Source organism: Cupressus sempervirens, chromosome 10 (assembly GCF_028749045.1).
Source record: "Cupressus sempervirens isolate cs-2001-9-10 chromosome 10, ASM2874904v1, whole genome shotgun sequence".
NCBI classification, from domain to species: Eukaryota; Viridiplantae; Streptophyta; class Pinopsida; order Cupressales; family Cupressaceae; genus Cupressus; species Cupressus sempervirens.
The window spans coordinates 272,365,858-272,437,946 of NC_143127.1; positions in this window are offsets into that span (position 1 = coordinate 272,365,858).

Consider the following 72,089-nt stretch of genomic DNA (forward strand, 5'->3'; position numbering starts at 1 on the left):
TTTTCTTATATGTTTAAGCTTAAATTACTTAATGTTCTTAGGATTATTTTGTTTTAAAACTTATTGATACACAATCATTTGGATTGGAATGCTTAGGACTCTGGCTACAATTCTAAAGAGGAATCATTGGCACTTGATTGGTATGCTTGGTATGTATCAATTGTGTAGAATCATCTCTATATCTTCTTTTGATTTTTTTTCATTCTAGTATACAACTAATTTAGTTGAGTTTCATTTTTTTTATTTGTTCCTTTAAAGAAGGTCTATTTATCATTTGACTATTTAAAATATTGATATTTATTGTTCAAAGTTCTACTTTCATGTTCAATGTTCAATACAACGTTGAAGAGTCAAATATTTAAACCTTATTATTTTAGTAAATTAGTATTTTACATATTTATGTCTTATATTATTATACATATTTTCACAATTAGTATTTTAACTACCATATGTATAGTATACACTATATACCCCTGTCCCCCTTCCCACCCTCCATCGTCATTCCCCAACTATTCTTGAATGGAAGCCCCTTTGTCCCCCCATCTTAGAAACTTGTCCACTTGTCCCCTATCCCTACATCCCCCAGGCTAGTGTAACTATGTATTTACCTTTAGGAAGTGTAAAAGGCTACACTTCTTTGACCTTCTCTACATCATGATTAACATGCATACCAATGTGGCCTTCATTTGTTTCTTGAATTCTAATTACTCCCAACATAGTAGTGACATGTAGCTTTTCTTTCACAACATTTTGACTTTAAATATTACTTGAATAATAGGGATACTGACCTCTATGGTAAATGACCATGTTAAAGAAAGACATTTTCCTCTCCCAAACAAAGAAGACATCTCTAAAAGAACAATGGTAGTATCCCACAATAGTAATATATTCTTTTGGTGTGAATGAATTTCCACTACATGGTTCCTTGTACCACTACTTTAGACTTCTAAAAAATCTTTGTACTACTACTTTAGACTTATGAAAATTCATGACAATTCCCTTGGTATTTATAATATTGCCTCTAAAACTTGATAAAACACTAATTTGACCTACATTATTAAATTTTGCATCATCATTGTGATGTATTTCCCTTGGATATCATCTTTGTTTCAAAATAGTGTGATTGTTAAGAAGCTTTCATTGATAGTCCCAATACTAGTGAATTTACATGAGTGTCTTTTCATACCTTTTAACAATTCACTATCTTGCATCTTCACCGATTTGACATATCTCTCAATATTCTATAGATTACTTCTTGAACTTATTGGATTGTTCACATCTGATAGATATACATTTAGTCTTCATACATAATTAATAATGTGGTTTCAAATAGTTTAGAGAAAATGGCACTATCAAGTATTCTAAATTATCTCTAGAATATATAGATAGATAGATTGGGTTATAGAATCACAATTATGTTTATCATTGAATATCTATCTTGGAATAAGATGGGAAATAGAAGAAAGTGATTGGGTGATTTATTTATCGCATCTATATGTATATGCACCATCTGATAGATGATGGAGAAGGAATATATGCACACTTGGGAATCATTATGAGAACAACCATAAATGTATTTTGCATAGGGTACTAATAGAATTTCCAAATCTATAGTCAATATAGACCATTTAAATCAAGGAAAATTATAGTTGAAGCCATACTAGAATTGATTTTTTTATTAGGAGTTGTAGTTATTGAAATGAGATCTTTGTCTCAGAAATGATGTTATTTATAGAAAATGCATATTCTCTCCTCTCTAGTGGACTCTGGATGAAGTTTTGTGTTTATAGTATTATTTTGAGCAAGCATTCTGGAGAAGTTTAGGATGTGTTCTATCTTTTCTTTTTCAAGAAAAAGTCACGAGTAGTGCATCCAAAATTTGAAAGGCACAAATATTGTCAAAACTCTTATTGGCATGGAAGGTTCAACCTACATAGGTGGTTATTATTTCTTGTTTGGCATTTTATGTTGTTACTGAGGTTAGAATTAAACTTTGAGTGAACCTATACAATGTTGCACTTATTATTAGTTCTCCAATTATAATTATGTTCCTGGAAAGAGGTGTTAATATTGTCACAAGAGAATTTTTTTGCATATAATTCCAAACAATTAGCAACTAAGAATGGATAAATTGAAACTGTTATAAAATAGATTATCCCGAGCTATTCATTAGAGGGGCATTACACCTCAACTATGGATCTAAATTGTCACTGATTACTCACTTTTCCAAACATCTCCTCTATAGAAATTATCTTCTCAATGAAATAACACATCCAATGTTCATGGATTGTCCCTTGTGGACTTCCCATAACTAGGTTCAACATGATCATCAGGTCTCTAGTAACCTGTTGAAGATCTAACCATGTCAATTTTGGAAATTTGGAGTGATGTTTCCTTGGTCTTGCAAACCATTCATTATTGATAAGAGCTATATAGCTATTTGATTTGTCATCAAAGTCTTTGATAGTCTCATTCTTTGTCTTGCAGGTGTTGACTTTGTGCACACAGATATTGAATGCTTCCCATATCTCATCTGCTATGACTATTCATTATATTAACAAGGCATATTTGTTGTTGTAGATTGATTAGTGAGTTTTTCTTACCACCATCAAATATTTTTCCTTGTTTGTATCGAGAATTATCTAACATTATGAATCAGATTGGAATGAAGTATCAGACAATATATGCATGTCTGAATGATCACATTCTATATCATAAACAACATGAATTTGCAATAGAATGTCTTGATTGTCATATTAGTAGATATCGGTCAAATCAAATAACAAAAAAAGTGCCTCACAAGGTTCTTCGGTACATTTCCATTATTCCATGTCTTCAACAATTATTTAGGTGCACTAGCTTGGCACAATTTATGGACTACCATGCATGCAATAGAAATTAGGATGACATTATACGAATTCCTATCAATGGTTCTGCATTTAAAGAGAGAAGAAACATGGTCACACTTTAAAGAAGAGCCTCGTAATCTGAAGCTTTCATTGGTAGCGGACGGTGTCAATCCATATGGAGATATGAGATTTGTTTACTCAGTGTGGCCTATTTTTGTTATTAAAAATAACATTCTTCTTTGGATGTCCATAAAGAGGGAGCACACAATGTTGTCAATGATTGTGCCAGGTATTTTTTCATTTTATGGTTATCTAAATTAATTTATAAATAGTGCATGAAAATGGTCATAATAATTATGTAATGTTTATATTCATTCAATTACCAAGTAAATACCAAGTTAAAGATATGAACATGTATATTGAGCCCCTAATTGACGAGTTGTTGAAGTTATGGAATGACATCACCATTTATGACATCTCTAGATGATAGGACATTGACAATTTCAATCCCATGCAATGCTTGTATGGACAATACATGATGCCCCTGGGCTAACTCATTTTTGCAATATTTTATATTGTTAAGATCACATATTTTTTGTCTATTATAGTGTTTACACATTGCTATCGAATGCTTAAGTTGTGCATGATAATTGTACATGATCCAATTATACATGATCTTTTAGGTCTTTAGACAAAGGGAAAATTTGCATGTCGAATTTTTGGTCTAAAGATAAAATTTTGTCATTCGAGAAGTTTAGGAAAGTAGGTGTTTGATGAGTTTAGACACTTTCTCCATAATAATTATAGATATTGAATTACTGAAAAACATCTTTTCAATGGGAAAGAAGATACATCATCAAGGCCACAAAGAATGACATCTCATCTATGGAAGTTGTAATATGCTCGACTAAAAAGTTATCCTACTCAATTTAGTAGGTTACCATACTACAAGGATCTCCCAATTGTGCATTTGTTTGATGATATGCATATTGGAAAGAATGTAATAGAGACACTATGAAAAATATTGGATGGAAGGTGTGATAGAGAACAAATTGCTAAAATTTGTACTGACATTCATGGATCTAGTCATACACTAAAAGCTTTCATTGAATCAAATAGCAATCGAGACTGCATAAATACAAGTGCCCTTCCCTGGTTATTAACAGAGCAACAAAGTGATGCATTAAAAGAAGTCATAAAAAAAGAAAAATTTCTAATAGGATTTGCTGCAAATATAAGCAATCTTCTATCAAAGAAAGGTTATTTTGGGCCAGGGTTGAAAACACATGATTGGCATACCTTCGTCAAGGTAAGTCATGTTCTCTATTGACAGTATATTTGTAAGATTGAATAAAATACCTATTATATTATTTAATAATATATTGAAATGATAATTTTTTAATGATTGTAGTTCGTCCTACCTCTATCCCTTCCACAACAATTTGACAATAGTATTAAACAAATTATATATGTTCTCGAAAAATACAAGAGGTTAGAAGTGTTTTTTCCTAGATTTGTAGCTTTTTATCTAAAATCTATTGTATAATTTTATTTGAAATATTGTTTATGTGTTTTTGAGTGTTGAATCTCTTTTAGGTGGTTATTATCTAAAGAAATTGATAAAAATATGTATAAAATATTGGAAGAGAAAAATTCCACAGCTTATGTGTGAAATGCAAAAGTGTTTACCTCAAACTTTTTTCAATGCTCAAGAACACTACCTCATACATCAAGCTGAGGAGATTGAATTGTGTGGACCTATACAAGCTAGATCATTGTGGATGGTTAAGAGGCACTTGAAATTTATGAAGGGCTTGGTTTGACAAAGAGCACATCTTGAGGGTTCTATGATAGAGGGATATATGATATACTAGACCATGGTGTACATTAGTGAATATCTTCCAAAGTTTGCAGCAGATATCCATGTAGATCGCATTTGGGATCCCAACTTTAATGACAAATTCAAAGGGGAGTACTTGATAGGGAAAGGTAGATTGAGGAGGGTGAGAGGTAGTTATAAGTTTTTTTTTTTGTAGTTTAATAATTCTTATCCATCATCAATATATATAAGTTATTTCTAATTGGTGTAATTGTCTTCTTTATAGTTGGTCACGAGTGGGATGCACTACATTTGTATATTACAAACAATTTTGATTAGATGATGGTATAGATTGAACAGTCTCAAGAAAATGGTCACTCATTAACATAGGATGGTGTTGCATCATTTGTTAAAGAAGCTCATTGTAATGGATATCTGAATGTTACACCAATGGTACTTGATCTAATATATGGCTTAAGAGATACAAAGGTACACATAAGATTACTAATCATGAGACATAAGTTTAATATCAACTCACATATTGATGCAAACAATCTTGACATGTTTGAATAATTTTAGATCAAACACCACAAAGCTATGTACAACCATGGCTATAAATTCCACACAAAAAAGTTAGACAAAATGAAGAAAATGTGGGATTCCAGGATAAGTGTTGTCTTTGCGGTCACCAATATTTTGTCTAGAACTAACATACATCCTCAACAATCTAAAAATTGATACTATGGCATCTTGGATGATATACTTGAGTGTGACTTTAATTCATTCAAAATAGTTCTATTTGTCATCAAATGGTTCAAGTTACAACTAAATCAAAATGATCCTAATAGGACTATTATTGAACATGATAGTGGATTTAAAATGATTAATGCAATGTCATTTGAGCCAGTTGGAGATGAGCCCTATGTTTTTCCAAGCCAATGCAAGAAAGTGTTTTACTTTGGTGTTCCACACAAACTAAGTTAGTCATTTGTTGTTAGACATGACCTAAGAGGAAGGCTAGTAAAGTATAATGTGATAGAAGAAGAAGATATTGAGGAAGCACAAGAGGAAGTAAATGATTATTAGGAATGACAGTTACCCAGTGATGAAGAAGAAGAAGATGGTGATGATTTTGGTCATTTTGATGATAATGGTGATAATGATGATGCTGATGATGATCATGATGATCATGGAAATGATGGTCATGATGATGATGGTGATGAAGATGATGATGATGGCGATGAAGATGGTGGTGATGATCACAATCAAAGTGACAAGTACAATGATGGTGATGATGATGATGATGATGATGATGACATGGATGAAGATCATGGTGATCAATGAAATGTCCAGGTAGGATCAATGTTAACTATTATGGGGTCTTCTATGACCAATTTTTTCTTTCCAAACCATATGTGAACATATAAACATTAAGTAGAACATGTCAAATATTTTTTTAGATATACACATTGGTTACACTAAATTTTTAACTTAAGACAAATGATTTATATATACAATCTACTTTATTATTAATATTTTTTTTGGTAAGTCTATTACTTTAATTTTGCTACTGATTTCTAAGACTTCCTAATTTTTTTCACAGGGCGATATGGATGTGCCATCTCAGACACCTTCAGTAGAGGTAAACATTAATTATTGTAAATTTTAATGTTAATATAGAAAAAAATGTCATATTATTATGTTCTTTTTTTTATTTATTTGGAGTTATTTTGATGAAATTTTACTGATATTTGATGTCACAAATGATAGGAAAAAGCTAGAATGATCGTTGATCAAATACGATCTGAAATATAGGTGTCATATCTACATGACATCATCCTTAGTGCTGACCTTGTGTTCATCATCTAGAAAATTAAGCAAAGGTACACTGCTGAACTTGTTAACATCATCATCAAGGGTGACAAAAGCAAGGAGAAAGAGGCACCAAGAATAGAATTGGACCGTAGAATCCAATCTTTGAATGTAAGGAGTAATTCAACTAAAGCAATAATAGAAGTTCAATAGATATTAATATTTTATAATATCTTATGGATCATGATTTCTAATTTTATTTGTTCTTTTATAAACATATGTGTCAATTGTGACATCTTATGGTGAACATGGTGAGGGTTGTTGTGCACAACCTTCGTGCAAGTAACACTTTCTTTGTTTTCATCAACATTATAACACACCTTTTTTTTGTGGATGTTTCTAGATAGTATCACATTTGATCTGTATCCATTGCAAATTTATTTTCTAACAATATTGTATTCTTTAGCTCATGATGAAGTGTGGACTCCTCCTTCAATTGGTAGTCTAGTATTGCCTATTGCATTGTTGACAACAAGGACCATGCAAATATCCTTGTCTATTCCCACTAGAACTGACCTAAAACCTTGTTTTGCTATATTTTGTAATGTATTTCTACAAGTTGATGGACAATGAAGTAGCATATCAGTTCTTAAATGATGTCTACAGAAGCCTGTATACACATAAACACATGCATACACACTACATGCATACATACATACATACATACATACATACATATATATACCCACACATAGAGAGACATGGAGATAGGTAGGGAGGTAGCCTTTCAGTTTTGTCATGTATACCTTTTCCTCATGACTTCTCATTTGCACTTCCGACATTTTTGGGCTCATGACCCTTGACTATTTCTCCCTGTAATATGTTGGTACAAGGGCACACTTATATTTACTCATCCCAAACATATGGGCTAGAATGCATATTATTATTTAGGTGATGTAATCATCTATTCCTATCTCTAACTGTCAGTTTCACATGCAACATTTAATCTCTACATGACTTCTCATTTTATAATTTTTCTGCTAACTTTTTGTTGAAATTACCAATAAGAATAAAGCCTTGTGGTGTGTCATCCACATCACATTTAGTGTAGTTACAGACATTTATGAAAATTGTTTCTTATCACCTTTTTCTAGCTACTTGAAGAGTGTTGAATAAGTAAAATTAACAACTTGGGGTCTATAAAAGTACCAAACTATTGGTTGCAAGTTGCATTTGGTCTCCACTCATTTAAACCTAAAGTTGTTGCACAACATTTGTTAACATCAGTAATGGTATATAAAATTGATAAAATAATGACAATTGTTGATGGAATTCTATATAAGTTAATGTAGGTCATATGCCTTGAATTCTTTGGCCTATAAAATACTCTTGCTTCAAATATACTCCAAACTTATGGGTCATCTGGATGCTTTTTTGATGTATTTACTTGTTAGAATTTCCTTGAATAGCACAATCACTCATCTGCATTTTATTGAAAGCAAGAAGCTCATGCACCTAAGGAATTCTACTTCATACAACATCCTTATGCACATGAGCTTTAAGCTTCAAAGTATGTTTGCTATTGTGTTGCAAATGATTATGTGGTTAAAGATTACAAGTAAAATACACACTCAATTCTATAAGATTACAGTTACCAATTTGAACTACTTTACTAATGTTCTAGATTTTGTAGCCCATTGGTTATGCTTCTCTTTCATGCTAGGCTAGAAGTTATCTCCATTCATGATAATGAATATTCATTTTAGCAACTTTTAGTTCCTTTGTATTATGAAGCTCTTAAAACTCTGGAGACATTTTTTCTCATTTTAGCTATTATTACTATGAATTCAATTTGAGTTATAATGAGATTACTAAAGCTCTTGAACTTTGAATGCCATCAATGGTGAGTAAGCTTCCTCATTAATCTCTTTTTTTAGTATGGATGAGTATGAAATATGGGTATTCTGTCCTTTTGATAGCATCAACATAATTTTTTTAAGTTAGAACCACAATTCCTATAGTGATAGGGAAATTATTATTTGCTGGGATTTTGGATGTGATTCAATATAATATTATAGTATGGCATTTATCTGATGGCGTAGAAATTAATTAAAGGGGCAATAGATGCAGACTTTGAATTCCATGGAAGTGGCATACAAAACAATGAGGTGTGAAATTATTGGTAGGTTGTTGAATATAAGTAGCTTCAGATGTTGCATTATCTTGATTTTGTTGCTTGTAGATTGGTATTTATGGTTACTAAAGGGCCTCTTCTATACAAGGTGGCTTTGAATAGAGGCCTATGGTCAATGGATCATAAGAAAATAGGAAAGACTTATGATCATCGAAGCACAAGAAAGCAAAGATTGCTCTTGTTTTGTAGAAGACATTTGGATTATATAGATGTCTAAATTTAGTACTACTAGTGATTTGCAGTTAACAGAACAGGAGTACATAGGCATCAACATTGTCAATTTTGGAGGATTGAATTTATGGAGCTTTAATTGGCTCATCATCTACTATAGATTCTAATATTCTACTACTATAAGTTATTTATAGCTAGTTTGATAGTTCAAGTTGTAAAGCATATTGATATAGGTTATTTGAGCCTTAAGGTTACATTTTACTACATTTTTCTTGAAGTTTATGGTATGCACTAACCTTTTGATTTTATTATTGTGGCAGCCATAGTTCTCTAAGATGCAAGTGTGGTATTGCATAATTGAACTAGTTGGTCTTGTTTATCTATATTTATGTACCTTGATCGTCATTGAAGGCTAGGTTGATTTGTTTGAGTTGCAATTGAATTTTCCTATTTTTGATAGTAGACACAATTTTTATGTTAAGTACATTTGTGAAGTGAATTGTAGTGTTAGCTAATTGTTAGTATTGATTTTCTATGAATGGTCTGTGAATGTTAGAGGTGGGGTCACTTTCCCTAGGTGTTCAATCAAGTGCATTTATATGCACATGTGATTGGTTATGTTCAAATTATTTCCTCAACTTAAACCTAGGGCATAATTGTTGTAGAAATCTATTATTACCATAGTGCTATGTATGTTGGATGCCAGTAAATCATTATTGATCTTAACTTTGAAGCTTTATAATCTTTTTTGGTGAAGTGTAGCTCTTTGTTTTTGCATGTACTATTTTATTTCTCTTTTTGGTCAAGTGTAGCTTTATATTCTTATGCGTGTAAAATTACTATATTACAATATGGTATATTGTACTATGGTTTGACATGCATGTATTATTATGCTACATAGCTTATTGTGTATTTGTGTACATGTGCATAAGAGTTACCATATGTTACATGGTCCTAGAGTTTGATATACATGTAAAAACTATATATTTACCACATTTGTGTTTTATATGGTAATGTTATATGTTATCTATATATAGAAATGATATAAATACTATTTTATCATATCTACATGAATTCTCATTTTATAATTTTGCTACTAACTTTGTGTAGAAATTACCAGTAAGAATAAAGCTTTGTGGTGTGTCATCCACAGAGATGGCTAAGATAGATTTGCTTTAACTCATTTGATTGTATGCATAATTCACAAAATTTTTACTTGTCCTTTTTCTTGACTTTTGTTTATTGCATGTATAACTACTCTACTACATTCAAGACGCTAATCTTACATCAAGTTGGTGAACAATCAGATCCAACTGAGAAGCTACTGCTAACAATGTTCTAAATGATGTGAGAAAAAAACATTTTTTCTAGTCAATTTCTTCAATTTGATTATATCCATAAGTATGCATATGTATTTGCATCTAAAATCTGTTCTGGGCAAATATACAAGAGTTTCTAAGCTTGATTATTCAAGAATGAGTTGTATCTTTAATCCAATAGTTGTTTGGCTAATATTGACTACACCTTTCATAGTCTCTGGTATTGTCTTCTTCTCTGGTATTATAATTTATATTAGTTTCTAGGCAGCAAATTAATTGGTCATATTAACAAAGTGTGGCTGGTGGCATCTCTATGCCATTCAATTCCTTTGGTGTGTGCTTTAATTGTCATGATGTTTCAATTGATAGACCAATAGAGAGTAGTACTGCTGAAGCTAATCCATTTCTTGGAGTAGTCTATGTGATTAGTATTGGTTCATATGAAGGGACATTGTTGCTGAATAAGAAAACTATGTTTTCGTTAAAAGAACAAAAGCTTCTAGGTGCTTTGAAAATTGTTATTATTTAAAGTGTAAATTTAGTTTACTTTTACATTACTCATTTTGGATTGATAAATCCTTTATGTTTTTGTAGGTAATAATGCTTTCTTTGAACATCTTTTTCATATGACATTGAGACTATTTGGACCCACCATACGTAAAAGGTATGTAGTTTCATATCATTGCTACATAATTTTTTGTTTCTTCCATTTATTGTGATATATTAAAGTTATTGATCTAACAAATTATTTGTTTTTAAAAAGGTGGAATTTACAAGCTGTGGAATTAAAAAATTAGTTGATTGCATCTTTTGAGGAGAAATTTGGAAAAAACTTTTTTGACACTGACCTACTTCTCAAAAGAGTAGCAAAGCATATAAAGATTGTGAGGGATCAATATAGAAGGGCTCTTAAGGATAACCCAAAGTATGATCATCCTCTTCTAATTCCATTGATGGAGTGGAATGAAATAATAGAAGATGCAAAGGAGAAAAGGCTATGTGAGGATAGAGTAAATGAAGCAGGACAAGGGAAAAAAAGGTATGTCATTATATTATTAAGTACATTGTAATCAGGCACTAATTATTGACATTTGTAAATATACAATCTAAGATGTTTGAAATTTTTCATAGATTGTAAGACACATCTATGGCTACAAAAGTGATACTAGAAAAGTTTGGCCAACACAAACTTGGCTCTGGTGGCTATATGAATCTCAAGTCTCGACTTGTAAGTAGGAGCAATAAAATTTCATATTTTTTTAATATAATGTTGCAAATGATTTTGTTTAATGAAACTATACATGGAAAAATGATGATACTAAGCAAAAAATATAGGGCACAAAATTCAATGTGGAGGTTATAGATGAAGGTAGAAAAATTGCCTTGAAGGAAGGCTATAAACTTGTGGTTGCACACCTACATGAAGAATCTATAAGCCTTGCCCAAGAATCTAGTGCACCAAATGATATCTCATAGGTAAATTGCTTAGATCAAAAGTTAATGAAATTGAATAGTTGAGAAGATTCTTTTTTGGTAGTAGTTTTGAATGTAATTAACTGCATTACAATGTGCATAACATTTTACTACAGCCTTCATATCCTACTATAGAACCTGCTCGTGATGAAGGCCATGATGTGCATCATAGTGGTGGAGGTATTAATTTGCTATTGGAAATTAATTATGCAATTATAAATACAATTTTCTTCAATTCCAATTTGATGTATTTCCTTTTTTTGAATATTTTAGAGCATGTTGAACATCATGATGAAGGAGTGGAGCATGTTCCAAGTGTTTGGCATGTTGACATGGTGATGGATCAAAATGTTAATGTACATGATGTAGCATTGTTAGGTAAGAAAAATGCATGTTATGTTGTACTAGTACTTAATTACAGACTTGTAATAGTTAAAAAAAGAAAAAGAGTATGCCAATTTATCCCATTTACTTGTTCTTGCAACAAAGCCTCCTTTAGTACAGTAGCCTCCTACTCCTCCAAAGAGAAGGAGCCATCATAATTTACATTACATGTGCCAAAAGAGGAGGAGAATGATGCATATATGGATGATCCTATGAGTGATTTTCTTAAGAGAGCTTAGAAAAATAGAAAGAAGAAATGATGTTTTAAAAATCTTCTTTGATAAACCTTGTTGGATCATGAAAGAACTTTATTTTAAGTAATTATGTATGAATGATGCGTATTAATACTGATTTTTATTTTATGTTAATGAATATTGTTATGTGTTTGTTATACTTATGTTTTTCTTCATCCTTAATGTCAACTATTTAAGTCATGGGAGTGCCCAAGTTGAAGTTGAAGTTGAACCTTCAGGTCAGTTCAACTTCAAGTTCAGTGATTTCATAATATACTTTCGAGTGTCAAAGTTGAAGTTGAATCTTCCAGCTAGTTCAAGTTCAACTTCAAGTTCTGTCATTAGCACAAAATGTTAAAATGAGGCTAGTTATTCTCCTATTTGTTAGCATCCCTATTCACATATGGGGAGGTTGAAGTTGAAGTTGAAGTTGAAGTTTCATGTCAGTTCAACTTTAACTTCAAGTTCATGTTGGAGTCGGTGCAAAGTGCAGTGTTAGTTCAAAGTTTCAGTTTCAACCCTAGCCTTCAGAAGTTTGAGAATCATTATGATTCAATCAAGATTGGGAGCTTCAAAATTATATTTGAAATGGTGAAGCCTGAAAAGAATCCACCATTTTTAAGTGCAAAGCTCATGGATAGTTTCAAGTATGCAGTTCACAAGTCAAAGGCTTAGATTCATCAGTTTGAATTTGTGGCTCAAGTTTAAAATCAAGCTCAAATCCTATTTCAAGGTTCAAAGTCCAAGATCCAAGGTTAGAAGGTGGTGATGGATAATGAGATATATAGTAAGAAAATAACATGTGATTCATGTGTAGGTATTGGTGTATATATTGTTATAAATTTTAATACAGCCTGTAGCTACAAATTTTTGTCAACATTAAAACAGTCACAATGCAGGGAGCATAAATTCTTATCCCACTGTTGAATTTTTCTCAATTTTTGATATGTTGTAGAAACTCAAGTTTTCTAAATCTTTACTGAAGAGATCTTCAAAATTTGGCCAAAGTCAAAAGTTATAATGAACTAAATGCAGGTCTATCAATGCACCAACAAATACAGATATTCTACAGTCAGAAAAATAGTCATGTTGCAGGGCCCACAGATTTTAATCAAACTATTAGATTGAGCTTAATTTTAGATACATTTGAGGAAACTTATTTATCTAAATTCTCTCCAAGATGTTTTGTAAAATTCATAATGGATCAAAAGTTATCACTATTACAAGATCATGACAGTAATTTGTTACTAGAATACGCCATCTATCCAACATGCACATGCAATTCATTTTAATTTTGTAGTGACAAGCATCCATAAGAGGAATTTGGATGAATGAAAGCAATATCATAATGTTTATTAAACATTATGTTTATCTTTTTGATACATCACCCTTCCTCAATAATGGACAGTGGAATATGAAAGGTTGCGAGCAGTTTTAAGAAACAGTTATTCAAACTGAAAAAGAATCGATAGAAGGAGAAGATAAATAGTAGATAGAGTAATAAGAGAAGGGTTCTTCATTTTTTGGGGGGGAGTTCTATAGCTGCTACTACAGGGAGAAGAGAATTCTATTTTGTAACAAAGGAAGCAATTTCATTTAATGCAGATTGATTGTGATAAGGGGATTGTATAGTACTATTATTGTTTTATCATGTCTCTTAAATAAAGAGGGACATAAGTGTGTTAGATTTTACAATCATATAAATTTGTGTTTTTGATCTAAAAGGATTTTGGAGTCCTTTTATTTTTGTTTTAGATGCAATTATTTATTACTATGTCTAATGTGATATATGTAGTCTTCTGGTTATATATTCACATTTTTACATAAAGATGTTTACAGCTTTCTCAATTTTCTTTGTAATATGGAAACATAGTAGATAGTCCTGTGGCTGTTTACTAGTTTTTCATTCATTTCTAGTTTAGCAATCTATTGATCTCATTTATTCCATATTGATGGATGAATGTCTGAAAAACCCTTCGTGTCTTCAGGTTAAAGACATAGCCAAATATCACATTCGTTGAATATCTTTTATGAGGGAGCTGTACCTCTCAATTCAGAGGAAGATTATCAATAAAATGATAATCTATCCAATTGTTAGTGCATTTTGTTCTTCTTTTGAAACATAGTGAGTCATTGTTTGCATTTCTATTCGAAGGACAAAACTATTTACTAATAGTTTTTGGCAACTCTACTAGGGAAGAAAGTGAAGTTTCAGTGCTTTCTTTCCTTGGATATTTGAAGGTTACCTCCTTGAGGATGAAGGTTGGTGACTCTGATCTTTTTGGTAAAAGAAGCCAAGTATAATCATGGCCTTGGCTGCAACTCAATTATGGCAGCTGCATTTTGGTCCTTTTGGTCTACCTCATTTCACACTCATGCCTGTCGGATCAAAGAAATATTTTCTTGAGTATGCTGGAAGGAGCAATCAAGATCCAAATAACCACATTCGAGCATTCAAAACAGCCTATGGGATTCTTGGTTTTTTGGAAGAAGATGTGTATGTTCACCTATTTGTTAAATCTCTTGTTGGTGATTCTACTATTTGGTTTCAACATTTGGAAGATGGGTGCATAACTAGTTGGCATGTGCTGGAAAATAAATTTCTTGCAAGATTTAAACCAGTTGTTAATGTGGGCAGCCTATTATGCCAACTATTTAAGATTCAAAAAGGAGAAAATGAGGAAATAAGAAGCTTTATGGATCAATTCACATGAACCTTGGCAAAAATCCCACAAGTTGACCAGCCCAGCCAAGATAACCTATTGTCAATCTTTATTGTAGCATTACATCCAGAAGTCTGATTTCATCTCAAAAGAAGTAAGGTATGTGACTTTGAAATTGCTAAGAAGGAAGTTGTAAGAATTGAAGATGATTTATTTTTATCTGGTTGGTTTCAACAAGACAACATTGTAAAAGTCTCTGGTCCAGATTTGAAATTAAAAAATGAGCATGCAAGTGATAAACCTTTATAGAAAAGAGTTTGCCTATATGAACAACAATATCATCCAGAGGCAAAAGCCAAGATGAGAAGGATTGTCTTAAAAAAATTAAAACCAACACCCTCTATTTCTGACTGTCAAATTACATCATTTTTCCATGCACAAGATTTGGTAATACCTCATTTATTTGAAAACAATTCTCACCATACAATGGGATCATATCACCTGCATGTCGAATATGATGATGGAGATTCTCAAGAAGTCACACCTAAAGAAAATAGTTCTTCTAATATAATAGGGTGCTTCTATTCAAACAATGAGAATAATAGTAAACATATTTCCCAATTAGATAATTCTATGAAGCATCTAAGTATGCCTCCTATAGAGAAAGAGCCGGCTGAAAATGAGTTAAATACAAGCTTGCTAATGGATACCTCTCAGCCAATCTTTGAATCTTCTTCTATTGAATTTTCTAATGTTGTTTCAGCAATCAGCATTAATCAGGAAAGCATGTCAAATCAGTATGACAAAGGAAATATTCATGAGGAAGGAATGAAAGGCATCTTCAAGGTGATGGAGAGGTAGAATATGAAGCCTTTTTATTTCATTTCCCTTCTTCCCAAGAAGAATGGTCACAAAAAGAGGACTTCTAAATTCCCATGAGGTGTTTGAATTTTGATTTACAGCCTAAGGTTAGACCCTAGTTAGGGAGTCTTTATGAGTCAGAGGAAATCACACTCACTTGTGATAGCAAAGGTTCCCAAAAGGAAGAACCTCTCACATGCTTGGGTAAAAGAGACTCTCTTCAAGAAATGGATGGATCAGCAAGTAAGACAAAAATAGAATTTGAAGAGTTGGATGATAAGTGGTCTTGGAGTGAGCTTAACTCACTATACCTACTAACAGGGTTCCATGAAGATGTCATGGTTAGAGAAAATCCTCTTTTCCAAATGCAAGAATCACTTTCAAGTGGGAAAGACTATTTATCTCCCCTTGGAATAGAGAATGTTGAAACAAGTATACTACAAGGGGAGTCACAAAGACCATTGAAGGTTCCAACAAACACATTATCTCATGGTGAAGAAGTGTTGTCCTGCTTTCTGTCAGCAAGAAAGGAAGGAGTTGCTCTCATGAAAACTCCAAGTATAAGCCTTTCAAATTCCTTTGCTTTAGATAAAGAATTTTCAAACTTGCTTTCAACAAAAGATGATGGATTTATCTGGACTGAGATTGACCATATGTTTGAAAAGACTCACTTCTATCTTGAGGGTGTTTTGAATTCTGAAAAGCCTCTTTTGTGTGATGATCCCAAGGGTATATGTGCTGAAAATGACATAATCCTTGCTTTGAAAATTCTTGAACAAGCTCTATTTTTGTGTATTGTTGGAAAAGGACTTGAAAATTCTTTGTAGAGTAACCAAGAAAACTTAGAAATTTATGATGAGATGTGGCTTTTTGGACTTGATTATTGGTGGACAAGGTTCCTACATGTGATCAGCCTGAAATACCAAGAAGATGAGTTTGCCAAATAGAAGTGTTGGCTTGCACCATGCCAACACAACTCACTGTTCAGAATGGGTTCTTTCTTCTCACAGCTAGTGAATGGCTTTGTGTAATTTTTTCCTTAGCTCTGGTCTAGCAGTGAGTTCTTCTCACCTATGTACATTTGTAAATATTTCTGCTCTTTGAGTTTTGGTAGTGTTTAGTGTAGCTGTTCGGTGGTTGTGTTGTTACTTTTCTTTTTTTTGCTAGTTTTTGGCTTGCTGTTAGGTTTGTGTTTTGGTGTTGTCCCCTATTCCCTTTCTCTACATACATTCTCCTTTCTTTTTTCCTATGACTCTGTTGCCCAATTTCTAGACACTAGTTTCAATCAGAGATTGCTGGATTCTTTGTGTCCCTCATGGCCCACATCCCTAGTCAAAGCCAATTGTTACACTTATATTTTTCTTCAACCTTAATGTCAAACATTTAAGTCATGGGAGTGCCCAAGTTGAAGTTGAAGTTGAATCTTTGGGGTAGTTCAACTTCAAGTTTAGTGATTTCATAATATACTTCCGAGTGTCGAAGTTGAAGTTGAATCTTCCAGCCAATTCAAGTTAAACTCCAAGTTCTGTCATTAGCACAAAATGTTAAAATTAGGCTAGTCATTCTCCTATTCATTAGCATCCCTATTCACATATGGGGAGGTTGAAGTTGAAGTTGAAGTTTTGTGTCAGTTCAACTTCAAGTTCAAGTTCATGTTGGAGTCAGTGCAAAGTGCAGTGTTAGTTCAAAGTTTTAGTTTCAGCCCTGGCATTCAGATTTTGAGAATCATTATGATTCAATCAAGATTGGGAGCTTCAAAATTGTATTTGAAATGGTGAAGCCTAAAAAGAATCCACCATTCTTAACTGCAAAGCTCATGGACAATTTCAAGTATGCAGTTCACAGGTCAAAGGCTCAGATTCATTAGAATTTGTGGCTCAAGTTTAAAATCAAGCTCAGATCCTATTTCAAGGTTCAAAGTCCAAGATCCAAGGTTATAAGGTGGTGGTGGATAACAAGATATATAGTAAGAAATTTGTTTTTTTATTCATGTGCAGGTACTGGTGTATATATTGTTATAAAATTTAATATAGCCTGTAGCTACAAATTTTTGTTAGCATTAAAACAGTCACAATGCGGGGAGCATAACTTTTTATCCCACTATCATATTTTGCTCAATTTTTGATATGTTGTAGAAACTCAAGTTTTCTAAATCTTCACCGAAGAAATATTCAAAATTTGGCCAAACTCAAAAGTTATGATGAACTAAATGCAGGTCTGTCAATGCACCAGCAAATACAGATATTCTACAGTCAGAAAAATAGTCATGTTGCAGGGTCCACATATTTTAATAAAAATGTTGGATTGAGCTGAATTTAGGATATGTTTGAGGAAGCTTAGTTAGCTAAATTCTCTCCAAGCCATTTTGCGAAAATTATAACAGATCAAAAGTTATCACTATTACAAAATCATGACAGTAATTTGTTACCAGAATACGCCACTTGTCCAACATGCACATGCAATTCATTTTAATTTTGTAGTGACAAGAATCCATAAGAGGAATTTGGATGAATGCAAGCAATATCATAATTTTTATTAAACATTATGTTTATTTTTTTTATATATCACCCTTCCTCAATAATGGACAGTGGAATATTTGTGAGTAGTTTCAAGAAAAAATTATTCAAACTGAAAAAGAATTGACAGAAGGAGAAGATAAATAGTAGATATAATAATAAGAGAAGTGTTCTTTTTCTGGGGGAGAGTTATATAGCTGCTGCTATAGGGAGAAGAGATTTCTATTTTGTAACAGAGGAAGTAGTTTCATTTTATGCAAATTGACTGTGATAAGGGGATTGAATAATACTATTATTGTTTTATCATGTCTCTAAAATAAAGAGGGACATAAGTGTGTTAGATTTTAAAATCATATACATTTGTGTTTATGATCTGAAAGGATTTTGGATTCCTTTTATTTTTGTTTTAGATGCAGTTATTTATTACTATGTCTAATGTGATATATGTAGTCTTGTGGTTATGTGTTCACATTTTTGCATAAAGATGTTTATAGCTTTCTCAATTTTCTCTGTAATATGGAAACATAGTAGATAGTCTTGTGGCTGTTTAGTAGTTTTTCATTCATTTCTAGTTTAGAAATCTATTGATCACATTTATTCCATATTGATGGATGAATGTCTAAAAAACCCTTCGTGTCTACAGGTTAAAGACATAGCTAGATATCACATTCATTGAATATCTTTTATGAGGGAGTTGTACCTCTCAATTCAGAGGAAGATTATCAATAAAATGATAATCTGTCCAATCATTAGTGCATTTTGTTCTTCTTTTGAAACATAGTGATTCATTGTTTGCATTTCTATTCAAAGGAAAAAACTGTTTACTAATAGTGTTAATGAAGTCTTAATTAGTATTGTGTATTAATGAATGTTATGTGATTGTATTGATTAAATGTTTCAGTTTTTAAATGGATGAATGAACGAACGAAGTATGTAATTAGATGATAATGGGTACTTTAGATTGATGTTAGGGAGAGGCGGGTGAGGCCAGATGAGCTTCCACCTTCACGTGGTTGGCCTTGTTAAGTAGAGAATATTATAGTATTCCTGAAACCAAGTGAAGCTCAAACTAACATAAAATGGATAGTTTGCATGTGGCAGGTCTAAAATGATCCATGACTACTGCTGCCCATAACATGAATTTGTGAAATACATTTTAATATCACCAATTTCAACACTCTATTCAAACCATAGGAGAGGCCTATAGTCTTAGCATGAATTTTGAGTAATGCCTTAGTCCCAATCCTTATTGAGAATCTTATCTTCTAGCATATCTTTGACAAAACCTAGTGCAACTTTTGACTCACAAGAATAGTTGACCTTTAGTCTCATGTTGGAGACACACTTTTAGCTCCTTTCCCTTTCTTGAACTATACACTTGCTCACCATCCCTCGGAAATGGATTTAGCATCAATGTTCCTAACAATCCTCCTTAATTGATGTTTTAGACATGCCTCATGTGAAGTGTAAAATTTTCAAACATGCCTCATGGCAACAATTTTAGGTTCTTAAAAAATAGAATGAATTAATACACACCTATCAACATGATCATATCTAAGAAACTCATTGTGCCTGAAAACATAGGTGTCTTTAAAGATCAATACGAGAGGTTTGAACTAATTGGTGCCCTTAAAGATCAATAGAAGAAATTGTAACTGACTATAGATGGTGTGCCTTTAAAGATCCATGCAAGCAACAAGACCTTTTAATTGACTATAGAGGGCCATTATAGGTTCTTGAATGATTCCTTCATTAGCAAGATAATGTGCTACATCATCGGAGGTCACTTGCAATGTGAAAAGCTAATAGAATCAAATTTCTTCCTAACCCAGATGCTTATTCTACATATTTACTAAGCATTCAATTTAGACTATTCCTTTTATTAATTGCATTATCAACACCTTAGTCACCTTCAATTATTGGAATTCTCTAGTTTTGAGATTATGCCAAATCCCGCTAGCAATGCTTCCTATTTTACTTCATTGTTTGTACTTATACCAAGGAATAGAAACCTTCCATAAATCTCCTTCAATTAGAGCTATTTTCTAAAGTTAGCAAAATGTTTGATTTTTGGTGTTTTCATTATGGGGAGGGGTGAAGTGAGTTTAACATAGAATCCAAATGTGATATGGGATTTATTTGTGGCTACCTACAATGTTTGATATTTCATCATTTTGTTCCCTTTATATATTTACATTCTCAAGGTAGATTTAGCAAAATAATTGTGGTCTAGCCATTTTGACTTTTGAGTCTTACTAAACTTGTTATTGTTGAATATGACTAATAGGTGATAGCTGCCTTGAGAGAATTTGGACTTGAGTCATCAAACTTGATTCTTGGAATCAACTTCATGAAGAGTAATGAGTGGACTAATATCAAAATCTTTATACTAATATCTCACTTTTATGTTGTGCAATTTTTATACAACAATGATGCTCTCTAGACGTTGCCTTAAATCATCACTCTTGGAGATTTCAACTTCTTTCAAAAGAAATGTATGTTTTTTTCTGATGCATTTAACTTAGAATGTTTTGACAATGTTAAGTTATCTTTGCTATTTTTTCTTTTACCTAAAACAATGTAGAATATGGAGAAGTTCATAGTCATAATGATAATGAAGATTTTTTTTGTTCGGCAAACAATAGATTCATTGATCAAAATGTACTCTATATAAATTTTTCTTGCTAAAGTTTCTATGTAGTCACTAAATTGTGTTTTAATAGTTTAGTGTTTGTGACATTAACAAATTTTAAATCAAGTTTATTTTATATGATTTCAAAAATGGTATGGTCTCTCTGATAGTGTTCTTTATTTCTTCTTAATGTGAAATAAAGAAGATAGAGAAGTCTATGATGATGATAAAGATATATTAATATTGTATAAATTTTTTTAGTTAATTATGGAGGAAATTTAGTGTTCAAGTTGGAGTAATATTAACAGGGGTGAGCTTTGGAAAAATCTATTCATGAAGCATAGGTCAGTAAGTTTGACTTGATTTTCAAAATATCTCCTATTTAATTTTTCTATTAATATAAATCAGAGCTTTGCCAAATATAGATTAGTGTCTACTTTAGCATTCCTAAATTATTTGGAAAATTGAATATTCAAATAAAAACAGACATAAGAATGATTTAGTTTTTCCACCTTGTTACCTTATTATTTGTCCTTATAATCTTATATAAATATTTTACTTTTCCTATTAAATTTAAAATATTAAACATATTGTCAAAGGGTTGGTGAAGCTAATTGGTTCACAAAGAGCTTTCTCGAAATCAAATCTTTTTTAATACAAAGCCCATGACATCAAAAAGAATGAGACCCTGATATTTTGCTTGGGAAAGAGGCCAGCCATAAGAATAAACCTTATATATATATAACTTCAATACTAACTTAAAATACTTTTGAAATATTTTTAATAAAAAAGCTTAATATTCATAATAAAAAGAGAATTGTTATAGAATTTTAACTTTTTCTATTCTTCATGCTAAAGAATAGATTAAATTAGTATAAACTTTTTCCATATCTCACTTTGGTATTTTTTCTTGTACCTAGAGAAAATATGCTTCTAGCTCCATGATTCTTTATACCTATTCCCAATCTTTTGTCACCTTTAAGAAAGTTCCCTACACAAGGAAAGCATGCATGCCCACTTTTGGAAGAATAGACTACTAACTTGTTACCTGCAATGTATTCCAAATTTGAGACATTGATCCAATCACCACCACTATGCCTAAAAACATAAGTGTCTTTAAACATCAATACAAGAGCTTTGAACTAACTAGTGCCCTTAAAGATCAATACAAGAACTTTTAACTGACTATAGATGGTGTTCCTTTAAAGATCCATGCAAGCAACAGGACCTTTGAACAGACTATAGAGGGCCATTATAGGTTCTTGAATGATTCCTTCATTAGCAAGATAATGTGCTACATGATTGGAGGTCACTTGCAATGTGAAAATTTGATAGAATTAAATTTCTCCCTAACCACATATTTACTGAGCATTTTTTTGGTGCTCAAAATTGCTTTTCCATTTTGAGCGCCTATTCAAAATTTTGAGTTGCTTTGAGCCCCTAGAACACTTTTCATGTTCATGTACCTGGTTATGGAATTATTGCTCAAAGGTGTTTTGTGTTTCTAACACCCTTCATTTAGCCTATCTAAGTGTTCCATGATTATAGATTGATGTTTCAAACTATTCAACGAAGTCTTGTTTTGAGTTGTCTTCAATTCTGCATTTTCTACCCAAGTGTCAAACTGTGATCAGAGGCCATGTTTGTATCCGAATATCTTGGACTTGGTTATGTTTCATAACTCGCCACTTTGAGAAAGTTTAGTATGAATATCAGTAAAACTATGTTTCAATTTTCAAGTCATTTTGAATCCATTTGAATAGGTTTTGAATCCCTAAAAGTTGGTCAGTTATCATTGTTGTAAATTTGCATATTGTTCATAATTTTGGGTAGCCCTATTTGACGTACTATAACTTTTGACCAGTTGACCCAAGTGAGAAAATTCATTTTGCATCATAATCTAACAGTCAAAAACTTTATGCATTCTAGATTTGAGCTTATGACAAATCTATTTTATCAGTTTTCAAATGCGATTCCATTTGCAATTTTTAAAGTTTTACTGGTAGTTAGAATTGTAGATTGATTGGGAGCCCTGTTTGAGATGAGATATCTTTGTGCCTATGATTAGTAGGATCAAATGGTTTGTTCCCTTATATTATACCCTAAAAATACTACAAGTGTGTTAGCTTTCATTTCTTGACGAATTCATCTTCACACTTTTCCAGGGTCAATCCATTTCTAAAAATTATTATCTTGTCAGTGTTTCCTATCGTGTTAATCCAAGTAGCCAGGTTCAAACCTTTGCCAAATACTCCTCATGATTCATAAAGAGCCCAAATCATAGAATCATATTCTCCTCATGAAAACCTACCAGTGCCCCAATTTCCAAAATCTCAAGTACCCATTTACCTAGTTTTCAAGGCCGAAACCAAATGCAATTTCTTGCATTCTGACATGTTTATCTGCAGGTGATTTTAAGTAGGCATGTTTGAAGGTCGATATCTTTTGACCCCGATGTCATCATACAACAAGATTTGGTAGACCTATGGAATGTGTCAAAGAGAACAGAGATCCTGAGTTCAAAGCCCGACCAAGTGTTTATGTCAGTTTTCAAAGCTAGGTAACAGGCCTCCTAACACAGTTTTCTTAGTGATGCAGGAATGTTTTAAAATGAGTTTTCAATGAGAAATTTGTGATCAAATCAGGTCCCAATAAATTTGAGACTTTAATGGATTAGTCTGCATGTCAGTTATTCGGAAACAAAATTTTTTTTAGTCGAGCCCACTTTGGGGCCCGACTGATTACATCAGATCAATAATGGATTGAAGATGTTCAAATTGCAATTCATTTACATACAAGGTCTCCATGATTTCATTCATAAGCTAATTCTTGAAGAAATTGCATGGTGATGTGATATGTTGTTTGTTATAATGTTTGGGTGCTTGCATTTTCTCGGGGTGTATTTGGAGCAACCTTTTAATCATCGGGCCCATTCAAAGTTTGGGCAGAATTCAGTGGCAGAACATCTCCTTCCGAGAGCACACAGTTCATACCTTGGATTTCCCATCACAAGAAAGTCCATAATATCTATGGGTACATAGCAGAGGGAGAAATCAATGTAGGCCGCCCATATATGAAGGATGAAGCCATGGTTTTGAAAGGGGAGATGCCATCTTCAAGCGAAGTCCATGGCTTCATAGCAAAGGATCTCCACATAGAGTACCCATAGTTGTAGCCCATGCATAAAGACCAGTCAACAAAATCCACTTTGCAAAGGACTTAATGGATTACATTAAGAATTAAAGTCCCATCAATAGCTCATTGCAAGTCACTCTTTCTCCAAGATCTTCATGGATCCATAACTTATTTGAGATCTCTTTTCTTGAATGGTTTTCAACGACAGACTATTTGGTACATAGGTATGGCTTTGAAAAATGATTTTAAACTGTCTCTATTTGATGAAAATGAAGAAGGGGATGATGCCCAAGGCACAGGCCGCAGAGAAAGGGGAGCAGATTGCATCTTTTCAAGAAAGGAACTGCATTGCTTGGTGCTGGAAGAGTATGTGTATGTATTATTATCATGAGCGGCAAGGGAAGTTTTTCAGCCCATGTTCAGCAAGAAGAGGAAAGGCTACAACTTCAACAAGTATCCACAAACGGAGAGGTTGTCCATATTCAAAGTCATAGGATACAAAATAAGAACAAGCCCACGCAGTCATGCTCACACATCAAACAAAGGAAGTAGCCTGCGTGGAAGGGCAAATGATATCAGCAAATGAAGAACAAGTTTTCTCACATAAAGAAATGTATGAGAAGGCAGATTAGGTAAGAAGAAGTTGTAGATGCCAGATAAGAGAGCAGATACGTTTGAATGTTTATCCCACATTGGGGAGGGAACGGTTTCCATATGTTTTCAAATACTCCTACACACATTAATTAAGGTGACTTAAAGAAAAGTCTTTTGAAGCCTTGCACAGGTGAGGGCCCACTTCATTTGGTTAGCTAGACAAGAGGCATAAATTTTGAAAGAACATGCAAGTATAGGTGATGACATCAGTAGGGTTGAAGGTGCCAAGAGAGTTAAAAATCTAGCTAGTCACTATGGTGCTAGCCAAAAAATCCAAGAAATTCTAGATAGCGACATAGCGACTAGCCAAAAAATTTCAAAACTCGGTGAAGGGTAAATAAATCTATGTGGGTCTCATTTCAAATGCCGAATTAGAAATGGACAAGTGGCACTATGGCAGTTAAGTTTCAACCATGCACCAAATTGTGCCATGTGGCACATCCTACAGTCCTTGCTATCTCGTTGAGGAGAAGTTTCTCATGGAATAGCATAGCGAGTTAGCGAGAAGATGACACATGGTGTTGATGGGATGCTGACTCAGAATGTGACATGTGGTCTTGCCCAAGTTCAAGCCAATCAGAAGATGCCACGTGTCAAGCTTAGTCAAAGGAAGTTTGACCCAGGTAGAAATGAGGGGATATTTGAGATTTTTCAAATTTTAATATTTTATTATTGATTTTGCTCAAATCCACATGCAAGTCTTTTAAATCAATGTCTAATCTTCATATAGTTTAAACTATATAAGACTTAAAAATTTTGCATAATCATATGTAAGCCATGAACAAAGGGTTAATTTTCAAAAGGCCATAATTGGAGTATTTTTTGGGCAAAATGGGCACTCCAATATACCATCAAAATTGGAAAGAGCTGAATTTTCCATTTCTAGAGTCAAATTATGCATAGGTGTTCACTAGTTCGTGATATAGGTCAATTTGTGTTTCTTGGAGCATTGGCAATAGAATAGGCAGTTTTGATCATGAAACATCAGAATTGGTTAGAGGGAAATTCTAAAAGCTTGATGGGATTTGAATGTGAAGAAAATAATCCTTAAGAAATTTTCTTGCATTCTGGAAGTTACATTGAATTGATTTGTTACTTTTATCGAGTCCATTTTTTACACAAAAATCAGTTACGATGGTGAATGAAATTTCTAAGATACTTGATGCCTTTGAGAGGAAAGAATGATGAAGATTTGATTCACCATGAAGGAGAGAGGTTAGAAAGAGTCTTTTAGGTGCAAAAGAATGAATTTTAAGTGGACAGATGTCAATTGCAGATTAAATCTGAGAATTTTCCTTTTTTCGTATCTTTCTATCTTTCTTCCATTGTCGGGGTTCTAGTTTTGTCACTAAGAAACTAGTAGGTTAGTAGCTTTCTTTGGGTAATACCAGCAAGGTTCCATTGATTTACTATGAAACCACATTTCTTTCAGCATATTCTCTCTTGTATGAACAACATATAGGAAGATTAATATAGATAGTTCAGATCTATTAGGTTTTTTCTGTGTTTTCATTTTCATGCATATGATTGTATAATTTCAAGGAAATAATACAAAGAGCAGCAGATAATTGAGTTTCATCTTGAATTATCTTAATCCCTTAAGGTTGTATGTTATGTAATGCCCCATCCGGAGATCCTTGGAAATAAGGATTCAAATCAAGCCAAGATTTTTTATTTTTTTATTTTACAAGTATGAATGCACATGACATCATACAGGGATCACAAAGATCACAATGGAAGACTTCAACACAATTCTGGCAACCAACGAATCTCCAAACGCCACAACCAAACAAAGCCAACAACCACCACAAACAAGATGAGGGCACAAGAAATGACCACTCATCAACAAAACACCAAGCTAGGGTAACAATGTAGAATTTCAAAATTTGGCTAAGCCTGAAATCCTAAAGCCCTGAAAATTGGCTAAGTCTAGATTTTTGAAGCCCTGAAATTTCCTAGAATCGATAACTTATCTCCAAGAGGTCTTAAACCTATCTCAAAAGATTCATTGCATATATTAAAATATATCTTAAGTATAAAGAATTAAATATACATCAACTTATACTTAAATGATATATTTTAAACCCTAAGAGACAACAACAGAACATGAAAGACTGCATTCAAGAGAAACCAATAGAATGCAAAATGCAACAACATAGGGTCAAAGAATGCCCAAAAGGGTATCTAAAACAACTCTCAAAAATATCAGATCACAAACAAAAGTGCCCGCTGATGGCACACACAGGTTTTTCACATAAATTGTGCGACACTTTTTACTAAGGGAGGGCGACACTTCTCCTTAAGGCGTACGACACTCTTCCAGTGTCGTACGACATTTCTCAAGAAGGCATGTGACACTTTTTAGCATCGTATGACATTTCTTAAGAAGGCATACGACACTCTTCCAATGCCGTACGACATTTCTCAAGAAGGCATCCGATACTTTACAGTGTCATACGACATAGTTTGCATGGGCGTACGATACTTTTTAAAGTGTCACACCATGCTAAACAAATGTCTCCCATAGAAAACAAAAAAACTCCCAAAAGAAAAAGGGACAAAAATAGAGCAAAGAACCTCCACACCAGGGAGTACTAGATCTACACAAATCGAGGAATGAACACTCGAGTGTAAGAACAACACAAAAAGAAGAACATCTATCCATCTAAACTACAACAGCAAAGAACACACTAAAATAAACATCGTAGAGAGTTGAACAAAAAAACTAAGTACACGGTTCCTCCCAACTGTCAATAGCATCATAAGACCATTGTGGGTCCTAGCCATCCCCCGCGCATAACATCCCAAGCCACCAACCAGATCGTCAGTACTATCGTAATAGGGACATCACTACTAAAAACATGCAACAATATAAGCATAAGGACATCTAACATGCTAGTGATAATGCATAAGGTAATCCTATAGTAGATAACATCACCTATCACATGCTAAACAACAGTAAGCAACAGATATACTACTAAATCAAATAACATCATCTAATCATATGCTAAACATCATGATAAGGGAATGTGTCAAGTAAACTAACATCATCTAAACATGATATCCAAGCATTCCAATGAAAGCATAAATCATAAGAAAGCATACTCCGGAACCTGAAGTACCAAGTGAAAACATCCAGCAATAATCGCACTAGGATAAGAAACTGTCTCTGTACACCAGTCTCTAGCAGTGGTAAAGGTAGCTACACCTCCCAACCACGTGGAACCCATAGGTCCACACCCGCCGTGCTGATGGAGATAATGATCCAACCAAAAACACACATAAAACACAACATCCATGGCTAACACTCATGCCAAATAGTATGATGGCTGAACCAAGAACCTAAGACAATGCAAGGAGTACAGGTCCTGGTTAGACACTCAAAAGGCTACTAAGTAGGGGCTGACATCATGGAGAGTCTCTTAGCATCGAAAAGACCAAGCTCGGATCTGTTTAGCTTAACTCCCTCAACAGAAGGCCAATACACTATGTAGCTCAACTCCCTCAACTGAAGGCCAATATACAAAAGTACCATTTTATTATCTTAAGTTTTATTACTAGTCACACATTTTATTTAGTTATCACTTATTTAAAACTTCCTATCCTCCGCCAACCCTATGGAACTAAGGTCACCAGGCTGTGAGGTAGAAGCCCCCTGCATATGCTACCCTACCCTACCCAGGCTCATCCTCAACAAGTGCCCGTGGGCATGCATACTCCTATCCTAACCCCAATGATCATAACTTTTGGCAAATCCATGGAAGATCGGGCCTCGCAAGTCACCCAACAAATGTACGCACATGTACTCGTGTGTGGCGCACCACCATCACAAAGACCATAACACAAGGACAAGAATGAGAACACAATGCAAAACAAACACCCAACCGAAAGCAACTCAAGAGGATGGATTCTACACGAATCCCAAAGCCAATAAAATCATACATCATGAAATCACTCAACCGACCTGTTGGCACTCAAAATTGCATGGTCAATTTTGAGCACTATTGAAAAATTTAGGCCTATAAATGCTTTGTGAAGCCTATGTACTTCGCCATTCAGTTAATGCATAAATGGTGTTTAATAATTCTAGCACCTTCCATTCAGTGTGTCTAAGTGTTTCATGAAGTTCAATCATCATCTTGAGTCGTTTGCTGAACTCCTATTTTGATAAGTTGTCAAATCTGCATTTTCATCTAACTGTCAAACAGCGATAGGAGGTTGTGTTTGAACCCGAATATCTTTTTCCTAGTATTGTGTCATAACTCGCCACCTTGAGAATACCTAGTTTTCATACCCAAGAACCTATGTTTCAGATTTTGAGTCGTTTTGAGTTAGTTTGATTAGGTTTTGAGTCCCTCAAATTTGGCCAGTTACTGTTTTCATGCTGATGCACTTTGCACATAATTCTGGGAAGCCCTGTTTGACGTGTTGTAACTTTTGTCCAGTTGACCCAAATGTTGAAATTACTTTTGCATTGCATTATAGATGTCAGAGAATTATCATGTTTCAAGTTTCAACCCTTGAAGAATCCATTTGATCAGTTTTCAAATGCGATTCCAAATGGAATTTCTAACTTTTACTGGTGTCAGCATTTGCAGATTGATTGGAACCCTTGTTCATGACATCATATCTCCTGATCCATGATAGGTGAGATCGAATGGTTTGTTTCCCTATGTTCTATACCGAAAATACTACAAGCGTGCCAGTTTTTAGAACTTGACAAATCCATTTGCACACATTTTCGGGTCATTTCCATTCGCAAAAAATGTTTTTGTTAGTGCTTTTAATCTGCAAAATCCAAGCAGCATACTTTAAACGTCCGCCATTCGCGCCCTATGATTCGTCATGAACCCAAATTGCATATTCATATTCACCTCATGACATAGAATCAGTGTCCCAGTTTTTGTTTCCCCATGTGCTCATTTGCCTAGTTTTTCGAACCAAATCCAAACCCAGTTTATGGTTTTCTGACATGTTTTGGTGCAGGTAATTCTAAAAGGGCGACTTTGATGGTCAATATCTTTTGACTTCGATTTTTTCATGAGACAAGATTCGACGGGGTAGAAGTGTATGGAACAGAGAATCAATATGCTATTTTTTAGAGCCCGATCAGGTGTTTGGATCAGTTTCCAAAGGTAGTCAACAGACCTCCTAGCACCACATTCACAGTATGTAGTTAAGTTGTAAAATGAGTTTTAAGTGATGATTTATCATTCAAATTGAATTCCAGTCAGTTCAAGGATATCAATGAATCAATTTGCAAATCAGTTGTTCAAAAACAAATTTTTTTTAGCCGAACCCACTTTGGGGCCCGACTGAATCCAATAGGACTGATAGAGCTCGAGGGAATTTAAAGATGTTTTTGAAGAAGAAATGCTAACAATCTTAATAATAAATACATATTATGTATCTGTCATTTTGTTTCAAAAGGATAAATGTAGGGCACCATTTGATATACATTTATTATCATTGAGTAGGAGCATAAGATGGTTAATGCTAGCAGAATGGTTCATCATGTTGGAAGTGGGATGGGCCGTGAATATTTCTCTACAAGGGAGTATGGAAATGCCAAGAAATTCTTTGATTTTGTTGCAGGATTGTACAGACAAGAGGCTTGGGTAGCATTGCTCTTGGAAAGTCTAGGTTACTTGAAGGAATGTACAAGAAAACTGCATTTGTTCAAAGAGTATGTTGAGTATTCTCTTGAGATGGCAGCTTTACCTATATTATCTAGTCTTGAGGTGGATGGCCTTACTTCTCAATATGAACATATGCCGGCAGGTCCACTTTCATATTTACAAAGGGTCAATATATATGAAGAGGTGATTGGAATCTTGCGAGAAGTCCCTTTTTCATTGGCTCAGGAAGAAGAATAGCCCACAATTTTTTTTTTTAAAGGAGTGAAATGCATGTTTTAAAAAGGGGAGTCAGCGCCATGTCAAGGAGTAGTCAATGTATTGAAAAGAGAGCATGTAGGCCGCAGATGAAGCCATGAGTGGGAGATTAAAAGACAAAGCCACCAACTTAGAAGTCGCCTTTTGAAACAGGGAGCTCCCACGCAGTCAAAGTTGAAGAGCTGCACATTGAGACAGGGGATGTGACTCAAGCAGCCATAATGAAAAATAAGTTTTCATAGAACCCGCAACACATAGTAAAGGACGCCCACAGCAGACTTCAAAAGAGGAGGCACATCAAAATAGAGGAAGAATGAAGGACCACACAATGAGGAATGGAAGTCACGTTGAAACTAAAGATGGAGCCACGTTTTGCTAAGTCCCCACACCAAGATAAGCAGGGGTCCACATTTTTAAAGCTGAAGACACAAAAAATACTAAAGAAGACAACGTAGGCAGTAAGGAAGAACGTGTAGTGGAAATTGATTAAAAAAGCAATAACTCATAACATAAACGAGAGCAATTTGAGAGGTTCCCATTTATCCTACTGCCCAGTTGGCTTGATCACCGTGCCCATTCAATGCTATACAGATTGTCAAGCTTGTTGGAGAAATATTTCTATGGTAGGCCTACTAATCATGGATAAACACTAGATGTTTTAGGCAGCCGCCTCCACAAAAATACAAATGTCCTAGAGAAAAGAATTCGTGGTGTCTCCTTCGAGAACACTCCAAATGCATATGGCTGTGACCAATATAAAATAGGTTTAATAAAGTTTGAGATTGGTAGGGAATCTTGAGGAAGACATTTTGGCATCATTGACACGAACATAATCTGTGAAAGATATGGTTTTTCAACTGGGCAAATACAAATTAAAGGCACATAGAACAGACGCCAACAGTCAGAGACCCCAAGCATTGATAAAAGAGAGGCTTCAATAGTAAAATTGATCAACAAGCCTCACGTGAGACCCAGGCAGCACCATGAGTGGGCCATAAGAAATATCATGCGATAAGGATTAGTAGCAGGCATTAAGGAAGAAAACCATGCATCCAAAATTGCAGGTCAAACGCAGTTCAAATAGACCAAGAAACACGAAAAGATGAAGAATACTCACAGTTTCTATTGATTGTAGGAGCAGATCCATGCTAAAAAATGCCCATGCATGATCAGAAAGTCCATGCAAATCATTAAGAAACCGCAGTTATGGTATTATCCCACATTGGTGTGGGTAAAGATTTTTTAAATCTTTAAATATGATTCTAAACAACATAAGCAATGTCTCAAAAGAGATGGCTTTTGAAAAGCCGCATGCCATGTTGTGGGTCCCAACTTAGATACACCAGCCGGAGGTGATGTTAACACTATCAAAGCAAAATTTTGATGGAACATGTCGAGAAAAAGGATGATGTCAGCATGAGGTAAGTTGCCGGAAAGTTCCAAAATCCGGCGACTCGCTACCTCGCCACCGGAAAGTGGCGAGAAATTTTGACTAGCGAGGTAGCGACTAGCTGGAAAATTTGCAAAATCCGGTGAGAGTCAAAATGCTACATTGATCCCATTTACAGTGCCATTAGTGAATCAACATGTGACATGTGGCAGCGAGTTCCAAGGTAGATGATGATGTGGCATGAAAAACTCAAGAGCGCACCAGATTGCACCACGTGGCAGATCTGACGGTTCTCGTTAACTTGCCAAGCAGAAGATGCACGAGTTTTAATATAGCAAGGTAGTGACAATGACGTGGCATGAGTGACTAGGCAATGACTATGCATTGAAGGAGCGAATCAGTAAGTGACACGTGTCACTCGGTCAAACTTTAGGTTGACCCAGATGGAATGAGATGGAGAAACATGATATGTTTGAAAAATAATATTTTTATTATTTTTCCCAAAAGGAAGTGATGTGCACATTATTTTAAATCTAAAGGGGCTTCTAAGCTAAAGTTAAAACTTTAGCTTCTTTTTAAATTTTGAAATTTAAAATTTTAAAGATGTGCAACCTGAACTTTCAACTGGAGGAGTGTTTTTCAAATCAAGTTTCTGGGCATTTCTGGAAGGCAAAGCATGCCTTATCATATATCGCCGGAATCGGGAGAAGATGAATTTTTTGATTCTGTAGTCGGTTTTTGCACAGGTATCAGTCAGTTTGAGCTACATGAGGTTTTCTATCAGGTACTTGAATTGCAACCATATTCAAACCAGGAAGTTCAGTTTTGTTTTTTGTCAAGGTAATGACCTAAATATCAGTAAAAAGATAGTTGAAGTGTAGTATGGGTTGAAATTTGAGCGGATTCATTCAGTAAAAAAAAAAATTTCACCAGCATTTCAGTGGGTAAATTAGATATTTTGGTGACTCAGCAAGTTTCATCATTCAGAAACAGACATTTGCAAATTAGTTGCAAAAAATGATGAAACAAAATCAGATCAAGATGGGAGAAGGAAGGAAGAAGTTTTCAGTTGCTAGAAGATTGATTTTCAAGTGGACACTTGTCAAGTAAAGATCAGATCTGGGATTTCTTTCTTGTCTATATCTTTCTTTCTCTGATACTTTATATTGGTTCCAGTTTTTGTCACTGAGAAACCAGTTGGTTCCAGTTTCTGGGAAGAAAGAGTTCATTGCTGTGATACCATTGGGGATTCCATTTTTTGCACTGTGAGACCATTGGTTCTAGTATTTTGACATGTTTCCATGACTGTGACACCATTTTCTTCAGCAGAACTCTCATGTGAACAGCATTGTAGAGATAATATAGATAGTTCTGAGATATTAGGTTGTTTCATGTTTTAATCTTATGCATCTGAATATATAGTTTCAAGGAAAGGAATACATATGAGCAACAATTTCACTAGTTTTGTTTTGGTTCTTGTCTCCTGTCTCAACAATCTGTAAGTCTTATGTGGTTTTGGAACAAAGATTTGAGACCCATTTGCATCCCTTTCAGGTTGTATGTTTGATTTATTTTTCTGTTGGACCAAAGGGCCAAGTAAATACTCAATATGTTTAAACAAGGTTATTGGTTGTTTGAGAAGGATATTTTGTGAGAATGAGACCTAAATGAACACTAATGTCTGAATCACAAGGTGGTTGGATAGATCTGATGTCTAGGTATATAAGATACACCCTGATGTCACAGATGTATGTTTTGAATTCATGGAATTGTCCAATGGATTAGGCACTGATCAGTTATAGGATCACTGGTTATACTGTTGCATTTTTGAGGTTTTGTTGAATCAACATCTTTAATCAAATGAATTTCCCTTTCATGTTGAAGAGCTATAAACAGAATGCCCTCACTTAGCTTATGAATTTCATTGTTTTGCATTTAGCTACTGCAGATATACGTTATTTCATAAGTTATTAGGAGAAATAAGGGTTTCTATCTGCTTTGTATTAGATTCAGTGTATGCTTTGACAACTGGTACCATATAAGGAATCTAGAGGTTCACCCGCCTAGGTTTTGCAAAGCCTGAAGTGCAAAAGGAGTATAGCTTTATAGTTGGCCTGGTGTCTGAATGGACGTGTTGATAATGGGAGTTAGCTGCCCCTAGATGCATCTTGTTCTCCTCAGGGTAATTGGAAATGGGTAACGTTTTCAAACACCAACACGACCTCAATTCGAGAGTATGGATTCTACACGAATCCCAATGATGCAACAAGACAAAAAGTCATGAACTTACTCAACCGGCCTCAATCTGAGAGTATGGATTCTACACGAATCCTAGTGCTCATGAAACAAAAGCAAAGGTCCAACAAAAACCATAACAGGTATAAAATCACTCAACCGAACACAATGTCGAGAGTACAGATGCAACACGCATCCCAATGTAACATAAAAGTGTAGAAGTGGTTTGACTGATATCCAAATGGATCATCAAGGTCCATGACCCACATTGTGTAAAGAAAACCTGAGAAAATAGGGCGGCACGCAAAATGTGGTAAAAACTCCAAATTTTAGAAAAAATTCAAAACTAAAACCCATTTGAACTTTGGGTTCAAAAACTCCAAAAATCCAAAAATAAATGAAATTGAACATCGTATGCAAAAACAACCAGCATAACGGTGTAAAATCCCAAACCCTCATTACAAAAAATAAGGAAATGTTCATACCCGCCCAACCGGGTAGAACTAACATACAGAAATGGAGGGGAACACTAGTTCTCAGCCTCCAACCAAATGAATACCAAAACCAGAAGTAGAAACAAAAAAGAAACAATAAAACAAGAAAGCCCTACCTCACAGCCAACAGGGCAAAATGAGAATCTGAACCATAAAATAAAATGCTCGTAGAAGTGGCTAAAAATTGCGGCAATCCAAAGTTTCCTTGAGTTGGATCCAATGAGTTCAAACTCGCGACAATCCCATGCCCGTAGCTCCCACAAAAAACAAAATAGTAAATCCTCATGAAGAGGATTTTGGTTTTACTCTTGAACTTTCCAATTTGAAAGTGAGAAGTGAGGAATTAAATTCCTCTTTGGATACTTATTCACTTTTTGGGTGAATAATCGATTAGGGCATTTAACCAACCAATCTAGTTATACCTCGAATCGACCTAAATGAAAATAGGCTATTCTTATAAATAGGAATTCATCTATGGAAAAACTACCAAAAATTAAAATAAAATAATTAAAAAGCCCAAAAACCTAAAAACACATAAATCTCCTTAATAACTTTCGCGACAGTGCGAACCTCTAAATGCACAAACACGCTTACTGGTCTAATCACATAATTCAAATGCGTTCAGATTTAATAATCACCGAAAATTTTAAATTAAACATTTAATTAAAGATACGTTGACCATACAAGGGCAACATTGGTAAAATATGAAAGGCTGAATCACTAACTCCATGTGCCACTGCCAGGGATATACATCCTGCACACTAAACAACACGATCAAGTGCAATTGCATATAATAACATAGCCAAAGCAATAAATGCATTAAATCACCTAATTTAATCATCTATTTAATTATATTAAAATAATCTATTTACATCACTCATGTTTGCAAAAGGCATAGCAATGCAGGAATGACGTAAATAACCATAGCATTAAATCCATCACATAACAAAATTAGAAGTATGTCCAAATACCAGATAACCAGATAACATCATAAAACACACTGTCATCTCAAAATGGCATCATCATGCAATATGATTAACTGAACAACATAGTAGTATAAAATCCATGATACTGGAATCAAAGTGTAACATCTGACCGTCAAGTTTTCTCAAATGTAAACATAACATGAGTAACAAATATCTCTCTAATCAGAAATATAACAAGGTAAATGTTCGTAGCACATAACCAAATAATCCCACATGAACAATCCATTTAATTACTTATGCATTAATAATGATTGATTACTTTGGATTAAAAAGGCACTTAAAACACATAAGCAAACACAGTCATAAACATGACTAACCACTGCTATAGGAACCTAGTCTCGTATAGCATGGTAATAGAACATAGTGCAATCTCTGCACACATCTTAGGGTAATCATGGAACAACCTCATGATACCACATCGATCTTGGTAACCACTAGCACAAACCTTAGTGAACCCAAAAATCACATCATAATCTCAAATATTAGTCAAAAGCATAATCAAAGCAACTGATACAAAAACATAAACCCAAACACCTCAACGGTGTAGACCACTCAGGGTCACAATCACGATCCCATCACAACAAAAGATCATCAAGGTTGCATCCATCATGATGACTTACAAAAGTCAAATGGGAGAGGCACTACATCATCCCCCCCAAAGACTAGGCTTACTCCTAGAAACCTGCAATCCAAAAAATAGAAACCAAAACACACAAAAACCAAAATCAAAAGCGAGCAATAGAGATGACTTAAGAAAATCTCTACAAGTCAAACGAAATCACTCCCACATTCTCAACCCATCATGTTAGTTCCCCCCAAAAAGGTTAACCACAAGAGAATGGGTGTCACACAGACACAAGGTCGTGCAACAAGGAACCTTCTATGCACTAGGAAAAACCATCTAGCCATAAAATCAACAATAGAAGGTAAGGAACTAGCCACTCTACCTTGTCAACAAGTGCCCAACCACGACATGCACCAACCACATGACCACAAAACCAGGTCAAAACACTAAGCACTTCCAACAAAATTTGGAATCATGGGGAATAACCATCCCAAAATTCCCAAGAATACTATCATGTCACACATGATCATTCTGGAATTCACGTAAACTCACCCTTAGAACAAAGAGGATGAAAGTTTACCTACAAAAGGACACACTCCAAAAGACTACTCACCACCAAGCATAGGAGCATGACGCCTCACCACAGCACAAAACCTCAACTACCACTAGAAACTAGGGTAATATAACCCAACCAAACAAGATATCACCTTTCCACAAGGTTCAAAGACTTCTGTCAGTGGACACAATCATGAAATGTCTACATACCAACTCATGAGATGGTAACATGTGTCCAACGATACCATGTCCCTCTAGCACCATGCTAGGAAAACTACACCCAATCTACTGCTAAACTCAATCTCTAGCCTCAAGTCAACAGTTAAAGAGAAAACTTGACTGAGACAATCCACATGAAGATATAAGCTTAGGGAGAAGGATACTATAGAGTATTAGGACTGAGAGGGAGTCTCTCTCTCAACCTCTACACTAACCAGTCCATGATGCATTAGGAAACTCACAATTTCACCAACCATCAACATACTCACCTAAAAAAACTAACAGAGCTAGTGGCATAACCACACTAGCCTACTCTCACAAGAGAGAAAAGGATACAGAGGTGCAGCCAAGACAATATCTAAGAAGGAGAATCTAGACTCATCAAAGAATTTATTCACTCCCAAAAGACAAGGCAACATCAACCTCAACCAAGGAATGCTCACTAACCACACTACACCCCACAAGGGCGGTTCAGTGCAATAGGAAACACAAAAACCCAAGCACGAACCCCAACAGGTACCTAGTAGATTATGAAGACAAGATAACTCTTCCATTATGAATAACATGAAGAGCTAAACTTCTCCAATGGCCATAAATATGATATGTCATGATTGAATTGGCCTCTACTCAAAAAGGTACTCGAAATAACAATCAACAACTCCAAAAGCCATAGCTTTCACGTCCGGACTCGAATTGAATCCATTAGAAAAGCGTCGAAAAGATATCGACAAGGACAACAAGAAGAAGAAGCTAAGAGAGACCTAAGACCTACAATTGGGTCACCACTCAAGACAAAACAACAAAGAAAAAACCAACAACCTTAGTCACCAAGACAAGCAACGGATGAAATATCCAAATCCACACAAGAGAACACATGCCCAAAACAACATAAGGTATGGAATGAAAGGTAGATCACACACTGAAACCATCATTACTTTTCTTTCATAATTTTGTTAATTAAACATAACGTAAGCACTAATGCATAATGAACTGAAAGATTTCAAGCAAGGGTCCAAGAGTCACCATAAAACAAGTACATATCTTTCAATTTCTTTCAAAAATAACATTCCATTTACTCATCTTTTAAACCATCCAATTATATTAACACTTAAAATCTATCACACACACTTGCATGTTCTCCATGATAATATCCCTTGTACATACTATCAGAGGTTTGAGATGAACATGATAGAGTCACAACACACAATAGGGCAGTAGTGAAACACATCCAGAATAGTCATCATGAAACAAAATCAAAGAGCCCAAATGGGGAATTTAACAATTCCAACAGTAAATACCAAAAAGAGCTCATTTCAACAATAAGTTAAATGTGACAACTGTCACAAAGAGAACGATAGATAAAATTTGATGACTACTCCAAGAGAGGAAAATACTAAAAACTAATGCTAGCCCAACTACATGAGGAAAAAACATCCAGCCAAAAGAAATAAGGCATCAAATAAATCACATTACAGGTGATGACTAAGTACAGTTACACAAGAGGGATATATCACCACACAATGCTAAGGAATACATCATCCTAGCAATGTTAGAGAACACACTCACACACATCAAGCAGTATACCATCAGTAACCTCATGCATATGTAGATAACAATAATTTCCATGCAATGCAACATTTAGATATCCATCAAATTAATACAATTTTACATAAGCTTAAGAAGAAATCAGATTGGGGACTTAAGTCATTAACGCAAGGATATAATGCAAAACTACTACTTAGCAAAGATTCACAATAAACACTCATTTCAATGAAAGCAACCATTTTATTAATATAATCAACAAAATAAAGAATCACAATAAGATTCATCTATTAACTTACAATAGGACAAAATAGGGAAACAATGCACCTACTCCACAAGGAGAAACAAAAAGAGGTACACAAGCCAAGACATGGACACCAATCAGTGGTTCCATCCAAAGAGGGTCACACAAGCAACCAACCAACCAAGGCACATTGATTCCACTAACAAAACCAGGAAGACTCACTTCCTTCTCCACAAACTGCTCTAGTTGCCTCTACTGGACAAGCAAGTCCATCACAAGTAGATACCAAAGCAACAAGATCATGAGTTCTCACCAAGACACTCGCACTCAACCAACGCAACAAAAACTACAAGGGAAACATAACACAGAGATCCCAATGTTTGAACATGGGCTCTGATACCAGATGTAATGCCCCATTTGGAGATCCTTGGAAACAAGGATTCAAATCAAGCCAAGATTTTTTATTTTTTTACAAGTATGAATGCACATGACATCATACAAGGATCACAAAGATTGCAACGGAAGACTTCAACACAATCCCGACAACCAAAGAATCTCCAAACGCCACAACCAAACAAAGCCAACAACCACCACAAACAAGATGAGGGCACAAGAAACAACCACTCATCAAAAAAACACCAAGCTGGGGTAAAATGCAGAATTCCAAAATTTGGCTAAGCTTGAAATCCTAAAGCCCTGAAAATTGGCTAAGTTTGGATTTTTGAAGCCTTGAAATTTCCTAGAATCCATAACTTATCTCCGAGAGGTCTAAAACCTATCTCAAAAGATTCTTCGCATATATTAAAATATATCTTAAGTATAAGGAATTAAACGATATATTTTGAACTCCAAGAGACAACAACAGAACATGAAAGATTGCATTCAAGAGAAACCAATAGAATGCAAAAAGCAACAACATAGGGTCGAAGAATGCCCAAAAGGGTATCCAAAACAACTCTCAAAAAGATTGGATCACAAACAAAAGTGCCTGCTGATGGCATGTGTAGGTTTTTCACAAAAATTGTGTGACACTTTTTACTAAGGGAGGGCAACACTTCTCCTTAAGGCATGTGACACTCTTCCAGTGTCGTATGAAATTTCTCAAGAAGGCATGCGACACTTTTCAGCATTGTATGACATTTCTCAAGAAGGCATGCAACACTCTTCCAGTGTCGTACGACATTTCTCAAGAAGGTGTACGATACTTTACAGTGTCGTACGACATCATTTGCATGGGCGTGTGATACTTTTTAAAGTGTCACACCATGCTGAACAAATGTTGCCCATAGAAAACAAAAACACACCTAGAAGCAAAAGGGACCGAAATAGAGCAAAGAACCTGCACACCAGGGAGTACCGGATCCACACGAATCGAGGAATGAACACTCGAGTGCAAGAACAACACAGAAAGAAGAACATCTATCCATCTAAGCTACAATAGCAAAGAACACACTAAAATAAACATCACAGAGAGCTGAACAACCAAACTAAGTACGCAGTTCCTTCCAACCGTCAATAGCATCATAAGACCGTCGTGGGTCCTAGCAATCCCTCACGCGTAACATCCCAAGCCACCAACCAAATTGTTGATACTATCATAATAGGGGCGTCACTACTAAAAACATACAACAATATAAGCATAAGGAAATCTAACATGCTAGTGATAATGCATAAGATAATCCTATAGTAGATAACATCACCTATCACATGCTAAACAGTAGTAAGCAATAGATATACTACTAAATCAAATAACATCATCTAATCATATGCTAAACATCATGATAAGGGAATGCATCAAGTAAACTAACATCATCTAAACATGATATCCAAGCATTCCAATGAAAGAATAAATCACAAGAAAGCATACTCCAAAACCCGAAGTACCAACTGAAAACATCCAGCAACAATCGCACTAGGATAAGAGACTGTCTTTGTACACTAGTCCCTAGCAGTGGTAAAGGTAGCTACGCCTCCCAACCATGTGGCACCCATAGGTCCACACTCACTGTCCTGATGGAGATAATGATCCAACCACAAACACACATAAAACACAACATCCATGGCTAACACTCACGCCAGACAGTATGATGGCTGAACCAAGAACCTAAGACAATGAAAGGAGTACAGGTCCTGGTCAAACACTCAAAAGGCTACTAAGTAGAGGCTGACATTATGGAGAGTCACTTGGCATCGAAAAGCCCAAGCTCAAATCTATGTAGCTCAACTCTCTCAACGGAAGGCCAATACACTGTATAGCTCAACTCTCTCAACAGAAGGCCAACACACAAAAGTACCATTTTATTATCTTAAGTTTTATTACCAGTCACACATTTTATTTAGTTATCACTTATTTAAAACTTTCTATCCTCTTCCAACCCTATGGGACTAAGGTCACCAAGCTACAAGGTAGAAGCCCCCTCCATATGCTACCCTACCCTACCCATGCTCATCCTACAACAAGTGCCTGTGTGCATGCATACTCCCATCCCAACCCCAATGATCATAACTTCTGGCAAATCCATGGAAGATCAAGCCTCGCAAGTCACCCAACAAATGTACACGCATGTACTCGTGTGTGGCACACCACCATCACAAAGACCATAACACAAGGACAAGAATGAGAATACAATGCAAAATAAATACCCAACCGAAAGCAACTCAAGAGGATGGATTCTACACAAATCCCAAAGCCAATAAAACCATACATCATGAAATCACTCAACCGCCCTCAATCCAAGAGCATGGATTCTACACGAATCCCAATGATGCAACAAGACCAAAAGTCATGAACTTACTCAACCAGCCTCAATCTGAGAGTATGGATTCTACACGAATCCTAGTGCTCATTAAACAAAAGCAAAGGTCCAACAGAAACCATAACAGGTATAAAATCACTCGACCGAACACAATGTCGGGAGTACGGATGCAACATGCATCCCAATGCAACATAAAAGTGCAAAAGTGGTATGATTGATATCCAAACAGATCATCCAAGTCCACGACCCATGTTGTGCTAAGAAAACCAGAGGAAATAGGGTGGCACGTAAAATGAGATTAAAACTCCAAATTTTAAAAAAATTCCAAAATTAAAACCCATTTGACCTTTGGGTTAAAAAACTCCAAAAATCCAAAAATAAATGAAATTGGACACTGTGTGCAAAAATGGCTAGCATAACGGCATAAAATCCCAATCCCTCATTACAAAAAATAAGAAAATGTTCATACCCGCCCAACCGAGTAGAACTAACATACAGAAATGGAGGGGAACACTAGTTCTTAGCCTCCAACCAAACGGCTACAAAAAATAGAAGCAGAAACAGAGCCGAAACAATAAAATGAGAAAGCCCTACCTCACAGCCAATAGGGCAAAATGAGAATCTAAACCATAAAATAAAATGCCCACAGAAGTGGTTGAAAATTGCAGCAATCCAAGGTTTCCCCGAGCTGGATCCAACAAGCTCAAACTCGCGATGATCCGATGCCCGTAGCTCCCACAATGAAAAAAATAGTAAATCCTCATGAAGAAGATTTTGGGTTTTACTCTCCAACTTTTCAATTTGAAAGTGAGAAGTGAGGAATTAAATTCCTCTTTGGATACTTATTCATTTTTCGGGTGAATAATCGATTAGGGCATTTAACCAGCCAATCCAGTTAAACCTCGAATCGACCCAAACGAAAATAGGCTATTCCTATAAATAGGAATTCATCTATGGTAAAACTGCCAAAAATTAAAATAAAACAATTAAAAAGACCGAAAACCTAAAAACACATAAATCTCCTTAATAACTTTCGCGACAGTGCAAACCTCTAAATGCATAGACACGCTTACTGGTCTAATCACATAATGCAAATGAGTTCAAATTTAATAATTATCGAAAGGTTTAAATTAAAAATTTAATTAAAGATATGTGGACCATACAAGGGCAACATTGGTAAAATATGAATGGTTGAATCACTAACTCCATGTGACACTGCCAGGGATATACATCTTGCACACTAAACAACACGATCAAGTGCAATTGCATATAATAACATAGCCAAAGCAATAAATGCATTAAACCACCTAATTTAATCATTTATTTAATTATATTAAAATAATCTATTTACATCACTCACATTCGTAAAAGGCATAGCAACATAGGAATGAAGTAAATAACCATAGCATTAAATCTATCACATAACAAAATCAGAGGTATGTCCAAATACCATATAACCAGATAACATCATAAAACACACTGTCATCTCAAAATGGAATCATCATGCAATATGATTAACTAAACAACATAGTAGTCTAAAATCCATGATACTGGAATCAAAGTGTAACATCTGACCCTCGGGTCCTCTCAAATGTAAACATAACATGAGTAACAAATATCTCTCTAATCAGAAATATAACAAGGTAAATGTCTGCAATACATAACCAAATAATCCCACATGAACAATCCATTTAATTACTTACGCATTAATAATGATTGATTACTCTACATTAAAAAGGCACTAAAAATACATAAGCAAAAACAATCATAAACATGACTAACCACTGCTACAGGAACCTAGTCCCGTATAGCATGGTAATAGAACATAGTGCGATCTCTACACACATCTCAAGGTAATCATGGAACAACCTCATGATACCACATCGATCCTGGTAACCACTGGCACAAACTTCAATGAACCCAAAAATCACATCATAATCTCAAATATCAGTCAAAAGTGTAATCAAAGCAACTGATATAGAAACATAAACCCAAACACCTCAACGACGTAGACCACTTAGGGTCACAATCATGATCCCATCACAATAAAAGATCATCAAGGTTGCATCCATCACGACAACTTACTAAAGTCAAATGGTAGAGGCACTACATGTTATTTCATTGTTGCTTATGACTCAAGAAGTTATGTAAATGCTTAAAGGAATTAACAAGGTTGCAAGTTTATTAATGGGGATATCTCATGTAAGAATAAGGTTTAGATTGAGCATTGATGTCTATTTATAAGTTGAATAGATAGATCATATACCTGAATATATGTATAAGTATCAGATGTCCATATGTATGTATTTGATTCATGGATTTGCCCAATGGTTAAGGCACTAACCAGCTATAGGATCATTAAGTCTTATTGTTGCATATCTGAGGGTTTGCTAAACTCAACATTATTAATCAAACGTTCTTTCCATCTTATGTTGAAGGACTTAATTGTTTTGCCCTCACTCAGCTTGTGAATATTCTATATTTGCATTTAGCTACTGCAGATCTATGTCATTTTATGAGTTACTGGTAGAAATAAGGGCACGTATCTGCTTAATAGATTAAGGGATATGTTTTAGCACTCGTACGGTATCAATTGAATCTAAGGTCTACCCACCTAGGTCTAGTAGAGCCTGAAGTAGAAGAAGGGTCAAGCCTTATAATTGCCCCTATTTTTGAAATGATATATTGATAATGGGAGTTAGCTGCCCCTAGATGTGTCATATTCTCATGGGGATAATTGAAAAATCCTCTAGCATTTTCAAACACCAACAAAATGTTGACTCTGCTAGGGAATGTATTGAATCTGAATGGTAGACAAACCTTGAGAATTTGAAGAAGATTCAATACAATAGGAAGGATATGCTATAGTAGCAAGGTTGTGTGATATGTTTATCATTTCTCTATTGATGTTTTATGTTCCCTAATTAAGCTTTATTCATAATCAACAGTATGTTGTAAGAAATGGATGAAAATTGTGTTTTATGAGTGTTATAAGTCTATCTTCAATTAGTTTAGTTTGCAAGTACTGTTGAGAAAGTTTTAGAGTCAAGAATCAGTTCATAAAGTATATTTTCTTTTCAAGGTGTTAGTGATCTACAAGTATCTCCTACATTGAAGGTCCGATTCAGATTTTTCTAATGATAAATTATGTTTTATTTCTCACAAAGCATGAGTGGTGACTCTCAAATCTCTGTACCAGTTTGTTCCTAGTTGATTTCATTGCTAAATTTTGAAGGACTTTCAATTGTATGGGCAGATCTAAAGTTTTTGATAAATTCTTGGAAAAGAAGTTTTAAATTCTTCAAAAAGTTTATGTGGTTGCTTGTGTCTGCTGAAATAATTCATTTCAAAGGGTGAATCACTATTGTGATTTCATTTTCCTCTTCAAGGAGGTGGCGACTCTACAAATGATTTGATTAGTTGTGTGAAGGGTTTTATGTTTGCACCTGTGCCAATCAGCAGATCAGTGGTTTTACACCAAACCACATAAAGGTATTTTCAGTTTTCATGTCTTTGTTTTCGTAAAAATTGAATGATAGAAATGGTTGCCTGCATCTAGTGTTTCAGCACTAAGAAATAGAGGTAGGATTTCTTTTGGAATTTGAAGAAATGGATTCTGATTATGGATATCAATATGAATTAGAGACTCTTCATGCGAAGATTGCTAGATCAGAAAGAGAAGATCATGATAATTTGGTTGTCATATTAAGAAGTAGAATTGGTGATGTTGAGGTTCTTGATGGATTGCAAATTTACATTAAGTTCAAATCTGCAGTCATGAATCTTCATGAGTCCTATAGACCAGAGAAGTATTGATGGCCAATGTTTCTCTTAGAAATTTTTACACTGCATTTGATTGATTGGCTAGACAAGGCAAGATCCCAAGAGATTATTAAATTTCATCATATTATCATAGAATTTGAATGTGAGTTAAAGGCTATTGAGTCTAATGTTAATGAATGTGATCAATTTGTTGATGATATAGAAAATGAAGAGTCTCAGTTTTATGAATCAGAGGATAGTAATCAGAAATTAGATAATATGCATGATGTCAATTCATCTTCTTCTTTTGATGAGAATTAGGAAGAAGAACAATGTGACAGTAATGATAATATTTCTTCTAGTGATGAATGTGTTTGTGTTGAGATGCTGGTTGTTGAGGTGTTGTCTCAAGAAGAGGAATTATGTGGTGATCAAAATTTTGATCTTTTAGAATATATTACTAACAAGTCTGCTATTACAAATTTGTCAAGCTATCCGGATAATGATCTAAGCCAAGGAGAATAAACTAGAGAAAAAATATTGCTAAGTGTTGATGAGATTTCTGATTTGTTGGCTCATGATTTTGAAAGGTATGCTAACCAATCTAAGGATGTTTGCGTTTTGACATGTTATGCAAATTCATGTGGTGAAGTCATTTTCCCTAAGTATGATGTTGAGAAAGATGTAGCTTTAGAATGTGCTATGTCAAGTTTGGGGGGCTTATGTGATAGTACTTTGTATGTCAATGCACATAATGAATTCTATGATGAGAATGAAAATAGAGAGATAAGAATTGTTGCTAATTCAATGTTTTCCTATTTTCATAAGGTTGAGATAAGTTCAGATAGTTCATATGACAAGAAAAGTAATATTAATGGAATGGTTTATGCTAGTAAGCTATTTGAAAAGGAATTTGATACAGATCAATACATTCTAGGCACACAATTTTGTGATAATTCTTATGACTTGGGATCTAATCATTTCCTAGAATATGAAGAAAATGTAGCATATATTCAATCTAATATATGGTGTACTGCTATTGCAAGTGAGGATAAATCAGATTTTCCATACTCTTCATATTCGGAGGCAAAAGGTGAGTTACCATCTGATTCATGTAACTTGTTCAATGAAGTAGAATATCAAGCTTTTGTGTTTCGATTGAAGGGATCCATGACTCAATCAGTAGTGATCAATTTCAGTCTTAGTTTGATTTTAGTTGTTATGATCATGCTGATTCATATTTTCATAGTGAGCAAGGTGTAGAAAGTTTGTCTAAATTTTATACACACTATGAAGATGATGATAGTTGTTTTGTTTTACCTAATGAAGTGATTGAAAGTGTTGATGTGTTGGGTGAAACAAATGCAAATGAGAATTTTAGTTTACCTTAGGAGGATGTAAATGAAAATAAGGTATATGACAGAGGTAAAATATTCTAAAAATTTTTGGTGGGTTGGGGCCATCACTTGTATATAAGTAATGTAGGTTTCCCTATTTTCAATAAAGCTTTTCAGGACAACTTGTGCAGTCAAGCGTGTGGTCTGCTTCTCCAAAAGATTTGAAATCTTGCCATGCCTGTAAGGGGCATGCATCCCTAGATAGAACCGCAGTTGGTACTCAAAATTGCTTTTCCATTTTGAGTGCCTATTCAAAATTTTGAGTTGCTTTGAGCCCCTATGAATGCTTTTCATGTTCATGTACCCAGCTGTGGAATTATTGCTCAAAGGTGTTTTATGTTTCTAATGCCCTTCATTCAGCCTATCTATGTGTTCCATGATTATAGATTGACATTTTGAACTATTCAGTGATGTCTTGTTTTGAGTTGTCTTCAATTTTGTATTTTCTACCCAAGTGTCAAACTGTGATCAGAGGCCATGTTTGTATCCGAATATCTTGCACCTGGTTATGTTTCATAACCCACCACTTTAAGAAAGTTTAGTATGCATATCAGTAAATCTATGTTTCAAGTTTCAAGTCATTTAAAATCCATTTGAATAGGTTTTGAACCCCTCAAATTTGGTTAATTATCATTGTTGTAAATTTGCATATTGTTCATAATTCTGGGTAGCCCTATTTGACATACTATAACTTTTGACTAGTTGACCCAAGTGAGAAGATTCCTTTTGCATCATACTCTAGGGGTTAGAAAATTAATGCGTTCTAGATTTGAGCTTATGACGAATCCATTTGATCAGTTTTCAAACACGATTCCATTTGCAATTTTTAAAGTTTCACTAGTAGTCAGAACTGCAGATTGATCAGGAGCCCTATTCGAGATGTCATATCTTTGTGCTTGTGATTGGTAGGATCAAATGGTTTGTTCCCCTATATTCTAACCTAAAAGTAATACAAGTGTGTCATTTTTCATGTCTTGAAAAATCCATCTTCACACATTTCAAGGGTCAATCTATTTATAAAATTTGTTATCTTGTCAGTGTTTCCTACCCTATTAATCCAAGTAGCTAGCTTCAGACCTTTGTCAAATATGCCTTCTAATTCATCAAGAGCTCAAATCATAGAATCATATTCTCCTAATGAAAATGTACCAATGCCCCAATTTCCAAAATCTCAAGTGCCTGTTTGCCTAATTTTCAAGGCTGAAACCAAACGCAATTTCATGCATTCTGACATGTTTATCTGTAGGTGATTTTAAGTAGGCATGTTTGGAGGTCGATATCTTTTGACCTCGATGTCATCATACAACAAGATTTGGTAGGCTATGGAATGTGTTGAAGAGAATAGAGATCCTAAGTTTTGGAGCTCGACCAACTGTTTATGTCAGTTTTTAAAGCCAAGCAACAGGCCTCTTGACACAATTTTCACAGTGATGCGAAAATGTTTTAAAATGAGTTTTCAATGAGAAATTTGTGATCACATAAGGTCCTAGTCAATTTGAGACATTTAACAGATCAGTTTGTGGGTCAATTGTTTGGAATTTTTCTTTTTTTTAGTCGAGCCCACTCTGGGGCCTGACTGATTACATCAGATCGATGATGGATTGAGGATGTTCCAATTGCAATTCGTTTACATACAAGGTCTCCATGATTCCATTCATAAGCTAGTACTTGAAGAAATTACATGGTGATGTGATATGTTGTTTGTTATAATTTTTGAGTGTTTTTATTTTCTCAGGGTGTATTTGGAGCAACCTTTTAATCATCGGGCCCATTCAAAGTTTGGGCAGAATTTAGTGGTAGAACATCTCCATCCGAGAGCACATAGTTCATACCTTGGATTGCCCATCACAAGAAAGTCCATAATATAATGGGTCCATAGCAAAGGGAGCAATCAATGTAGGCCACCCATACATGAATGATGAAGCCACAGTTTTGAAAGGGGAGATGCCATCTTCAAGAGAAGTCCACGGCTTCAAAGCAAAGGATCTCCACATAGAGTACCCATAGCTATAGCCCATGCATAAAGACCAGTCAATGGCATCCACTTTGCAAAGGACTTTATGGATTACATTAAGAATTAAGTCCCATCAACAGCTCATTGCAAGTCACTCTTTCTCCAAGATCTTCATGGATCCGTAACTTATTTCAGATCTCTTTTCTTGAATGGATTTCAATGGTAGACTATTTGGTACATAGGTATGGCTTTGAAAAATGATTTTAAACTGTCTTTATTTGATGACAATGAAGAAGGGGATGACACCCAGGGCATAGACCACAGATAAAGGGGAGCAGATTGCATCTTTCCAAGAAAGGATCAGCATTGCTTGGTGCTGGAAGAGTGTGTATGTATTATTATCATGAGTGGAAAGGGAAGTTTTTCAGCCCACATTTAGCAAGAAGAGGAAAGGCCACAACTTCAACAAGTACACACAAAGGGAGAGGCTATCCACATTCAAAGTCATAGGATACAAAATAAGAACAAGCCCACGTAGTCATGCTCATGCATCAAACAAAGGAAGTAGCCTGCGTGGAAGGGCAGATGATATCAGCAAATGAAGAACAAGTTTTCTCACATAAAGAAACAATGTATGAGTAGGTAGATCAAGTAAGAAGAAGTTGTAGATGCCAGATAAGAGAGCAGATACATTTGAATGTTTATCCCACATTAGGGAGGGAATGGTTTCTATATGTTTTCAAATACTCCTACACACATTAATTAAGGTGACTTAAAGAAAAGGCTTTTGAAGCCTTGCATAGGTGAGGGCCCACTTCATCCGGTCAGCTAGACAAGAGGCACAAATTTTGAAAGAACATGCAAGTATAGGTGATGACATCAGCAGGGTTGAAGGCACTGGGAGAGTTAAAAATTTGACTAGTCGCTATGGCGCTAGCTGAAAAATCCAAGAAATTTCGGCTAGTGACATAGCGACTAACCAAAAAATTTCAAAATCTGACGCAGTATGAATAAATATGTGTGGATCCTGTTTCAAATGCCAAATTAGAAATGGACAAGTGGCACTATGGTGGGTAAGTTTCAAGCATGCACCAGATCATGCCACGTGGCACATCCTATGGTCCTTGCTATTTACTTGAGGAGAAGTTGCTCACATGATAGCATAGTGAGTTAGTGAGAAGATGACACATCACGCTGATGCGATGTCCAGTCAGAATGTGACATGTGGTGTTGCCCAGGTTTTAGCCAATCAGAAGATGACACATGTCAAGCTCAAGCAAAGGAACTTTGACCTACGTAGAAATAAGGGGAAATTTGAGATTTTTCAAATTTTAATATTTTATTATGGTTTTTCCTCAAATCCATGTGGAGGTCTTTTAAATCAATGTCTAAACTTTATATAGTTTAAACTATATAACAATTAAAATTTTTGCATAATCATATGTAAGCCATGAACAGAGGGCCAATCTTCAGAAGGCCATAACTGGAGTATTTTTTAGCAAAAATGGGAACTTCAATATATTGTCGAAACTAAGAAGAGCTGAATTTTTCATTTCTAGAGTCAAATTATGCACAGGTGTTCACTAGTTCATGATATAGGGCAGTTTGTGTTTCCTAGGGCATTGGCAACAGAACAGGCAGTTTTGATCATGAAACATCAGAATTGGTTAGAGGGCAATTTTGAAAGCTTGTTGGGATTTGAATGTGAAGAAAATAATCCTTAAGTAGTTTTCTTTCATTCTAGAAGTTACATTGAACTAATTTGTTACTTTTACCGAGTCCATTTTTTACACCAAAATCAGTTATGGTGAATTAAATTTCTAAGATACTTGATGCCTTTGAGAGGAAAGAATGATGAAGATTTGATTCACCATGAAGGAGAGAGGTTAGAGAGAGTCTTTTCAGTTGCAGAAGAGGGAATTTCAAGTGGATAGATGTCGATTGTAGATTCAATCCAGGAATTCACCTATCTATATCTTTATATCTTTCTTCCATTATCGAGGTTCCAGTTTTGTCATTGAGAAACCAGTAGGTTAGTAGTTTTATTTGGGTAATACCAATAGGGTTCCATTGATTTACTATGAAACCACATTTCTTTCAGCATATTCTCTCTTGTATGAACAACATATAGGAAGATTAATACAGATAGTTCAGATTTGTTAGGTTTTTTCTGTGTTTTCATTTTCATGCATATGATTGTATAATTTCAAGGAAATAATACAAAGAGCAGCAAATAATTGAGTTTCATCTTGAATCTTGTCTCCTTTATCAGTAAGTTTCAATGTTTTATGGCCTTTGAACAAAGAGCCTAGGTTGTAGTTGCAGTCCCTTAGGGTTGTATGTTATTTCATTATTGCTTATGACTCAAGAAGTTATGTAAATGCTTCAAGGAATTAATAGGGTTGCAAGTTTGCTAATGGGGATATCATGTAGGAATGAGGTTCAGATTGAGCATTAATGTTTATTTACAAGTTGAATAGATAGATCATATATTTGAATATATGTATAAGTATCAGATGTCCATATGTATGCAATTGATTCATGGATTTTTCCAATGGTTAAGGCACTGATCAGCTACATGATCATTAAGTCTTATTGTTTCATATCTGAGGGTCTTCTGAATTCAACATTATTAATCAAATGTTGTTTCCATTTTATGTTGAAGGAATTAATTTTTTTCCCTCACTCAGCTTGTGAATATTCTAGATTTTCATTTAGCTACTGTAGATCTATGTCATTTCATGAGTTACTAGGAGAAATAAGGGCTTTTATCTGCTTAATAGATTTAGGGATATGTTTTTGCACTGGTACGGTATCAATTGAATCTAACGTCTACCCACCTAGGTCTAGCAGAGCCTGAAGTAGAAGAAGGGTCAAGCCTTATAATTGGCCCCGTGTTTGAAATGAAATGTCGATAATGGAAGTTAGTTGCCCCTAGATGTGTCATATTCTCATGGGGATAATTGAAAATCTTCCAGCATTTTCAAACACCAACAAAATGGCGACTCTGCTGGGGAATGTATTGAATCTGAATGGTAGAAAAACCTTGAGAATTTGAAGAAGATTCAATACAATAGGAAGGATATGTTACAACAACAGGGTTGTGTGATGTGTTTACCATTTCTCTGTTAATGTTTTATGTTCCCTGGTTAAGCTTTATTCATAATCAAAAATATGTTGTGAGAATTGGATGAAAATTATGTTCTATGACTGTTATAAGTCTATCTTCAATTAGTTCAGTTTGCAAGTGTTGTTGAGAAAGTTTCAAAGTCAAGAATTGGTTCATAAAGTATATTTTCTTTTCAAGGTGTTAGTGATCTGCAAGTATCTCCTACATTGAAGGTCTAGTTCAAATTTGTCTAGTGATAAATTATGTTTTATTTCTCACAACACATGAGTGGTGAATCTCAAATCTCTATACAAGTTTTTTCCTAGCTGATTTCATTGCTAAATATTGAAGGACTTTCAATTGTATGGGCAGATCTAAAGTTTTTGATAAATTCTTGGAAAGGAAGTTTTAAATTCTTCACAAAGTTTTATATGGTTGCTTGTGTCTGCTGAAATAATTCATTTCAAAGGGTGAATCACTGTTGTGATTTCATTTTCCTCTTCAAGGAGGTGGTGACTCTACAAAGGGTTCAATTTGTGGTGTGAAGGGTTTTATGTTGGCACCTGTGCCAATCAGCAAATTAGTGGTTTTACATCGCAACACATAAAGGTATTTTCAATTTTCATGTCTCTATTTTCATGAAAATTGAATGATAGAAATGGTTGCCTCCATCCAATGTTTCAACACTAAGAAACAGAGGTAGGATTTTTTTTAGAATTTGAAGAAATGGATTTTGAGTATGGATATCAATATGAATTAGAGATTCTTCATGCAGAGATTGCTAGATTAGAAAGAGAAGATCATGATAATTTGGTTGTCATATTAAGAAGTAGAATTGGTGATGTTGAGGGTCTTGATGGATTGCAAATTTACATTAAGTTCAAATCTGCAATCATGAATCTTCATCAGTCCTATAGACTAGAGAAGTCTTCATGGCCAATGTTTCTCTTAGAAATTTTTATACCGCATTCAGTTGATTGGCCCGACAAGGCAAGATCCCAAGAGATTATTAAATTTTATGATATTATCATAGAATTTGAATGTGAGTTAAAGGCTATTGAGTCTAATGTTAGTAAATGTGATCAATATGTTCAAGATGATATATAAAATGAAGAGTCTTACTTTTATGAATCAGAGGATATTAATCAGCAATTAGATAATATGCATGATGTCATTTCATCTTCTTCTTCTGATGAGAATTAGGGAGAAGAACAGTGTGACAGTAATGATAATATTTCTTCTAGTGATGAATGTGTTTGTGTTGAGATGCCCATTGTTGAGGTGTTGTCTCAAGAAGAAGAATTATGTGGTGATTATAATTCTAAACTTTTAGAATATATTACTAACAAGTCTATTGTTACAAATTTGTCAAACTATTCGGATAATGATCTAAGCCAAGGAGAAAAAACTAGGAATGAAATCTTGCTAAGTGTTGATGAGCTTTCTGATTTGTTGGCTCACAATTTTGAAAGGTATGCTAACCAATCTAAGGATGCTTGTGTTTTGACATGTTATGAAAATTCATGTGGTGAAGTCATTTTCCCTAAGTATGATGTTGAGAAAGATGTAGTTTCAAAATGTGCTATGTCAGGTTTGGGGGGTGTATGTGATACTAATTTGTATGTCAATGCACATAATGACTTCTATGATGAGAATGAAAATAGAGATATAAGAATTGTTGCTGATTCAATGTTTTCCTATTATCATAAGGCTGAGATAAGTTCAGATAGTTCATATGACAAGAAAAGTAATATTAATGGAATGGTTTATCCTAGTAAGCTATTTGAAAAGGAATTTGATACAGATCAATACAATCTAGGCACACAATTTCATGATAATTATTATGACTTGGGATCTAATCATTTTCTGGAATATGAAGAAAATGCAGCATATATTAAATCTGATATATGGTGTACTATTGTTGCAAGTGAGGATAAATCAGATTTTCCATACTCTTCATATTTGGAGGCACAAGGTGAGTTACCATCTGATTCATGTAACTCATTCAATGAAGTAGAATATCAAGCTTTTGTGTTTCTGATTGAAGGAATCCATGACTCAATCAGTAGTGATCAGTTTTAGTCTTAGTTTGATTTTAGTTATTATGATCACATTGATTCATATTTTCATAGTGAGCAAGGTGTAGAAAGTTTGTCTAATTTTTATAGGCACTAATAAGATGATGACAGTAGTTTTGTTTTGCCTAATGAAGTGATTGAAAGTGCTTATGTGTTGGGTGAAACAAATGGAAATAAGAATTTCAATTTACATCAAGAGGATGTAAATGAAAATAAGGTATATGACAGAGGTAAAAGGTTCTAAAACTTTTCGGTGGCCTAGAGCCATCACTTGTATATAAGTAATATAGGTTTCCCTGTTTTCAATAAAGCTATTCAAGAGAGCTTGTGTAGTTAGGTGTGTGGTGCGCTTCTCCCAGAGATATGAAATCTTGCCATGCTCGCAAGGGGCACGTGTCCCCAGATAGAGCCACTATTGGTGCTCAAAATTGCTTTTCCATTTTGAGCGCCTATTCAAAATTTTGAGTTGCTTTGAGCCCCTATGAATGCTTTTCATGTTCATGTACCTGGCTGTGGAATTATTGCTCAAAGGTTTTTTATGTTTCTAATGCCCTTCATTCAGACTATCTAAGTGTTCCATGATTATTGATTGACGTTTCAAACTATTCAGCTAAGTCTTGTTTTGAGTTGTCTTCAATTCTGCATTTTCTACCCAAGTGTCAAACTATGATCAAAGGCCATGTTTGTATCCAAATATCTTGCACTTGGTTATGTTTCATAACCTGCCACTTTGAGTCATGCATATCAATAAACCTATGTTTCAAGTTTCAGGTCATTTTGAATCTGTTTGAATAGGTTTTGAACCCCTTAAATTTGGTTAGTTATCATTGTTGTAAATTTGCATATTGTTCATAATTCTGGGTAGCCTTGTTTGACATACTATAACTTTTGACCTATTGACCCAAGTGAGAAGATTCATTTTGCATAATACTCTAGAGGTCAAAAAATTTATGCATTCTAGATTTGACCTTATGACAAATCCATTTGATCAGTTTTCAAATGTGATTCCATTTGCAATTTTTAAAGTTTCACTAGTAGTCAGAACTGTAGATTGATCGGGAGTCCTATTCAAGATGTCATATCTTTGTGCCTATGATTGGTAGGATCAAATGGTTTGTTCCCCTATATTCTACCCTTAAAATACTACAAGTGTGTCAATTTTCATGTCTTTACAAATCTATCTTCACACTTTTCTGGGGTCAATCCATTTATAAATTTTTTTATCTTGTCAGTGTTTCCTACCCTGTTAATCCAAGTAGCCAACTTCAAACCTTTGCCAAATACTTCTCATGATTCATAAAGAGCCCAAATCATAGAATAATATTCTCCTCATGAAAATTTACCAGTGCCCCAATTTCCAAAATCTCAAGTGCTCATTTTCCTAGTTTGCAAGGCCGAAACCAAATGCAATTTCTTGCATTCTAATATGTTTATCTGCAGGTGATTTTAAGTAGGCATGTTTAGAGGTTGATATCTTTTGACCCCGATGTCATCATACAACAAGATTTGGTAGGCCTATGGAATGTGTCGAAGAGAATAGAGATCCTAAGTTTTAGAGCTTGGCCAAGTGTTTATGTCAGTTTTTAAAGCTAGGTAACAGGCTTCCTGACATAGTTTTCACAGTGATGCAGAAATGTTTTAAAATGAGTTTTTAATGAGCAATTTGTGATCAAATCAGATCCTAGTCAATTTAAGACATTTAAGGGATCAGTATGTGGGTCAGTTGTTCAAAAATGATTTTTTTTTTAGTCAAGCCCACTTTGGGGCCCGATTGATTACATCAGATCAATGATGGATTGAAGATGTTCCAATTGCAATTCATTTACATACAAGGTCTCCATGATTTCATTCAAAAGCTAGTGCTCAAAGAAATTGTATAGTGATGCGATATGTTGTTTGTTATAATGTTTGAGTGCTTGTATTTTCTTGGGGTGTATTTGGAGCAACCTTTTAATCATCGGGCCCATTCAAAGTTTGGGTAGAATTCAGTGGCAGAACATCTCCAGCCGAGAGCACATGGTTCATACCTTGGATTTCCCATCACAAGAAAGTCCATAATATCTATGGGTCCATAGTAGAGGGAGCAATCAATGTAGGCTACCCATACATGAAGGATGAAGCCACAGTTTTGAAAGGGGAGATGCCATCTTCAAGAGAAGTCCACGGCTTCAGAGCAAAGGATCTCCACATAGAGTACCCATAGCTGCAGCCCATGCATAAAGACCAGTCAATGGAATCCACTTTGCAAAGGACTTTATGGATTACATTAAGAATTAAAGTCCCATCAATAGCTCATTGCAAGTCACTCTTTCTTTAAGATCTTCATGGATCTGTAACTTATTTCAGATCTCTTTTCCTGAATGGTTTTCAATGGTAGACTATTTGGTACATAGGTATGGATTTGAAAAATGATTTTAAACTGTCTTTATTTAATGACAATGAAGAAGGGGATGATGCCCAGGGCATTGGTTACAGACAAAGGGGAGAAAATTGCATCATTTCAAGAAAGGATCCGCATTGCTTGGTGCTAGAAGTGTATGTGTATGTATTATTATCATGAGCGGCAAGGGAAGCTTTTTAGCCCATGTTTAGCAAGAAGAGGAAAGACTGTAGCTTCAACAAGTATCCACAAAGGGAGAGGTTGTTCACTTTCAAAGTCGCAAGATACAAAATAAGAACAAACCCATGTAGTCATGTTCACACATTAAAAAAAGGAAGTAGCCTGCATGTAGATGATATCAGCAAATGAAGAACAAGTTTTCTCACATAAAGCAACATATGAGCATGTAGATCAAGTAAGAAGAAGTTGTAGAGGCCAGATAAGAGAGCAGATACGTTTGAATGTTTATCCCACATTGGGGACGGAACGGTTTGCATATGTTTTCAAATACTCCTACACACATTAATTAAGGTGATTTAAAGAAAAGGTTTTTGAAGCCTTGCATAGGTGAGGGCCCACTTCATCTGATCAGCTAGATAAGAGGCATAAATTCTGAAAGAACATGCAAGAACAGGTGATGATGTCAGCAGGGTTGAAGGCACCGGGAGAGTTAAAAATTTAGCTAGTCACTATGATGCTAGCCAGAAAATCCAAGAAATTTGGGCTAGCAACATAGCGACTAGCCAAAAAATTTTGAAATGCAGCGAAGGGTGAATAAATTTGCATGGGTCCCATTTCAAATGCCAAATTAGAAATGGACAAGTGGCACTATGGTGGGTAAGTTTCAAGCACGCACCAGATCGTGCCACATGGCAAATCCTGCGGTCCTCACCATCTCGCTAAGGAGAAGTTGCTCACACAATAGCATAGCAAGTTAGCAAGAAGATGACATGTGGTGTTGATGGGATATCTAGTCAGAATGTGGCATGTGGCATTGCCTAGGTTTGAGCCAATCAAAAGATGACATATGTCAAGCTCAGTCAAAGGAAGTTTGACCCAGGTAGAAATGAGGGGAAATTTGAGATTTTTCAAATTTTAATATTTTAATATTTTTTTTCCTCAAATCCACATGTAGGTCTTTTAACTCAATTTCTAAGCTTTATATAGTTTAAACTATATAAGAGTTAAAATTTTTGCATGATCATATGTAAGCCATGAAGAAAGGGCCGATCTTCAGAAGGCCATAATTGGAGTATTTTTTAGTCAAAATGGGTGCTCCAATTTATCATCGAAACTGGGAAGAGCTGAATTTCCCATTTCTAGAGTCAGATTATGCACTGGTGTTCTCTAGTTCATGATATAGGTTAGTTTGCATTTCCTAGGGCACTGGCAATAGAATAGGCAGTTTTGATCATGAAACATTAGAATTGGTTAGAGGGCAATTCTAAAAGATTGTTGGGATTCGAATGTGAAGAAAATCATCCTTAAGAAGTTTTCTTGCATTCTGGAAGTTACATTGAACTGATTTGTTACTTTTACCGAGTCCATTTTTTACACCAAAATTAGTTACGATGGTGAATGAAATCTCTGAGATACTTGATGCCTTTGACAAGAAAGAATGATGAAGATTTGATTCACCATGAAGGAGAGAGGTTAGAGAGAGTCTTTTCAATTGCAAAAGAGGGAATTTCAAGTGGAAAGATGTTGATTGCAGATTCAATCCAGGAATTCACCTTTGTCTATATCTTTCTATCTTTCTTCCATTGTCGGGGTTCTAGTTTTGTCAATAAGAAACCAGTATGTTAGCAGTTTTCTTTGGTAATACCAATAGGGTTCCATTGATTTATTGTGAAACCACATTTCTTTCAGCATATTCTCTCTTGTATGAACAACATATAGGAAGATTAATATAGATAGTTTAGATCTGTTAGGTTTTTTCTATTTTTTCATTTTCATGCATATGATTGTATAATTTCAAGGAAATAATACAAAGACCAGCAGATAATTGAGTTTCATCTTGAGTCTTATCTCCTTTATCAGTAAGTTTCAATGTTTTATGGCCTTTGAACAAAAAGCCTAGGTCATAGTTGCAATCCCTTAAGGCTGAATGTTATTTAATTATTGCTTATGACTAAAGAAGTTATGTAAATGCTTCAAGGAATTAATAGGGTTGCAAGTTTTCTGATGGGGATATCATGTAAGAATGAGGTTCAGATTGAGCATTGATTTCTATTTACAAGTTGAATAGATAGATCATATATTTGAATATATGTATAAGTATCCAATGTCCATATGTATGCATTTGATTCATGGATTTTCCCAATGGTTAAGACATTGATCAGCTACATGATCATTAAGTCTTATTGCTACATATTTTAGGGTTTGCTGAATTCAACATTATTATTCAAACATTCTTTCCATCCTATGTTGAAGGACTTAATTGTTTTTCCCTCACTCAGCTTGTGAATATTCTAGATCTACATTTAGCTACCACAGATCTATGTCATTTCATGAGTTACTAGGAGAAAAAGGGCTTGTATCTACTTAATAGATTTAGGGATATGTTTTTGCACGGGTATGGTATCAATTGAATCTAAGGTCTACCCACCTAGGTCTAGCAGAGCCTGAAGTAGAAGAAGGGTCAAGCCTCATAGTTGGCCTTGTGTCTAAAATGATATGTTTATAATGGGATTTAGCTGCCCCTAGATGTGTCATATTCTCATGGGGATAATTGAAAACCCTCTAACATTTTCAAATACCAACACATTCAATTCAGAATGTTCCTTTTAGTAATTACATTATCAACACCTTAGTCACCTTCAACAATTGGAATTCTTTGGTTTTGAGATTATGCCAAAGCTTGCTAGCAATGCTTCCTATTTTACTTCATTGTTTGTACTTATACCAAAGAATAAAAACCTTCCGTAAATCTCTTTCAGTTAGAGCTATTTTTTAAAGTCAGCAAAATGTTTGATTTTTGGTGTTTTTGTTATGGGCGGGGGGGGGGGGTGAAGTGAGTTTAACACAGAATGCAAATGTGATATGGGGTTTATGTGTGGCTACCTACAATGTTTGATATTTGATCATTTTTTTCCCTTTATATATTTACATTCTCAAGGTAGATTTGGAAAAGTCATTGTGGTCTAGTAATTTTTATTATTAAGTCCTACTAAACTTGTTATTGTTGAATATGACCAATAGGTGATAGTTGCCTTGAGAGAATTTGGGCTTGAGTCATCAAACTTTATTCTTGGAATCAACTTCACCAAGAGTAATGAGTGGAGTGGTATCAAAATCCTATCACATAGAAATTTTTAGATTTGTTTAGTTTAACTAAATTGGGCATTGAAAATCAATAGGTTTATTTTTTTGATAAATGTAGGGAAGCACTCTTTTAATAGGTGAAATTTGCATGATATTGGGAACATACCAAACCCATATGAGCAAGTGATTTCAATCATTGGTTGAACTTTGTCTCCATTTGATGAAGATAATATGATCCCCTATTTTGGCTTTGGTGATGGTTTGTACTTATCATTTTTTTTTACATTAAATAAAATAGCTTTGTGAAAATTCATTACACATAGATATCGGTTATCATGTGATGCACATGGTTTCCATTATCTTCTTTGGAATTATAGATGCTATCAAATTTTGGTCTTGTTGTAACAGTTCAAAGAGTTGTGGACAAAAACTTTTTTCAAGTTTTAGGAACCTTGGGATATATAGCTCTACAATACCTTGTAGATCGTATGCCTCAAATACTATGTTGAGCTTTCAAATTATGTTTATGGCATATTGGCTTCCCTAAAAAATCACATTGTAGGAGAATAGATATAATTAATATTAATTTTCTATGCTATGAATGCCCCCATGACATTGATTTTCCTCTACTTAGATAATTTTCTTTGTACAACAATGGCAAAATTATCTTTATGTAACCAATGACAGGGAAATTGATGGAAAAAAGTGATGTTTATTCATTTGGAGTAGTTCTATTAGAACTAATTACTGGAAGAAATCCTATAGACAAATCTATGCCAAAAGGAGGCCAATCTCTCGTTACTTGGGTATGCTTTATCTTATTGCTTACTAATTATATATATATTATTGATAAAAGGCTGAAGTCGAGATCATTATTATTATGTGTTGTGATCAATTCTCATATAAGATACTCACAATTTACCATTGTGTTTTAGGCTCTCGCCTTATATATAATGTATTGTTATTTATTAGGCATATATAACAATATAAATATCTATAACTTGTTAAATTCAGTTTGAGATTAAAATACAACATTCTTTACCATGGTTTCTCATTATTTCTTTAAATTTTCATTCTTGCAGTTATATACTAGCAATAATTCATTCATTTTTGGATGAACCTATTGAAGATCCATACACATATTACATTGTTTGAAACCTAATTTCAAGATTCATGAAGAAATTTTCTATAATAGACACTTTAGTTTATTCAGTTGGGTGTTGCACTCCCATGGAAATCACAAAAATAAACATAGTCAAAACCAAAAGCATAGAAAAAAATAATAATTCAAGTTGCTTTAGGTGCAAAAAAAAGAGAACTGATAGATCTTAAAGAAAAATGCTTCTCATGCAGTCTAACTTTAGACCTTTAATAAAAGCCTCTATATTGTGTTGAGAACATACTCCTAGATTCACAACATACCTCGCACTATCTCTTAATGCCATAATCTATTTTTTCATCTCCTTTCCTTATTCACTAGCTACCAATCTTCTTAGCTACCCTTTTGATATTTGTTCTGCATGAATCAACTTATTATCTCTATCTAGGCCTAATTTTCTAGTCATCTACAAGGAAAGAATTCAATCTTCTAGAGCTTTCAGTTGGCATATTGTTCTATCCATAGAGAAAATCCCAACATTGGAACACCCAAAACTTTGGATTCAATAATAGAGTTCCATTCAGACTATGTGAAGATGCCACCTATGGATGGGTGTGATAATACCTATTAAGAACATTGCTCAGAATAGAAGTTGAAACATACAACATAGAATCAATGAATTTATAACCTAAAGTTATGATTTTTAGAGTTACAATCAAAATTTGCCTATTTTTTTTAGGGTTTATCAGGATAGAGTTTTCAAAAAATAGCTGCTCCATCTTTTTGTCTAGATTGAATGCTTGAACTCCAAATAGGAGCATAACATATTTGATATGGAAAATGATTGATAAGTGCATAGCAATTATGGGAAGTGTGTCATGATGAGGTTTTTCAACTGGGAAAAATGTCGTTGCCACACTATAGTTTACACTTTTTAAAACACACTGATAATGCCCATGCTCAGGTTTTCAAATCATTGAGTATGGTTTAATGGACAATCAATTTTCTTGTTGGGTAGTCATCATCTTGAATCTTATGGATACAATAAGTGCACATGTTGTGTAGCTAGGCATCAGTCTTTGGGTCCAATCAATTGTAATAGGCATGAAGTCCATGTTGTGGAAATTCAAAATTTCAAAAGAATAGCAATGTTGTGTCACCGGTATCTCCAAATGCATCTTATCTCTTCAAACCCTGACTTGTTCCCCCAAATTTTTTGTATCTATGGTGAAACACCCCATGGAGGGGGAGTGTCATAAATATATTGTTTCACCTTCTATCAAATGAGACTATCATACTTAACAAGTTAAATTTGGCAATCAAAAACTAACTTTTGATAAAATCCATCATCCATGGAAGAGGAATGAGTTTGTAAAGCATGAAAAGTGTGGTAAAAGGGAAAGATAAAAGTTGCTCTACCCATTATTGTTAGAGCCTCATCACAGTCTCAAGTTTTTTTTACATGAACAACACCATTCATTTCTGAAAATACTTCTGAACTATGTATAAACAGAGAGGACTAACTATACACCAATCTTACACAAAATCTAAAAAAGTCTCTTGATGCAAAATTTACTGTAACCTTCACAAACTTCTTTTTCCTATAACATCAAATGCTCACTGGAGACTTAATTGCAAATTAGGACTAGTAGGAAAAGAAGTTGGGTTTACTAATGAAATGAACACCTAGAACTTTGAAAATAGAACTTCACTTGAACCACAATGAGTGACAATTCCACTTCCACTTTCCATGTACTGTACAACTATCTCATGTAAAGAGATTTCTAGCAAATTGTGCAACAATAACATCTATGTCAATACACTCAAAGGTTAGATCCCAATTCCTTGTCACCTCTTCATCATAATCAAGTTTCATACATGACATGAGATCTTGAAAGTAATGGGGGTCTAATACTAGAGACCTTAATGGGGTTGAGGGGCAGTGCCCTAGTGGGTTTTGTGGGGGGGGGGGGGGTGTTCATGATGCATGACAAGGTTGAGGGATAGATGCCCTACCATACAGTCCATATTAAGACTTTTGGAGAAATTTTTGATTTTATTATTGATCTATTTTTTTAATTTTTTTTTGTGTAGTAGGAGAGAGAGAGAGGGAAGGGAGGGAAAGTGGGGATGAGGGAGATGAGGAAAGAGAGTGAAGATGGATTTTTAGTGAAAGAATTAAGAGAGATTTACAATGTGGTAACATAATAATTATGATTTCAATGTGTAATATGGTAGGTATTGGTGAGAATTATCATCAGTTATGATTTACATCTTTGGTAGTTCTAGCTTTTTGTTAAAAACTAGAGTAGCTAAATTTTGAGGAAAAATCTTTTGCATTCAATTGTAGATTTGGGAGCTCACAAAGATTGAACATGAAAATTATTACCTAGAAAGAAATTAATGAACAAAATTCAACTTGCATTAAGGTTATAAACTATGAAATAGAGATATTAAATGCACAATCTTCAACTTGCATAGATATCAACCATGAAATGAAGATATTTGCTGCATTAAATTTTTTGTTGAAGATTTTTTGAATTATAGTTTTATCTCATATTTCATATTTTGAAGAACTTGTTTGATCTTGAATATTCAATTGAATTTATCTTGCCTCTAAATATAGATGTATAAACTATCAGTGTTGGAACTCTATTTCTCATGATAGATTTTGAGTTTTTGATCACTTCATGTATAAATATTTTAGGCTTTGAAGAAATTTTTGGATGGAGATTCCATATTAATGTTAGATCCAAAAATAAACAGAAACCCTTCTACAAACTTGGTGATAGAGAAAGTGCTATTGAGGATTGGTTAAAAGGCTTGGCAGTGATTTGGTTTTGATCAATCAAGTATGCTTCATTTGTTCAAACTTTGTCTACTCAGAATTTAGCTCTTTTTTATGGCCTATTACTATTATGAGCTTTATAAGTTTATATAGTTCATTTCTCTATTAAAAATTGCTATTACATTTTGGTTTTCTTTGTGTTGTACATAATCCAAATTGAACCCATTTATTTCTTATTATAGGGCCGCATCAGCCTTATGCTCAAAAAATGAAGAGGAAGCCTCATGTTATAAGATTAGAACCACAAGAGCCATAGGAGAATGTCAAAGATAGTCACAATGTGCCTATTAGCATCATGACTATCTTTGGCATTCTCTTGTGGCTCTTATGGAATATTCAAGGATTGTAGATTATTCAAGGATTTTAGGTTATTCTTCAATCAAGAATTCTCTTTTAGTTGAGCTTGCAAGGGAGATTAGCTACGAAAGATGCTTTGTTAGCTTTTAGTATGCTTCATAGATGAGATTGCATTATATGAGATTCATTACTGCACTCTGGAATGGGCTCATCTTCAATCTTTAAAAGATTGAAGATGAGCCCATTCCTAACTATAGTAATGAATCTCAAAGCTCCTTTAGCCCAAGCATATCATGTCCTTTGAATGATCTTTCTAAAGCTACATCAACATTGTAACCTTCAGGTGTTTGATTCTTCATCTTTCTTTTTTATTATTCTACAAAACAATTCTTATGGTTTAAGTTTTTCAACATCAATTTGTAATTTCAATCAGAAATCTCTATATATCTTTTCTTGCCAGACAGGGTTTCTTAGTTTTTATGTAAATGTCTTTTCTTTTGTAGCTTGGACTTGAATTCAGCACCAATGCTCTTTATACTATAGTGGGGGTGAGCATATTGGCCTTAGTTGTTTATCTTATGGGATCTTCTATTCATAAGGGGATCTTTGTTGGAGGTTTTGGAATAGTATTGTTGACTCTAGTTGGTTGTGAGGTAATTATTATTACTTTATTTTGCCATTAGAAGGGACTCCACCTTAGCTATGGTGTATTGTTAATAGTTTCTTCAAGTGTTTGATGTTGTAATGTGTGCTTTGAGTTTTAGACTTTAGTTTATACCTACCAACAACAAGACTACTTTGCATCATTAGAATCATGAATAAGGAATGCAAAGGTAAGGTTTTTTGGGTTTTTGCTAAGAAAATGTTGATATTAAAGCAGTGGGGCTGCTTGGCATTTTATGCAAATTTATTTAGTGTAATTTAATATTTGAAGAAAACTATTGAAAATTTTCCTGTCCTTCCTATTTTATGCAAATTAAATATGAGATTCATTGTTACTTGACTCCTCTACAGTTTTAATTAAGTGCTAGGATACTAAGAGCATATCTTCTTGGAATGTTGGTATCATGACATGAACTTTCCATTATAGGTAATGTGCTTTACATGTTTTCATCAAATAAAATATCACAATAAATAGTAAATGGTCTCCATCCAGGTTGATGTCTAGTAAAAATCACAGTATTGAGATTGTTATTTTGCATTTGAGGAAACTCAACATTGGTCCACTTATATGTGTCATGAATGATATTTGTAGGAAGGTCTCTTCTTTATTCCAGATTCCTCCAGGTGGTTATTGAATAGCCTTTTTTCCCTAGTAATTTCCTCATGGTTAGTGATTTATGTGAATTTTTAGTACTTTTAGAATTAGATTTTTTTTATTTTTATATAGCTTATGCCTGGTGCAAGAAACCATATTTTGGATATGTTACATGCTGATTAGCTGGCAAAACTGTACTATATTTATGTAGGTAGTTAAAAGAGTGAGTGAAGCTATGAGAAACTCAATCCATGATTCCAAAGCACAATTCTACTTAGTGGTTTTAGTTTAGAGAATCCATTTTACAATCCCAATTGATTATATAATTCACTTGCAGGCAAAGGTTGGACAAGAGAAAGAGTTTAGAGCATCTTTGAAAACCGTTTGAGGAAAAGATTTTGATGTGTCTACCAAGGAAACTAAAATCAAGGTCTTTGCTAATTTTTTTCTAATATGTATGTAATTTTGAGTTAGTTATGCTACGCAGATAGTTTAAATTTTAAGTTTTGTGTTAATTATCTCATCTATTAGAAAATAGATATAAGCTTTGTCAATAAAAAGCCTATCCACTATTTTAAATTGAATGGTTTGTAAAAAGTAGTTGTTTGAATTGGCTACCTATTGAAGGTCCCTGATCTCAGACCACTTCATCTATAGATGTTGAATCAAAGCATATTATCGAAGATGTTCTTGATAAATTTTCTCAAGATCTCATATCTATTTTTGTTGCATCTCATCTTTTTATTATGAAAGTTGTAGACGAGTGGCTAAAATCCACCTTCCAATAGTTGCACAAGTATTAAGATTCATATTTCATTATAGTTGTGGGGATTTTTATTCTCAGAAATAAATTAATTTTTTTTATGTCAATATAGATTTGTTAGGGGGTATTTTAGATCATTGTAAATGTATTTGTTATAGAAAAGAAGACATAATAAGGAAATTAATTTTATATGATAGAAGACAAACAAACGTATTATGATCATAAAGTAAAATAGCAGTCTCTATCTTATTATAGAGGGCCAAAATAAGAGTTCTAACCAAATACAAGTTTTCTTTTATGGAGTGTATAGTATGTGCTACAGCTTATGTTCATTGCCCAGTTTGTACATATCTAGCAACCATGACTTTTGATGACCACGTTACATTTAGGCATCTTGTCAAATAGTTCACATGACTTATCTATGCTTCCATTTTGCAAGCATGTCTGATTTAAGCAATCGATAAACTACAAATAATAAATTATGCAATAGAATAGGAAAGAACAATATGTTCTATTGACGTACCTAGGAACTGACATTATGTCATGGGACTCAACCAACAATATATTTGTACCAAGTATAGTGCACTATAATGGTATTGTTCATACAATGTTGATATTTACTTAGAAGACTATTTTTATTTAGTTATATGCGCCAAGTTTTTGTTTCAGTTTGATTTTGAGCTGGTGATGCTTGAGACTCAAATGCCTACAAATGCTTCATGTAGTGTCCAGTTTCAAGCCTTGATCACTAGGCAAGCTCCTAGCTCTTATTACAATTTTCTTATTGCAATGTCACATCTAGTTTGCATGTGATTCTACAAACCTAAAGGATTCTTAAGCACAAACAATAATAGTCTCCTTTCCCCAAGATAATACAACTTTTTTCAGATTTAAATAAGAAAATTGCAGCAACATTATTAGTGAGGATTTGTGTCTGCTTAGAAACTTCTTATCTAAGAAAGCCTTCTTGAGAGTTGTGAGCTTGTCTATTTCTCCTTTACATCAAAGGTTCAATGCAAGCATGTTTCTAAGAGCCTACCCAAGGTTATACAAATGCAAAATGAATTGGTTTTTGATTGCCTCTTTTATTAGAGTAGATTTACCTATGGGGTGTAGAGCACATGGAGAGCTTTCCCACTTATTTAGAGTTTTGTTTCTCATCCTTTTCCTAAATTTCATATCATAGAAAATATAAAGAGCTAACACAAGTTTTTATGATTAGTTACTATCGATGTTTTTCATGAATTCTATAAAACAATTCACATGACTTGTGTATGATATAACATTTTGCATGCATCCTACACTCTCTCATCTAACTGATGATGGATTATGAAGAGTAATCTAAAACAATGATGCTGAAAAACACACACAATCAAATCCAAAACAAACTTGCATTACAAATGGATTGTGGAAATATGATATTGTTAATTTTGCATGCATGTCCACCAAGACAATCACAACTTAAACATATAAATATATATGTTTAAGTTGTGATTTTCTTGGTGGACATGCATGCAAAATTAACAATATTAGATTTCCACAATCCATTTGTAATGCAAGTTCGTTTTGGATTTGATTGTGTGTATTTTTAAGAATCATCATTTCAGATCACTCTCTGTAATCCATCATCAACTGGATGAGAGAGTGTAAGATGCATGTAAAATTTCATATCATATGCAAGGCATGTGAACTATTTTATAGAATGCCTTAAAATCTTTATCTCCAATGATTTGTGCAGTAGGGTGATGTCTCTTGACATATTTGGACAATCTTGGTTTAGCTCTAATTTATTCATTTGGTCTATCTACTTCAGAGTCACTATGTATATCTCTATCAGGTAGTTTAGCATCTCTCTCACATACACTAATATTAGAATAATAATGTGCCTCAACTTCATTCTTGAATGCAACTCGACATTCATAGTATGTGACTCAGCAATCACTGCAACTTTTTGTTGATTAGTAGCTTGATTTGCAACATCTTCTTTAGCAGGCATGCCTTCATAAAAATATATAAATGATTTGTATTCTTCTATTTTTTTCATAGGTTTGGCCTCATAAACTTCTAAATGTTCATCAAATTTCAGATTTTCACTTTCCACAACTTTGTTAGTGTTAGTATTTAAACACTTTTAAGCTTTACTTCTTGTGGAGTAACCTAGGAATATACCTTCTTCATTATTTGCATCTAGTTTACCATTCTTGAAATCTTTGAGGATAAAGCATTTTCTTCTAAATACCTTAAAATATTTTACATTAGGTGAGTATCAATACCTTAGTTCAAAAGGTTTTGAATGAGTACCTTTCTTGACTTGTACACAATTCAAAGTATAGATAGTTGTACTTACATCTTCTCTCTAGTATTTCAAAGTAACATTTTTATACATCACAAGTGTCCTAGCACAGTCTATTACAGAGCAGTTCCTCTTTTCAACAATTCCATTTTGTGGAGGGGTTCTAGGAGTACTAAAATTCTTTTGATGTAAATTATCCTCCTCTATCAGATCTCAAACATTTTAGACTTTTACCCATTTCCTTCTCAACTCTTGCTAAGTACCACTTAAACATTTGGAAAGCATCATATTTCTATTTTAGAAACATAACTATCATTATTCTAGAATAATCATCAAGAAGAAGCATAATCTACTTATCTCCTTTGTAGCTTTTCACTTCAATTGATCCACACAAGTTAGTATGAACAATCTCTAGTATTCTTTTAGAGGTATGAGTTTTATTCTTAAAATGTGACTTTTTCATTTTGACTAATTGACATTGTTTGCACATTATATTATCAGGCTTCTTCAACTTAGGAAAACCTTTAACTTTTCTCATGTTACTGATACTAACCAAGTTATCAAAATTAACATGACATAAGCTTCTATGCCATAGCCATACATCATCAAATTTTTACAATTAGACAAGTAGCATCCTTTGTATCAAGGTAAACTAGATTACTTCTAGTTTGATCACCATTTCCAATCAATTTTCCATCAGTATCAAATATCTTAGCAATCTTTTTTTAAAACTCAACCTTACATCTTGAATTATTTAGTTGTGACATACTCAATAGATTATAGTTAAGTCCTTCAACATAGTACACATTGTCACATAAACTCTTTTCTGTGATTTTGATAGGACCTTTTTTCTTTTATCAAACATGGTGCATCATTACCAAATCTTACACTATTTCCATCATAACAATTCAAGCTAATGAACTTAATTTTATCTCTAGTCATGTGATGTGAACATCCACTGTCAATGATCCATTTGTCATTCTTGTTCACACAAGACACAAGTGTAGTTGCCTCATCCTCATTAGATTCATCCTCCATTGCAACATACACCACTCCATCATCATGTTCATCAGATTCATCTTTTGTTTTCTCTTTAGTAATGTAGCAAGACTTCTTGCCTTTGTCTTTGTAATCCTTGTTGTCTTCATCTCTTCTACTTTTGTACTTGTCACCACCTCTATATTTCTTCTTCTCTGGAGATTTAGCAGCAATATGACCAACTTCATTGTAATTGAAACAAATGATATGTAATTTTCCTTTAAACTTGTCTTTACCTCTATGAAATCTCCTTGCCAACAGTGTTTCAAGTTGATCTACATCATCCTTATTTGTATCACTATCACTGGACACAAACTTTGTCTTTTTCTTCTTCTTCGTCTCATTAAATTCCTTTAATGACAGCTTAGCTTTGAAATGAAATTCAATATTTTCAGATTTTTAATTATCAAAGTTAGATAGATCAAAAGTAGTGAGCTTTCCTACAAAACCTTCAAGAGATAGAGTATTCCTTGGTATACATCTTAGTTCTTATACTGCAGAAAATCTAATAACATATATAAGCAGAAATGTTCTTAAAAAATTTCTTAGTATAGTATTATCATCTATTGTACCAATATCTTCTCTTATTGCATTGACAAAATCTTTTATCCTTAAGCAATATTGAGCAATATTTTCACCTTCTTGCATTCTCATTTCATCAAACTTACCTCTGAGAATCTCATCTTTGGTTCTTAGAACATTCCAATCTCCTCCATAGATGTTTTGTAGAGAATACCACATTTTCTTTCACTATCAAGACTTTTGATATCATCAAATTCAGCATAGCTTAGGGAAGAAGAAATCTCCAGCATTGCCTAGTTATGTTCTCTATTCTTTTTTAGATCCTCAACAATTAGGGCTCTAGTAGGATTAGCATGCTTAGTAGTAATGGTAGATTGTGCATGATCTCCAAGTCCTCCAAGGTCTAGCTTCATCAAACTTTTCCATGCAAGAAAGTTATCTCTATTAAGATTGGGTACATCTCTTTTTGAAATCTTGATCTTTGTGCTTCTAGTACCTTCAAACTAGTCCTCTTAAGCAGATGACTTTAATAAAAATTGCTGAAATTCTTTAGAATAAATGAGAGGGTTTGAATTAGTTACTCAAGGTCTAGATGTATAAATAAAACTTTTCATAGCTTAGTGAACCCATAAAAAAATTTTCATCATGCATACATCCATAAGATTATGCAATTACTTAAAACTTGTAGGTTACTATCAAATCAATTTCCAAAAATGTAAATATGAAACATAATAGATTCAACAACACACTTGACACAATGATTTATGTGGAAACTTAATTTGGGTAAAAATGCTAGTAACATGATACTCTTTTTCACTCTTCTGAAGTGATGCCCTATGAAAGGCCAACCCTAATAAAGGTTCCAATACCCATTGTTAAACGTGACCCTGTTAAAGGATTTCAATCACCCTATTAGGAGTGAGCCTTGTTAGAGGACTTTAGACTATTCACTTGGAATGTCACTTAGTTAAAATATTTTAAAATGATTTTTAGGTCAATCTTAATCCAAAAGATTTACCCTAAACTGATACAATTGTTAGAAAGTAACAGTAAGGCTTGATCTGAAAAAAAAATTACAACTCCATTTGTAGATTATAGATCTCTACTTTTGTCCCCCATTTTGCTTAGCTTTCACACATTTCAACTCTGATAGCTTGTTCACCCTTCAAACATCCATACCCTTAATCCTTCTTTCTTATCATGCCAATGTAGACCTTCAATTAGGTCATTCAATGAAGCAATACCCTTGACTCCTTATCTTTCTTAGGTTCTCACACATGAAAACCCTTGCCTCTAACCAGCCATCTCTTTAAATAGAGAATCAAGATCTTTTGTTGTTCATTCTCCATTTTCCAATTTAGTTTTAGGATAGATAAGGTAGGGTTCAATGATTCTACCCCTCATTTCATATCACTTCTAGAAACTTCTCCTTCAATCCTCTTTAGATCCATCTTAAAATGGTTTACCATGAATTTTGTGTCACGAGCTCATCAATCTTATCTTACCTATTATCTTGAAGAAATTATTGTATAGTTTCATGTTAGGGCAGTGGGCTCTTCTTGCACACATTTGTATATGATTTTCCAACTCCTAATAGGGTTGAAGAAACTCTTAACAAGGTTGAGGCTTCTAACAAAGTCTAGTCTCCTAACAAGGACTTGAGACACTAAACATTCTTCATAGACTCCTAGTAGGATCAATATCCTTAACCAAATTCTTTTATATAGTGAATCATCTAGTGGGTTCTCACTAGGGTTTTACCTTGGCTAGGGTTTCCCTAGTTAAGAAAATATGGTGTTATGATCTCTTTCTATGTATGGTTGTTTCTACTATTCAACATTGTTGGTTTATTTTCTTATGTTTATGGAAAAGTAATTAATAATATTCAATTGTGGGTAAAACTATTTAAAATACTGATTCAAACCCCACTCCCCCCTCCGCCAAGTATTATATATTTCTAACAATTGGTATCAGAGCCTACTTATTCAAAAGAGGCTTAATAGCTTGAATAAAATCCCTATGGATATGGAACAATTGAAGAAGAATCTTGAAGAGGCTCTTGAACACATTGATCTCCTTACTGATCAAAGATATGGCCTAAAAGATAGATATAAAGATGCAAAAGCTTACATTGGTGAACAAAAGGACAAGATAGATAACCTGAAGAAAAAAGGACCTAGTGACCAAACCAATGATGGTGGTATTGAAGATCTAAAGAAACAAAATGAGATCTTGAAACATGAGTTAAAAATAGTTGAACTCAAGTTAAGTATTAAGAAAAATGGAGGAAAGAATGACTCTAAAATAAAAGATGAAAATGTAGATGTAAGATCCTAGTTAAGCAAGATTACATCTAAATTGGAATCTATCAAGCTAGAGCATGTAGAATTAGGGAAATACAACACTATTATCAAAGGTGAGTTGGTTCAAAC